The 72089-nt window shown below is 34.7% G+C and overlaps 8 protein-coding genes across 9 annotated transcripts in view; 6 read left to right on the forward strand and 2 right to left on the reverse strand.

Moving 5' to 3' along the window:
• Positions 1-1345: 1345 nt before the first annotated feature.
• Positions 1346-2549, forward strand: LOC133873439 (non-specific lipid-transfer protein Lac s 1-like). The gene is made up of 2 exons (XM_062311141.1): positions 1346-1726; positions 2496-2549. Exons 1-2 carry the CDS (start codon positions 1346-1348, stop codon positions 2547-2549), a joined length of 435 nt encoding a protein of 144 aa, XP_062167125.1.
• A 1150-nt stretch (positions 2550-3699) lies between these two features.
• On the forward strand, positions 3700-4698 carry LOC133873440 (non-specific lipid-transfer protein 3-like). Its single transcript, XM_062311142.1, has 2 exons — positions 3700-4058; positions 4683-4698. Exons 1-2 carry the CDS (start codon positions 3700-3702, stop codon positions 4696-4698), a joined length of 375 nt encoding a protein of 124 aa, XP_062167126.1.
• Positions 4699-17338: 12640 nt separating this feature from the next.
• Positions 17339-17812, forward strand: LOC133873441 (non-specific lipid-transfer protein 3-like). Its single transcript, XM_062311143.1, has 2 exons — positions 17339-17700; positions 17803-17812. The coding sequence occupies exons 1-2, from the start codon at positions 17339-17341 to the stop codon at positions 17810-17812; spliced, it is 372 nt and encodes a 123-aa protein (XP_062167127.1).
• Positions 17813-25413: 7601 nt separating this feature from the next.
• On the reverse strand, positions 25414-47598 carry LOC133872180 (uncharacterized). 2 transcript variants are annotated; one of them, XM_062309619.1, is made up of 5 exons: positions 47367-47598; positions 46984-47253; positions 46526-46595; positions 46326-46413; positions 25414-25737 (listed from the first exon to the last, which is right to left on the reverse strand). In XM_062309619.1, the coding sequence occupies exons 2-4, from the start codon at positions 47164-47166 to the stop codon at positions 46364-46366; spliced, it is 303 nt and encodes a 100-aa protein (XP_062165603.1). In that variant the 5' UTR covers positions 47167-47253; positions 47367-47598; the 3' UTR covers positions 25414-25737; positions 46326-46363. The 2 variants fall into 2 exon arrangements, with proteins under 2 accessions (XP_062165603.1, XP_062165602.1); XM_062309618.1 differs by lacking the exon at positions 25414-25737 and adding an exon at positions 44461-44726 and having other exon boundaries at positions 47367-47596.
• Positions 39164-39639, forward strand: LOC133873443 (non-specific lipid-transfer protein 3-like). Its single transcript, XM_062311144.1, has 2 exons — positions 39164-39525; positions 39630-39639. The coding sequence occupies exons 1-2, from the start codon at positions 39164-39166 to the stop codon at positions 39637-39639; spliced, it is 372 nt and encodes a 123-aa protein (XP_062167128.1).
• LOC133873444 (non-specific lipid-transfer protein 3-like) lies at positions 42531-42903 on the forward strand. Its single transcript, XM_062311145.1, has 2 exons — positions 42531-42632; positions 42685-42903. The coding sequence occupies exons 1-2, from the start codon at positions 42531-42533 to the stop codon at positions 42901-42903; spliced, it is 321 nt and encodes a 106-aa protein (XP_062167129.1).
• Positions 47599-49088: 1490 nt separating the features above from the next.
• LOC133872442 (protein SCAR2) lies at positions 49089-58750 on the reverse strand. The gene is made up of 9 exons (XM_062309947.1): positions 58439-58750; positions 56257-56420; positions 54916-55039; positions 54641-54776; positions 53856-53917; positions 50193-53748; positions 50015-50101; positions 49788-49892; positions 49089-49690 (listed from the first exon to the last, which is right to left on the reverse strand). Exons 1-9 carry the CDS (start codon positions 58591-58593, stop codon positions 49637-49639), a joined length of 4443 nt encoding a protein of 1480 aa, XP_062165931.1. The 5' UTR covers positions 58594-58750; the 3' UTR covers positions 49089-49636.
• Positions 58751-71788: 13038 nt separating this feature from the next.
• LOC133872232 (short-chain dehydrogenase reductase 2a-like) overlaps positions 71789-72089 on the forward strand; it is a 1789-nt gene continuing 1488 nt past the window's right edge. The window contains exon 1 of the mRNA XM_062309683.1: positions 71789-71808. Within this exon, the coding sequence (XP_062165667.1) occupies positions 71789-71808 (20 nt within the window). The remainder of the gene's footprint in view (positions 71809-72089) is intronic.

Below are 72089 nucleotides of genomic sequence, written 5' to 3' on the forward strand. Positions count from 1 at the left end.
TTATGTAGTCTATTCTGATCATGATTTAGTTCCAACCTAGTCTATAAAAACTATTTTATAGCTCAGATTGTGTGTCCTCTCCTAGATCAAGTAGAGACTCATGTTAATGTAGAAACATCTTTTGTTGGCTAGGTTTTTTTGTCGCAACTGTGGTCAGTAATGATCTGAATCTGACTTTGCCTGGGTGGAGAAAACTCTACCACTGTGCCTCTGACTTAATTTATTAGGGAATCTTTGTAATCTTGAACATAGATAGTTTGGTCTTTTTATATGGAAATGGATCTTTGAAATAAATAATTTTAATAAATAAATAAATAATTTTTTTTAAAAAAAATTGACATTATGAATAAGTTATAAACGATCGAGAACAAATAATAGGGGAAAAGTATAAAAGTGTTCGTTAATGTCACATTTGTGATTGATTGAAGGCTAATATCTAAAAGAGAAATGATTTTTGCACATTACTTGTACATCAGTTTTTTAAATCAATCATTGGATTTGTAGGACCCACAAAAATTCACATGTGGATCCTACAGATTCAATGGTTAATTTAAAAAATTAATGTAAAAAAAATGTACAAGTGATATGCATGTAACATGTCTGATGATGGTGTTTTTCTCACTTTGAATAATATTTTTTTTAAAAAAAAAAAAAAAAAAAAAAATCCACCTACGAGGGAGTTTTGCCCATAACTTTTCATACAAAACTAACTGTAACAACTTAGTGCATCAGCAGTGATGAGAAATGGAAGCCATAGACTACAAATATTTAGTTCTCTTGAATACCTGGCATGTTGTGCAATGATATAAATTGACTAGCACTAATTGGTCTAGAAGCTTAGGTTTTTAAATGATGTAGCAAAATCTTGACTTTTCAATTTAAAATGAAAAGTCCAAATTAGAGTTGTTGGCTTGTTGCATCCGATCTCAATTCGTCTTACACGTGAAAATTTTGGTAAGCACCTCACTTGCAAGCGGTAATTTTCAAAGTTTAAATTGGGTTAATTTGACACTATGATTTCATAGACTAAACTGCCATTTTAAATATCAAACTACAATTTTATCAAATACTAAATTACATTTTAAAAAATCATATTTAAATTGCACGTTTTAAAACCACTAACAGAAACCCGAGCAAGTCTGATATACTTTTCCAAACGTTCCGGTTTCCAAAACAACCAAATTTGGCTGTGTCCGTGAAAACACTAACAAAAAAAAACAAAAAAAAATCTTTCGAACTTGCACGACCATGTGCATTATTATAATATAAACACCAAAACCTAGGAGCTAGATCTTAAACTCAACCTTAAAACTCGGAATTGATCAACTGATTTGAGTCTTTCTTCATGGCTAGCTCTGATGTCGACCTTAAGCTGATGATGATCACTTGCTTGGTGCTTGTGTGCATGGTGGCCAGCGCACCCAAGAAGGCCAAAGCTCTAAATTTCTCAGTGTGCAGCGACGTACGGAATGTCCTACGCTCATGCTCAGACTATTTTAACGACGGTGGGTCTGTGCCCGCTCCCTGCTGCACTGCTGTCAAGTGGCTCTACAATCTCCCCACCAATTGGGGCCGCCAGAGCTTTTGCACTTGTATACAGCAATTTACAATCTGGCGGCCAAAAATTGCTAACAATGTTCGTCAGCTTCCTAAAGAATGCGGCCTGATCAACCTTCCTTACGAGTTCACCCCTTCTCTGGACTGCAACAAGTATGAATGCCTCTGTGTCTCTCCGTTTAGATATGTTTTCTTTCTTTTATATATATATATGCATCATGAGGATTATGTATCCAGGGACGAAATTAAGAATTTAACTTTAAAAGTCCGTCCATGCGGGTTCACCTCCGTAATCATGCGATCAACTTTAATCATTTAATTAATATTTTAACACTCTTTCTTACATGTTGGCTCAAATTAACTCATCATTAATATGTGATGTTCAATACGTAAAATATTGATCAGAATGCTTTTAGCATTGCGTTTTTGTAGACAAAAAGTATAATTTTAAACAAAATCCCAAAAAAATGATCATTTGGAATTACATTTAAAAAAAAAATTGTGATTTTAAAACGTATAAAATCTGCTTTTTCAAATCGCAAACAAATGAATGCTTTTTTGAAAACGCACAAATTTTAAAAAAAGGCTATATTGCGATCAATTTTAAAGGGCAAACTACAACTTTGCCAAAGCTTAACTGAGTTTTTAAAAATCACGTTTTCTAATCATAAATTTTAAAATCGTTCTTTTTGAATTTGTAAACATAAACGGACCTTAATTGAAATAGAAGGCTGGTCAATGATGGAAACAAGAGGTTCGAAATCAAGACCTTTAACTCTGATACCATATTAAATAATTACTTATTCTAAAAGTTTGAGTTAGTAAAAATGAATGAATTTGATTATTTAATTTATATTATTATTATTATTATTATTATTATTTTTTAATGTAATGTTTCTAATTCTTTTCTGTTTCTCTTGCTTGTTACTGTGTTGCAGAGTACAGTGAGGTTGATGGAGCAGTGGTTTTCCTCTCAAGCTAGGATCATCTAGAGTATGGTACTGTGAGCCTGCGACTGTGAGAATAAATGGGTGCTTCTATTAATTTGTTGTAAACCATCAAGTTGATGATGGTGGGTATTATCATAATTTATCAATCTTTCTTTTAGCCTACGTACGTACTTTGCCTACGGAGGAGATGATCAAATTGGTGGATGTCAGTTTCACGTACGTACACTACAAATGGAATATTAATTCTATGTCATTTCTTAGTTAAGGATAATCGCAAGAAGAACGGGGTCTTCTAGATCTATATATATACAAATAACAAGACAAAATTTGAAGAAATTAACACTCCCAAATATTATTATTTTAGTTTATTACTCAAAAGGCCCTTAATTAATTACAAACGTTGGTTCTTCCGGTTCTAAATACAAATTCAAAACTTAATTCATAAGAGAGGAGCAAATTTCTAACTCAATTTGGGAACTAATTATGCTTCCTAAACTACTTAAAGAAAGAGCAACTCAACCAAATCGTTAAATTATGTATTATCCCAAACAATTTTCACTTTTACCTATGTTATGATCTTGTATAGCCAAGTGAATGAATCAGGCATGCGAGTGACAATCAATCTATAAACTGGGGAAAAAAAAATTATTATCGGAGGCATTGGCAATGGTTGGTTTTTAAAAAACGCAAAATTTTAAATATTAAACTATAATTATATCAAATATTTAACTGTATTTTAAAATTTATATTTTCAGATTGCACGTTTTAAATTATTATTTTTAAATTACACGTTGTGGAATTACGAATCAAATCAACACGCATACGGTTCTCACCTGCAAAGCAATAAATTTCTAATTTTAGACTCTTACATACTTCTTCTCCGAAGGTTCTAGTTTCCAAAACAACCAAATTTGCTCTGTCCGTGAACACACTCAACAAAAAACAGAACACTAACAAATCTTTCTACTTACATCACCATGTGCATTAGATAAACACCAACCTAGGAATTATTGTTTCCTCAAATCGATCCATTTGTTTAAGGTTTTATTTTATATCTTATGATTTCTTTTCTCAAAACAAAATTATTAAGAAATCTCATCAAAATACTTTTTTAAACGAGAAACAAAAAAATAAAACAGGCTCCAAGCATATATATAAACAAAGAGATCGAGCCCGGCCGGCCGACGTCTTCATGGCTAGCTCTGTTGTCTTTAAGCTGACTTGCTTGGCGCTTGTATGCACGGTGGTAATTGCAGCCAAGGCCCAAAGAGGGGTTCCATGCGACGAGATAGTGGTGAATAGCCTGCGGCCATGCATGATTGATATAGCCTATGGTGATCAGTCTGTGTTCGATACTTGTTGCGGTGGGATATTGTCCCTCCGGCAGCTCGCTAAGACCAAAATGGAAAGCAGGAGCATTTTCACTTTTCTTAAGAAATTTCTTCATGGGTTTCCATACACTGACGACCATGTTCGTCTCGGTGCTTCACTGCCTGAGAAATGTGGGGTCATCCTTCCTTACGTGATCAGTCCCACTATGGACTGCAACATGTATTATTGGCTGTCTCTGCAAATTTTTTTTTTTTTTTTTCTTATGCACAGGATTTTGTGTGCCCAGACCATACTAACATCTGAGTCCAAGATGAATACTTCATATATAGAGCAGATAGATTATAAAGTCATTCATAAGGAATAACTTTTACGTTGATTCTTTACTAAGTAAGATTGAGCGTTATAAGTTATTCTAGGAAGTTATAATTTCAACTTGATCAGTCCTTTTGGAGTGATAACGTAAATGTAACTAATTAATGTTTTCTTTTTTCTTTTTGGGTCGTTATAAATGATATCAAGTAACCTAGCTAGCTAATAACATCATGTGGAATGTGGCCCTACTGAGGACATTAGGAATTTAAACGAGAGATTATAACACCACAGTTTTATATTGGGAAGATGCTTAAATTATAAAGGCACTTATGTATTCGTTATTATGTGAGACTCGATTTTGTAAGCGATTCTAATGATTTCTAATTACAATTTGACTAGTTGTTTTGCAGTGATAATATAAATATGACTAGTACTTTTCTTGAGTTGTTAAAGTCATTGTAGTAAATATAATTTTTTTTATGTAATGTTTCTAACTCTTTTATGTTTCTCTTGCTTGTAACTGTCTTGCAGAATCCTACGAGGGTGATGGACCAGTGGTTTTCCTCTCCACGTACTCTACAAGATCTACAATCTAGTAGCTCGAGATTAAATGGGTGTTTTTGTCCCCCTGCTGCTCCCTTTCAAGATGATAGTCAGTAAGGCTAGTTTGTTAATACTTTTTAGAATATGTTTTTTATTTTTGTAATGTAACATAAAAGTGAAAGTAGTTTTGAGTGTTTTGAATACTGAATTGTTTGTTAATACTTTTGTTTTTTTTTGCTAAAAAGCATTACTCTAAAAAAATTTGTTAAAAATACACAACTTCATGAAGAGTAATATTATAAATCCCATTTTTATCTCACAATACTGACATGGTAGTCCCGACCAACTTCGAATTCCTTCATAAATAAAGGCCAATGCCTCCAAGCCAGAACGTGAACAAAAGACTGTCTTTATAAACAAAACATTGATTTAATATGTTTTGATAACAAAAGTTGAATGGCCAATAAAAAGCTATCAACTAGTGATCAGTAATCGGGTTTCCAGATTGATAATAATAATGATAATGATAATCCGTTCATCTTTTTCTTTACATATAATTCCACCTGAGCGTTAGCTCATCCTATATAACATTGCCGGATCGATGTGCAATGGACAGGCCCTTGTGAAATGGAATCTAGCTTGTTCGGACAACTACTATCACTTGCCCGTTACATGTTGGGCTGGATCCTGATCCGACCTCAAAAGCAGAGTTGAAGATTATAATTAATTAATTAATTAATTAATTAGTGACAAACAAACTTTTAGTCAACGAGGAGGAGGTAGCAACACAAGAGTTGACCTTGCCTCCAATGAAAAAATCACTGAAAATCCTCTTGTGAGTTGTGAATATAAGAGATTTTCACTGATTTTTTCACTTGAGGCAAGCCATATGGCCATGAAACCATAGGAATTTTTGGTTAACAAACTTATGTCAAGCAAATATTGCTAACTTGCTTGAAAGCCTGCAGGTTTTGCATGTATCAACCATATTATGCAAACCATGCAATTTTGATCATTTGCTAATTAAAAATAAAGAAAGAAAAAGGAACCAATACCAACATTCATTTCCTAATTCCAACTTAAAGCCTCAAAAGTATTCTAGCCCATGAATGCGCAATGAACAAAAATTATTCTTTTTCATGATCATAAACAATTGTGCAGTACGATATTAGGAAAGATTCGAAAGAAAGAAACAACTAAACCGGAAAAAAAAAAGGTACAAAATCTGGACAGGCACATTCAAGATGTGCGAAGAATAGCACAACTACGGGCAGGTCCTACAAAACCAGCAAAAGAAGAAAACAAAAACGGATCAAGATTAGTCAAACCAGATATGCTTAACTGAACAGAACAAATTCTGTAAATCATAGACTGCCGTTGCTTTGCTAAATTCTAATGTCAAACTAGGTTAGAGCTATCTAGACTCTCACATGAAAGCATTTGTTTTATAATTCTACCAATCTTTAGCAACTCATCCATCTCACAATTATCGTTCTATATGTGTTCGTTGCAGTGACAGATTACTCATCAATTGCTCAGCATTTTCTACCATAAACAGGGGTTCTCTTAAAGTAAACATCCATTCAATCCCATTTAGAAAATGATAGCTTGAATGGGATCACTACAATATAAACAGAACATTTGACTAAATCAGTGAGTAAAAGGAAACATGGCTCTAAAAATTCTTGTGTATAAGAGCCAACAGAAGTAATTAAGTTTTTAATTTTTTCCTTTCTTGGTGGGAGTTTCCAAAGTTCAAACAGCCCATCCCCAATGAGGGGTCACATTGAGATCTTAAACAACAGATCCAACTCTCTCTGATTTGTGCCACCTAGGAGGCACATTATGTCAACTCATTATAAACAGAGAAGTTCATTGCCAATTTCATTTGTCAAATTTAATCGGCCCTAACTTTTCACAATGCTATTTACCTTCTTGAATTTATTGTAACATTAATGTGTTAAGAGGGAGGCTTAGGGTTAAGATGATAGAGGGGAATTGAAAACAAAGAAAAAAAAATAATGATAATAAGCAAGGGTGGAACTAGAATTTTAGGTTGGCTGGGGGGGGGGGGTGGTTAAAAAATTAATTTTGAAGGGTTTGCATAATAAAAAACATAAAATTTAGGGGCAATTATAAAAATTAATGTTGTTGCCAAATAAGAAAACCAGTGAAACAATCCAAATGCCCTACAAAATGGTCTGCGGTCTGACTGCCTAATCATTTTCAAATTGTACTTTTAAGGAAAATTACTTCTACCTGTGTGTTTATACAAAATCTTCAAACCTAAAAGCAGGAGTAGTTCTATCAAGCTCCACAAACATAAAAGAAGGTGGTTGTCATAACACCAAATCTAGCATCCAGTGCAAGGAAACTTTCTCCATCAGTATCTAAAACCACACATACACTCCCCCACCCCCAAATAAAAAGAACGGAGAGAGAGAGAGAGAGAGAGAGAGAGAGAGAGAGAGAGAGAGAGAGAGAGAGAGAGAGAGAGAGAGAGAGAGAGAGAGAGAGAGAGAGAGAGAGAGAGAGAGAGAGAGAGAGAGAGAGAGAGAGAGAGAGAGAGAGAGGCAAACAAAACTAAAGATTGCATTTTATGGGACAAGTGAGCAATTAGAGAGAGGGAGGAGCTTCAATGTTGACACTACTCAAATGAATTAAACAACAAGAGGTGAAATGTAAGCATGTCAATCTATCAAAAACTAACAAGAGTAAGATCACAAAAAAGGTAAAACAACTTACTAAAATAATGGTGTTAAGCATGGTAATCAAATTCCGAATCTTAACCAAGCCATACTAGTTATTGCCATATGTGAATCCTCAACATTGATTCTCACCAAACTAGAAACAAAATGCATATTAAGTGACAGCTGACGAAACAGAGATAAACCCAGGGTTTATTTTGAAAGGATAAATTATTGCTATACCATTTAAGAACAAGGTAACGAGACCAAATAGACACAACAAGGCTGAAAGCAATAGGGATGCCAACTCACATTTAATTGTTTTGGACATGGAGGCTGATAGGGCTTACTTAAGAATCATCCATTCACCTTTCAATTCATCTGAATCTGAATCGCTCACATTATAACCTATCAAACGCCACCATTCGAACAGATACACTTCCAATTAAAAACAATACCAAATACCCAAAAACAACAACACGGAAAAGAAAGAAGGGAGGGGAAAAGATGGAAGTTCAACTTGGATGCTTATCACTAACTTTCCAAACCGAAGACCGATTTCTGGACGCCCTTGTCATCCAAACTCGTCCCTAAAATCCCAAGATATCAGACCAATTTTGGAAAAAGAAGTTAATATACAAAGGATATGGAGAACAAAGACTACATTAGCAGTAAAGGTACCGACTCAATACAATAGACACAAACTAAAACCCTTATTGGCTGATTAAATCACTTAAAAAAAAAACATAAAATTCGCACTTTTTCACTATCCATATTTTCCCCACTTTCTTCGCAACATAAAAATTCCAATCTTTGAACAAACCCTGCTTTGAAACCAATTTTACTCATTCACCCACAAAATTCAAAAACAAATAAAAAAAAGAAAGAAGAAGTATAATCTAACCCAACAATCCCAACAATTCAGAAAAAAGCTAGACCCACCAAACCCCAAAAACCAAAAGTAAGATTCTTGCGTGTCCCAAGAGTTAAAGTATAACCTTAACAATGTGCATATAAGCTATTGGACACCCTCCCCTTACAAGCCGATTTTCAAATGTAAGTTCTACTCGATCAAGGTTTGTATTATTTGGTATTAGAGTCAAACATTACGTCTCGGGTTCGAGTCATGGAAGGGGACGAGCTATAAAATAGAGTGGCCATGGGCCGCCATGGATGAACGCTACTGTGGTTTGATTTTGCTATAGAGACTCATGAAACTGGAGCTCAATTACTCTCTTCATCAGTTCAAAATGAAAAATCAATGCCTCTCTTTCAATAACTTTTTGGTTGTTGTGTGCAAGTGGGGGATTCCGAAAGAGTTGAAGGGCTTTTCGAGATTTGTGCCCCTTCCCAGAAGGGTTGAGCCTGTTTTGTTTTAGTTACCACTTTCTGCAACCTATTTCTTGGCTTTGTCTAAGATATAGAGGACCGGGCCATTTTTGGCTAATTTCTTATTATTTTGATGTATTTTATGCATTGTATTTTTGGTTTAAGTCTATTGTTGAAAAGCCCACCCTATTTTCATTTTTTTATTCCTTGTACCCTTGTCCATGATTGATTTGAAAAAAAAAAAAAAATTAACATTATGAATAAGTTATAAAACGAGAACAAATATTAGAGGAAAAGTATAAAAGTGTTCATCAATGCCACACTGTGTGATTGATTAAAGGCCAATATATAAAATTATATGTAGACTTTTATATTTGACACCGACCATTAAAGGGTGTGCATTATATCGTTTGAAATTGCATTTTTATAAACACAATTTTTATCAAACGCTAAACTGTATTTTTTAAACTCACACGTTATTTTTAAATTGCAGGTTTTATATATATGTGCTTCCTCTCCAAAGGTTCCCCAGTTTCCAAAACAATGAAATTTGGCTGTGTCCGTGATCAACACGTACTTACACAAACATATTAATCTTTCGAGTTGCACCACCAAGCATGTGCATTATTGTTATATAAACACCGAAACCTAGGAGATAGATCTTAAAGTAGCCAACCTTAAAACTAGGAAAAGGCCGGTCTTGTTTGGCTGTTTGCTTATCAACATGGGAATGGGTAGCTCTGTTGTCGGCCTTAAGCTGATGATCATCACCTGCTTGGTGCTTGTGTGCATGGTGGCCAGTGCACCCAAGGCGGCGGCCAAAGCTTTAGATTTCTCATCATGCGTCAGCATAAAGACTTTCATAGTCCCATGCTTTGACTATTTTATCGAGGGGCTATGTGGACAATCTCTGCTGCACTCAGGCCAAGGAACTCTACAATTGCCCGACCATATATACGTTGCCACCGGGCCGTTCATACTTGTATAGAGGAAATAATTAGCGAGCTTAAATGGTTGCCAAATTATGAAAACCATGTTAGTCAGCTTCCTAAAAAATGCAATATTTAATTGAAATACTGCATCAAAGGTAAATGACAGAGACTAAATTCAAACTCAGGACTTATTGCCTTAGAACCGAAACAAAAAAGATAAAATAATCGGAGTCTCTCACTCACTAATTAATTGGTAAAAGAGTTTCACCATCAAAAGAGAAGATTCGCCTCAAACAAATCAAACATCTATTTTTTTCATAAATCATAATATGTCCACGTAAGAGTACAAAAGATCGATGAGTTAAATAGAATGACAAAACTCTAACCATAATTTGACTTTGGACTAAATCCATTATTAATTAATACAACAAATCTTAAAATCAGACAAAATACATAATCGATCTCCTTCCTAATTTAGAATATAAAAATAACACCAACTCTTAAATTTAAATTAAATACTATTAACCTAATTAACTAATAAGATCAATTTTTTTATTTCTCTTCTGCATCACCTATATAGTTCTAATAGCATGTTAATACATGGATGGATCTGTCAAAATTAGTTTCGCCAATTTAAATCTTTCAAGGGTTGAAAGACCCTTATCGCTCTAGGTCCTCTATTAATCTTCCTGATAATGTTGTGAATTCTGACCATTACTCTGTTGAGGGTGATTCCTCTTTTGATTTTAAAAATTGGAGTATTCCAAGACTCCCTGATAAAGAAGTTTACAAACTTCTTGGTTTAAAAGCTCTTTCAGAGCTGAATATACTATTAAAACTGTTGAACAAACCATTCCTATTTCCAACAGGAATGAAGATTTTGAACTCTTTAATAAGAGATTTGTTAATCAATCTCTTGCTAAAGGCTTCAAGTTTTTGCATATTGGAGCTGTCCAAGTTGCTGTTAAACTATTAACACGAATAATCAAACAACAACCAAAGCAAACATTTTCTTAACATTAAACTTAAACTACTAGTCCACGACACATACCCTGACCCTAGACCTTTTTTCGACTAATCCCTAGACGCCAAACCCAGGCTTTAAACAGGAACCAAGTCTATGCAAAAGAACGGCATGTTCGGGAGGGTGGTTATGATCCCTAATATTAAAGAGAAATGCAAAAGAAGATGCAGACTGAAGTAATTGAAGGATAAAGATAAACAAAATGAAACTGATCTTAACGCTTATGGCTCTGATACCATAAAAACTGTTTGTTCAGACCTTCCCAATGCTTTTTGGCACCAGAAGAAGCATATTGTTGCTTTACCTTATATTAAGGATTTTTCTGAAAAGAAGATTACTACCAAAGCTAGGCCAATTCAAATGAATGCCGAAAACTTTGGAATTTTGTAAAAAAGAAATTGCTAATTTACTTGCAAAAAATATCATTCGCAAAAGCAAGTCTCCTTGGTCTTGTGCTGCTTTTTATGTTATGAAAAATGTTGAACTTGAAAGAGGTTCCCCTAGGTTAGTAATTAATTACAAACCTTTGAATGATGTTCTAGAATGGATTAGGTACCCTATTCCCAATAGAAAAGACCTTGTCAACCGCCTTAGTGAAGCCCTAGTCTTCTCTAAGTTTGATATGAAATCTGGATTTTGGCAAATTCATATTGACGATAGGGATAGGTACAAAACCACCTTCACCACTCCCTTCGGCCATTACGAATGGAATGTTATGCATTTTGGTCTTAAGAATGCCTCTAGTGAGTTCCAAATCATCATGAATGACATTCTTAATCCATTTAGTCATTTTGCCATTGTTTACATTGATGACGTCCTCATCTATTCCAAATCCATTGATGAATACTGGAAACATTTGAATTCGTTTATAGAAATCATTAAAATTAATGGACTTGTTGTTTCTGCAAAGAAAATCAAATTGTTCCAAACACAAGATTCGATTCCTTGGTTTTGATATTTCTGAAGGACAAATTCGTCCTATTGATCGAGCCATTGAATTTGCTAGCAAATTTCCTGATTTTATTACCGATAAAAATCAACTCCAAAGATTACTTGGATCGTTGAATTAAATTGCTAACTTCTACAAAGATTTCAGGAAATATTGCAAACCCCTGTTTGACAGATTACAAGCTAATCCTCCTCCTTGGACAAAAGTCCACACTTCACTTGTTAAAAAGATTAAAACTCACGTTAAATCTCTTCCTTCTTTAGGAATTCCCACTGATACTGCTTTCAAAATTGTTGAAACTGATGCCTCCGACATTGGTTATGGAGGAATTCTAAAACAGATTGTTTCACCAGGATCTCCCGAACAAATTGTTCGATTCCATTCTGGGTCCTGGAATAATGCACAAAAGAACTGTAGTACTATTAAAAAGGAAATTCTTTCTGTTGTTCTTTGCATTTTAAAATTTCAATCTGATTTATTAAATCAAAAATTCTTACTAAGAATTGATTGCAAATCTGCAAAATACGTTTGAAAAAAGATGTTGAAAACATTGCATCAAAACAAATATTTGCTAGATGGAAAGCTATTTTAAGTGCTTTTGATTTTGATATTGAATATATTAAAGGAATTAACAATTCCATCCCTGATTTCCTCACTCGTGAATTTTTGCAGTGCCACCATGGCAAGTAAAAAAGATCGAGGAAAAGGAAAGGTTGTTTCCAACCCACCTGTTAATCAGTCTCTGATCATCAAATCAGAGTCTCAACTTGTTGGCACCCCTGCCGTTTCTCCTATTACCACTTCGTTGGCTCTCACTAATAGGTTCATGACCTTCAATCCTGAACCAAATATTACTTTCAGTAGTGCTCTTGCTACTGAATACAGTCCTTTTCTTGGAACTCCTCATAGGCCAAGAATGCCAATTATTAAAGCTGATAAGCCCTCAACTTATGTTCGTTTACCCTATTTTCAACCTCTCAAAGAACCAAGCCAATTAGCTCTTGCTTATTTTCCTCCCCGTTTTCATTGGGTTCCTGAACACCCCTTAAAAGATATCTCCTATTATACCAACATTTTGGTTGAAACAAAATCGGTCCATTTCAAGCCGATCCCTGACCAAAAAACTGGTAAAACTCTTTACATGAGTGTTTTCTTTGATAAGGTCCTCCTTCTCAAAGATTGGGGTGAACATCCTTCCCAACCCAAAATGCTCTTGAATTCTGAGCTTTCATATTCCTATTATGATTACATGGATGCCTGGTCTAGATTCATGCTTTACCAGAACTCCACCAATAACCATTCTTGGTATATTAACTTTGATAAAAAGTTCACTGGAATTCTCCCTCTTTGGTTCTCAAAATGGTGGGGACAGTTTGGAGCAGTTCCAGAAATTTTCCCTCTGAATCTCGCCAAAGCTTTTGGAACTTTTAGAGATTATTTCAATACTGATGCTTATGGAAAGAAATTCCAAGCCATAATGCATTTTGTTATAAAATTCAAGATTTCTTGAATTTTAAAATGGAATTATGTTAAAGAATGTGATATCATTGATCGTCATTGGTTCGCCAAGTGGTGGGATAAATTCCCACAAACTGATGCTATTATCAAAACTGTTTATAAGGATTTTGCCAGGAAGACTACTCCAGAAAAGATTACTCCTCCAACAATTCCTGCTGCTAAACCTCATGCTAACACCACTGGCCTTGTTACACCATCACAATTTCTTCCCCCTACAGAGAAGAAAGATGATGATGAAAAATCCATTGCTGCTTCCTCTTCCTCCTCAAAGGAAAAGAAGAAGAAAGGTCCTTCCAAGAATGATGTGAGAATGTTTGCACAATTCCTCAAGACATTCAAGGAAGAAAATAATATTGAAGACAGTGCAAAAGAAGATGATTTTGAATCTTTTTCACTCGAGACCATTGGTATTTGCGAATATGATCGCAACCTGTTCGGGCATGACCCGGTCTGTACTTAGGATGCTTTGGATGCAATCCCGGGCATTGAAGACATCCTTGAGCTGAATTATTGACCCTCACAGGTGTCCTCTACTGTTGTTTCACGCTTCAAACAGCATTATTAGCTCCACCAGAGCCCTCTCAAAAGTTTGTTTGTCTTTTGCAGAATTATTGGTTACATTCGCAGCTGGCCGACAACTTTACTAACTGCTACAATCCCGTCGCATGGTGATCTACAGTCTTTTTAATTTACTATTTTACCCCTTGTAATTGGCCTTTATAAGGACCAAAGCCTTCGGGGTAAGGCAGAAGCTTTTATACAGAGAAAATTTCATTCACTGATTTGCTATCTCCTGCTATCCTTATTGTGATCTTTTGATCTCTTCACTTCTATTATCCCCTGTTAATTCTGTAAGTATTTCAATTTTATTTTGAAATAAAATTACAGTTTGATAATTCTGTTAATTTTGATAAAATAATTTTATCATCATTATTTTCATTCCCAATTGGCAGGTTAATACGGCCTATCCCCTCTCTCCCTCATACACACACACACCCCTCTCAGGTCTCTCTTGATCTCTCCCCCTCTCTTTGGTTGTTGTTTGATTAAGATCTTCAAGATGTGGAGGTCTAACTCTTCTGTTAGCTCTAGGTCCTTTATTAATCTTCCTCATAATGTTGTGAATTCGTTTTTTAATGATTGAAAACAAATCACCATAGGTTACGATTTCATAATCAATAGAACCAGTAATAGGATTAACAAGTTCATCTTTTACTTTGTGAGCAAATAATGAAGGTAATCCATCAATGAACTTTTCTTTCTAATAGGGCTAAAAACTATCAATTCTAAGCATAACACGGGAAAGGAAAACATCTTAATACCATCTATAATCAGACATAGAAGGACATCTAAGATTATTCAAATAATTAGAGATACGAGAAGTAATATTGAACAGAGTCCCAACAAAATGTTTGATAACAGTGTATATCAAAGTATTGACACCATCGGGCAATTGCTTGCCATCTTTAAGGACGGGATTCCCGTCGTTATCAATTTTAACAGCAATTTTGATCTGGTCTTTAGACCCTTGTGTAAGATGCTTATCCCACCATACACTAAGAGTACCAGAAAAACCAGTGGTTAATAATTCAACAATATCATAATCAGACAAATCATGGTTAGTCACGTAAGCATTAGCAACCATAGACATGTGATTCATTTTATTAAGAATTTCTTGTTCAGATAATCCATCAATATTCCACTCATATAATTTATCAGCAGAAACAGCAAATTGGTTTTGGAAAACCCTTTATTCAAACTGTAAATCAGGAGGAGTGGGTTTATTATACCAATTTTTGGTAAAGTTAACAGGTTTGGATTTAAAAATTCTTTGGAGTTTTGGGGAAACATTGATTTTTCCAAAATTTTCTTCAAGAATTTTAATATCATCATCGGTGGATGAGTCAGATTCAGAAAAATCAGATTCTTCGTTATTTTCAGACTCACAATCGGAATGTTTAAAAACATTTAAAATTTTTTGCCTTTGTCATGTTCTATGACGCAAGCATTGTTAATATTGGAAGAAATATTTGAACTAGCTTCATGGGTTGTAGGAGTATTTTCTTGTGCAGCCTTGCGAAGACTAATTTCGAGAAGCATTTCTTCAATTTTTTCCAAATTCCTTTGGCTATTAGTTTTTAAACTAATTCCTTTTCTTTCTTATGGTAAAGAAATCAAAGGTTTTTCAATATCTTTTTTAACAGCCAAATGAATAGGTTTTTCAATGGTTTTTGAAAAATCAATCTTTTCTTTAATACGATCAAGTTGTTGACTGATAATATGAAGAGAAAATATATATATATTATGTAATGTTTCTGACTTTTTTATGTTTCCCTTGCTTGTAACTGCATGTGTTGCAGAGTACAGTGAGGACTGTGAGGTTGATGGTCTAGTTCTTTTCCTCTAAAGGGTAGTGTGGGAATACATGGTGTTGTTTTTTTTTTTTTAATTTGTTGTAAATCATCAAGTTGATGATGATGGGTCTTATCGTAATTAATCTGTCTTTCTTGTAAATTCTACGTACGAAGGAGATCGATCAAATGGCATGGGTGGATCGATGTATAATGTCAAAATTGTCCCTAAAAGGTCCTGCATGTACGCTACTTTTTATCCTTACTAGTTGCATATTTGACTTCTCATGCGCTACATATATATATTGTAATATTAATTCTATATATATGTTAATTTCTCAAGAATTAACATTTAATTTCTTGACCAACTCAATATGCATGGTAGGATCCCCAATCCTCCCTTTTGATGTAGCATATAGTGTGCGACGTACTTCTCTTAAGCCGTCAAGTGTTGTTTGGGTTGCTCCACTCGAGCTCCAACTAAAGCATTTGTTAGAGCAGAGGTTGCGGTTGCTCCACTTAATATGCCACCACTCGAATGGTACTCCATGCACGCTTGCACTAAAGGATGGGTCGTCGTCCTATATGGGATGACCCTGATCGAGAAGTGAGAACATATTATAAAATTTGATTTCAGCATTAACCGTAACAAAAACCATATTTAAATTTGATTTGATTTCTCATATCAATCATTTTGTATTATTTCTATCTACTTATAAATATATATGGACTTTGTATTGCAAATTAATCAAGTGAATATTAGAACAAAATGTATTATTTAGGCTTTATTTTGTAAACATATGTCATAGACTAAACTATATATAATCTTTGCATCTCGATCTTTCTTTATTATCTCTTAATTTTTTTTCTTTATATCATCTTTCTTTCAAGAAGGTCTCCATATAGCCGTTGATTCATCCTAATAACATGCATGAACTCCATAAAACTTATTACTTATCAAAAAGAAGAAAATAACAAACTAAGATCAGCTATGAACTCCATTTACTTTCTGATGCTTCTTTTATTTAAGTTACCACTTCCTGCTACCTATTTCTTAGCTTTGTCTAGGATATGGAGGTTCGGGCCTTTTTTTTTTTGTGTGGCTAATTTCTTATTATTTTGATGTATTTTATGCATTGTATTTTTGGTTTAGGTCTGTTGTTGAAGAATTCACCCCGTTTTCTGTTTTTAATTCCTTGTACCCCTTTTCCATGATTGGTTAGAAAGAAAGAAAAAAAAATTGACATTATGTATAAGTTATAAAACGAGAACAAATATTAGAGGAAAAGTATAAAAGTGTTCATTAATGTCACATTTTGTGATTGATTGAAGGCCAATATATAAAATTATATGTTGACTTTTATATTTGACACCGACCATTAGAGGAATCGTGACTGTTCAATTTAAAATGAAAAGTCCAAATTAGAGTTGTTGCACCCGATCTTTATTCGATCGTCTCGCACTTGTAAATTTTGGTAATTTTTTAATTTTAAATTGGGTTAATTTGACGCTGCAATTAATTTTAAATGTCAAACAACAATTTTATCGAATGCTAAACTATATTTTTTAAAATCATACTCTGTATTTAAATTGCACGTTTTAAATTTACAAATAGAAACTGAAAGGCTTCCATACTTCCTCGCCAAAGGTTCCAGTTTCCAAAACAACCATATTTGGCTGTGTCCGTGAAACACTAACAAAAAAACAAAATACACAAAAAAAAATCTCTCGAACTTGCAGGACCATATATATATTCATGTGCATTATTATATAAACACCAAAACCTAGGAGCTAGATCTTAAGCTCAACCTTAAAACTAGGAATTGATCAACTGATTTGAGTCTTAATTTCTTCATGGCTAGCTCTGATGTCGGCCTTAAGCTGATGATGATCACTTGCTTGGTGCTTGTGTGCATGGTGGCCAGTGCACCCAAGACGGCCAAAGCTCAAGATTCCTCAGCGTGCGAATACGTATCGAATGTCCTACACTCATGCTTAGGCTATTTTAACGATGGTGGGCCTGTGTCCGGTCCCTGCTGCAGGGATGTCAATTGGCTCTACAATCTCCCCACCAATTGGGGCCGCCAGAGCTTTTGCACTTGTTGGCAGCAATTTACAATCTGGGAGCCAATAATTGCTGACAATATTCGTCTGCTTCCTAGTGAATGCTACCTCAACCTTCCTTACAAGTTCACCCCTTCTCTGGACTGCAACAAGTATGATTGCCTCTGTGTCACTCTGTTTACATATGTTTTCTTTCTTATATATATAATGTTTCTAATTCTTTTCTGTTTCTCTTGCTTGTGACTGTGTTGCAGAGTACCGTGAGGTTGATGGAGCAGTGGTTTTCCTCTCAAGCGCGCTAGGATCTATAGTATGGTACTGTGAGAATAAATGCGTGCTTCTATTAATTTGTTGTAAATCATCAAGTTGAAGTTGATGATGATGATGATGGGTGTTATCATAATTTACAAATCTTTCTTTCAGCCTACGGAGGAGATGATCAAATTGGTGGATGTCACGTACGTACGCTACAAATTAAATGTAATATTAATTCTTGTTCAAAAAATATGGAATATTAATTCTATGTTATTTCTTAATTAAGGATAATCGCAAGAAGAACGGGGTCTTCTAGATCTATATATATACACAAATAACAAGACAAAATTTGATAGGATAGAAATCGTTTGAGCGTTTAAATTGGAAAGTACGAAACTTATGCTCTGTTTATTTCAACGTAAAATGGTTTTAAGGAAGTCATTTTTTAAGAAAATATTTTTCGCCGAAAATATTTTTCAGTGTTTGGCGCATACGAAAAATCACAAATATTTTTTATATTTTCATTCAATCATATTAACTTATAAAAATCAATTTTTTTTTCACAACATAGAAATATTGATGTAAAATAATATAAAAATCACCGATGATGAGATTCCTTCACTGATCGGCAGGATTCTGGCCACTTTCACCGGATTCCGGTTACTATTGTCGGAATTCAGGATAAATGCCAAAATCCGGCACAGAATGGCCGGATCCTGGCCAGTAGGCCGGAAGCCGACCGTTCTGGAAAGATCTCAGCCAGATGGCCAGAATTCGACCATTCTGGTCGCCGGAATTTGGGTTGACCGGATTCCGGCGAAGGTGGCCGGAATTTGGTGACAGTGACCAGACGTTGTCAGATTTCCACACAGGCCAGATTCCGGTGGTGGTCATCTGCTTGAACGTGAAGGTCGCCTGCGTCGTTTAAAAGAGGATTGAATGTGTCTGCCGTCTAGGGACAATAATTTACGCTTTTAAAAAAGCGTAAATCATTTTCCGAAATTTACCAAGAATTTTTTTTCAAACGGAAATCATTTTCCGGTTGACTATTATTTTCGCCCCTACCAAACAACGGAAAATGCCGAAATCATTTTTTAGAAACTATTTTACGCCGAAACAAATAGGGCATTAATTTAAACAAGGATCAGGATTTTTCTAAAACTATTTAGTATTTTACCATGTAAAATATCTTCAATCTTAACTATTATTTTTAAATTAAACGATCAACATGTATCACTTTAATGGTGTGTGCGTGTGAATAAATAATATCTCTACATTTTACTTGAAATTGAGAGAATTTATTTCAAATTTCTTAAATAGTAAATATTAATTTCATAAGTGCTATGTTTGTAAAAGTGTTGACTAGATAAAATACTAACTACTGAATTAAAAATATTAATTAATATTTAAGAAATTTTATGTGGTATAATACCTTAAAAACTAACAAAAAGTGCTTATTTGGATTGAAATGTCTATTTTCTTCTACAAATGGTGGAATTTGCATCCCCAGTAATTTTATGATCGAATTGTTTGCAATTTGAGCTTACAATTGCGGGAATGGTCTTATGAGGCCTACCTGTCCGGGCATATGGGTGAACAATCGAAGACTTACTTGAGTAGGTAGGCCCATAAGGTTCCCTCATAATTGTTAAAGATATTAATTCCGAATTGTGAATTGAATCAACTAAACTAAAAGCGAACTATCCAAAATTTATTTAGATCGACACCTAAGTTTGTAAAGAAGTTATAGTACAATTAAATTGAGTGCTCATAGAGGTCCTACAACTTTTACTACAGATTCCTTACAAATTGACGTGACAATCTATGTGTCGCTTATTGCATCAGCTATTAAAATGTAGACCGACTTAAGTTTGTGAAGGAGTTGTACGTAGTACAAGTACCACTATCATTTTCCAATTACATGACAAATTTTGTTACTTAATTTTTCACACATGTTGTACCATGTGGCACTCATGTAGACTGACACATAAAATTGTAAAGAAATTATAATAAAATATGTAATATCCCAAAATTTTTGCATTTTTACCTATGATATGATCTTGTATAGCCAAATGCATGAATCAGGCATGCGAGTGACAATCAATCTATAATCTGGGGAAAAAAAAATATTTATTATTGCAGGCATTGGCAATGGTGCGTTTTTATAAAACGTAAGATTTTAAATATTAGATTGTAATTGTATCAAATATTTAATTGTATTTTAAAAATTACATTTTCAGATTACCCGTTTTAAATTGTCATTTTTGAAATTACACATTTTGAAATTACAAATCAAATTCTCACCTGCAAAGCAATAAATTTCTAATTTTAGACTCTTACATACTTCTTTTCCCAAGGTTCCAGTTTCCAAAACAACCAAATTTGCTTTGTCCGTGAACACACTAAACAAAAAACAGAACACTAACAAATCTTTCTACTTGCATCACCATGTGCATTATTAGATAAACACCAACCTAGGAATTATTGTTTCCTCAAATCGATCCATTTGTTTAAGGTTTTATTTTATATCTTTTGATTTCTTTTCTCAAAACAAAAATATTAAGAAATCTCATCAAAAAAATACTTTTTCAAACGAGATACAAAAAAAAACAAGCTCCAAGCATATACATCAACAAAGAGATCGAGCCCGGCCGGCCGGCCGGCATCTTCATGGCTAGCTCTGTTGTCTTTAAGCTGACTTGCTTGGCGCTTGTATGCACGGTGGTAATTGCAGCCAAGGCCCAAAGAGTTGTTCCATGCGACGAGATAGTGGTGAATAGCCTGCGACCATGCGTGATTGATATAGCCTATATATGGTGATTAGTCTGTGTCTGATACCTGTTGCGGTGGGATATTGTCCCTCCGGCAGCTCGCTAAGACCAAAATGGAGAGCAGGAGCATTTGCACTTGTCTAAAGAAATTTCTTCGTGGGTTTCCATACACTGACGACCATGTTCGTCTTGGTGCTGCACTGCCTGAGAAATGTGGGGTCAACCTTCCTTACGTGATCAGTCCCACTATGGACTGCAACATGTATGATCGATTGGCTCTCTGTGCAATTTTTTTTCTTTCTTACGCATAGGATTTTCCGTGCTTGACCAAAGTAACATCTCAGTAGAAGATAAATAGTTCATATAGATCGTAGATAGATTATAAATGCATTCATGAGAAATAACTTTTACATTGATTCCTTACTAAGTGAGACTAAACTTTATAAAGGATTCTAGGAAGCTACAATTTCATCTTGTCTAGTCATTTTAGAGTGATAACGTAGATATAACAAACGTAGATGTAGTTTAAGTTCTTTAATTACTGGCTGGAAAATAAGGATTATATGGCGTGGATCTCTGATTGCTGGAATCAGGATGTCCAAGGTGTTTCTATGTATAAGCTTTGTGTGAAGCTTAAATCCTTAAAGGCAGTGCTTAAAGACAAGAATTCTAGATGTTATGGTGATATCAGAAATAAGGTTCTCCAGGCTCGTGAGTGTCTGGATATGGCTCAGCGTGCTGTACTAATTTCTCATGGCAGTGCTGAATGTTTGCTTAGGGAAAGAGAATGTTTGCATGCTTATATGTCTATCAGTAGGGCTGAGGAAGCTTTTTTTAAGCAAAAGGCCCGCAATCAATGGCTTCAACTGGGGGATCAGAATAATGCATTTTTCCATAGGTTCCTTAAAAGCCGGCATGCTAAAAATACCATTACACATCTTTATGATGAACATGGTAGTAGAGTGGAGGATGTTGCTCAAATAAAAGAAATAGCTGTAGAGTTTTACAAGAAGCTCTTGGGCTCTTCTTCTATGGTTTTTACAGAAGGAAATGTTGCTAGGCTTAAGCAACTAATTTCTCCTATTGTTTCACATGAAAGTGGTGTGATGTTGGCTAAGGATGTTTCGGCTGAGGAAATAAGAAGTACTATTTTCAGTATGAAGTCAAATAAGGCCCCTGGACCTGATGGCTTTACTGTTGAGTTTTTCAAGTCTTCTTGGTTTGTAGTTGGGAATGATGTTGTCACTGCTATTAAGGATTTTTTTAATATTGGTCTGTTGCTCAAGGAGATTAATGCCACCAGTTTATCCTTAGTTCCTAAAAAGCCTAACGCCTCTGTCATGGGGGACTTTAGACCAATTGCTTGTTGCAATGTTATATACAAGTGCATCACCAAAATTCTCTCCAATAGAATGCTTCTGGTTCTTGATTCTCTGATTAGCCGAAATCAGTCAGCCTTTATCCCTGGCCGAAATATTTCAGAGAATGTTCTTTTGGCTCAAGAAATTGTTAGAGACTATCATAAGAAGGGCGGTAAACCTAGATGCACAATGAAAATAGACTTGATGAAAGCCTATGATTCAGTGAATTGGGATTTCATAATCCATTGCCTTGCATGTTTTGGATTTCCAGAGAGATTTATTAACTGGATCAAAGTTTGTATTTCTTCTCCCAGATTTTCAGTTTCTCTTAATGGTTCTCTTACTGGCTATTTTAAGGGTGCTAAAGGTTTGAGACAAGGGGATCCTATTTCCCCTTATTTGTTTGTCATTGCCATGGAGGTGTTTACTAGGATTTTGGGTGAATACACTAAAGAAGGGACTGGGTTTAAGTATCATTTTCGTTGTTCAAAGCTGAAACTTACCCACCTTTGCTTTGCCGATGATCTTCTTATTTTTTCTTATGCAAATTTGCCTTCTATCTCTATCATTCAAGAAGCTCTTGTGGAGTTTGAGAAGTTGTCTGGGCTTAGAGCCAACCCGTCTAAAAGTTCTTTTTTTTGTTCGGGTTTATCCTCTAGAATGAAAATCTCCTTGCTGGACAGATTACAGATGCAAGAAGGGCATTTGCCTGTCAGATATTTAGGGGTCCCTTTGATTTCTACTAAGCTTTCTGCTGCAGATTGTAAGCTGTTGATAGATAAAATTACTAATCGCATAGGTTCTTGGACTTCAAAGAACCTTTCTTTTGCAGGAAGGTTGCAATTGTTATCTTCTATTCTGTACAGTATTCAAGTCTTTTGGACTGGGATTTTCATTCTCCCAAAGCATGTAATCAAGGAAATAAACCAGAAATTTAATAGATTTCTGTGGAATGGAAAGGATAGTACTTCTGCAAAGGCCAAAGTTGCATGGAGTGAGGTTTGTTATCCGAAGAAAGAGGGTGGGTTAGGTCTGAAGAATTTGGAAGTTTGGAACATATCCTCCATGTTGAGACATGTCTAGACGTTATTTGCTTGTGCAGGATCTATTTGGGTTGCTTGGATTCATGCTTATATGCTGAAAGGGAGGAGTTTTTGGAGTGTGAGCATTCCCCAAAGTTGCTCTTGGTGTTGGAGAAAGATTCTTAAACTTAGGGGTATTGCTAAGAATTTTATTAAATTTGAAGTAGGTGATGGAAAGATGATTCATCTTTGGCAGGACAACTGGCATCCTCTTGGAGTGTTGTATGAGAGGTTTGGCTCCCGTGTTATCTATGATGCTCATAGTCGGTTGGATTCTAGACTTGATTCTGTTTTAAGTAATGGCATTTGGTGTTGGAAGCCTGCTCGGTCAGAGGAGCTTGTTGATATACAGAGTCGTCTTCCTGAAGTTCAGCTTGGTTCTGTTGATAAACCGATATGGACGATTGCTTGTAAGGGTTCCTATGTAAGTGCTGACACTTGGGATTTTTTGAGGGATAAGAAATATGAGGTTGATTGGTGGCATGTTGTTTGGTTCCCTTTTGCAATTCCAAAACATGCTTTTATCATGTGGCTGGCTGTACAGAATAGATTAAGTACGGGTGATCGGCTGTTGGCTTGGGGTTTTCAAGGTGATGCACAATGTGTGTTCTGCAGGAATGGTGTTGAGACCCGAGATCATATTTTTTTCATGTGTAGCTTCAGTGCTCGTATATGGAAAAATTGTATGCAAAGGTGTAATGACTTGGCTCCTTCTCTTGATTGGCAGAGGGTGTTGAATGACGGTTGTAGAACTTGGAAGAAGAAGACGATGGCAGGAGTTCTTTGTCGTTTGGTATTGAGCTCTGTTGCCTATAATATCTGGAAAGCCAGGAATGCTATTAAGTATCAAAATGCTCCTAAATTTGAAGAGCAGATACTCAAGCAGATTTTTTGGGAAGTTAGATCAAGAATTTCTGGAAGAGAAAAGTTTAAGAAAAATAGAGAGAATGTTAAATTTTGTCATCTCTGGAATGTAGATGTCTCTAATCTTGTATAATCCTAGTTGTAAGACTTTTTGGTTGTTTTGGTTCTGCAGTAGTTTTCTGTTGTGTTTGTTGTTCTGTTTGTTTCTTGTTGGTTTGTTGTTTGTAACTCTGGTTCTTAGTTGTTAAGAATATTGATTACTTATTCATCAAAAAAAAAAAACTATTATTTTTTTTTTTTTTGGGTCGTTAGAAATGATATTAAGCAATCTCGTTAGCTAGTAACACCATGTGGAATGTGGCCATAATGAGGACATTAGGGATTTAAATGAGAGATTGAAACACCTCAATTTTACGTTGGGAAGATGCTTAGATTATAAAGACACTTATGGGTTCTAACTATGTGAAACTCGACTTTGTAAGCGATTCTAATGATCTTTAATTGTAATTTAACTAGTCTTTTTGCAGTGATAGTATAAATATAACTAGTACTTTTCTTAAATCGTTAAAGTCACTGTAGTAAATATAATTTTTTTATGTAATGTTTCTAACTCTTTTATGTTTCTCTTGCTTGCAACCGTGTTGCAGAATATTACGAGGGTGATGGACCAGTGGTTTTCCTCTCCACGTACTCTACTATCTAGTAGCTTGAGATTAAATGGGTGTTTTTGTCCCCGGCTCCCTGCTGCTCCCTTTCAAGATGATAGTCAGTAGGCTAGTTTGTTAATACTTTATAGAATATGTTTTTTATTTTTGTAATGTAACATAAAAGTGAAAGTAGTTTTGAGAGTTTTGAATATTGAATTGTTTGTTAATACTTTTGTTTTTTTGCTAAAAAGTATTACTCTAAAAAAATTTGTTAAAAATACACAACTTCATGAAGAGTAATATTACAAATCCCATTTTAATCTCACAATACTGACATGGTAGTCCCGACCAACTTCGAATTCCTTCATAAATAAAGGCCAATGCCTCCAAGCCAGAACGTGAACAAAAGACTGTCTTTATAAACAAAACATTGATTTAATATGTTTTGATAACAAAAGTTGAATGGCCTAAAAAAAACTATCAACTAGTGATCAGTAATCGTGTTTCCAGATTGATAATGATAATGATAATCCGTTCATCTTTTTCTTTACATATAATTCCACCTGAGCGTTACACGTTGGGCTGGACCCTGATCCGACCTCAAAAGCAGAGTTGAAGATTATAATTAATTAATTAATTAGTGACAAACAAACTTTTAGTCAACGAGGAGGAGGTACCAAGCTAGCAACAAAAGAGTTGACCTTGCCTCCATTGAAAAAATCACTGGAAATCCTCTTGTGAATATAAGAGATTTTCACTGATTTTTTCACTTGAGGCAAGCCATATGGCCATGAAACCATAGGAAATTTTTGGTTAACAAACTTATGTCAAGCAAATGTTGCTAGCTTGCTTGAAAGCCTGCAGGTTTTGCATGTATCAACCATATTATGCAAACCACGCAATTTTGATCATTTGCTAATTAAAAATAAAGACAGAAAAATTAACCAATTCCAACATTCATTTCCTAATTCCAACTTAAAACCTCAAAAGTATTCTTGCCCATGAATGCACAATGAACAAATTATTCCTTTTGATGATCATAAACAATTGTGCAGTACGATAGTAGGAGAGATTTTTTTTTTTTTTTTTTAATAAGTAACGATAGTAGAAAAGATTCGAAACAAAGAAACAACTAAACTGGAAAAAAAGTACAAAATCTGGACAGGCACATTCAAGATGTGCGAAGAATAGCACAACTACGAGCAGGTCCTACAAAACCAATAAGAGAAGAAAACAAAAACGGATCAAGATTAGTCAAAGCAGATATGCTTAACTGAACAGAGCAAATTCTGTAAATCATAGACTGCCGTTGCTTTGCTAAATTCTAATGTCAAACTAGGTTAGAGCTATCTAGACTCTCACATGAAAGCATTTGTTTTATAATTCTACCAATCTTTAGCAACTCATCCATCTCACAATTATCGTTCTATATGTGTTCGTTGCAGTGACAGATTACTCATCAACTGCTCAGCATTTTCTACCATAAACAGGGGTTCTCTTAAAGTAAACATCCATTCAATCCCATTTAGAAAATGATAGCTTGAATGGGATCACTACAATATAAATAGAACATTTGACTAAATCAGTGAGTAAAACGAAACATGACTCTAAAAATTCTTGTGTATAAGAGCCAACAGAAGTAATTAAGTTTTTAATTTTTTCCTTTCTTGGTGGGAGTTTCCAAAGTTCAAACAGCCCATCCCCAATGAGGGGTCACATTGAGATCTTAAACAACCGATCCAACTCTCTCTGATTTGTGCCGCCTAGGAGGCACATTATGTCAACTCATTATAAACAGAGAAGTTCATTGCCAATTTCATTTGTCAAATTTAATCGGCCCTAACTTTTCACAATGCTATTTACCTTCTTGAATTTATTGTAACATTAATGTGTTAAGAGGGAGGCTTAGGGTTAAGATGATAGAGGGGAATTGAAAACAAAGAAAAAAAAAATAATGATAATAAGCAGGGGTGGAACTAGAATTTTAGGTTGGGTGGGGAGTGGGGGGGGTGGTTAAAAAATTAATTTTGAAGGGTTTGCATAATCAAAAACATAAAATTTAGGGGCAATTATAAAAATTAATGTTGTTGCCAAATAAGAAAACCAGTGAAACAATCCAAATGCCCTACAAAATGGTCTGACTGCCCAATCATTTTCAAATTGTACTTTTAAGGAAAATTACATCTACCCCTGTGTTTATACAAAATCTTCAAACCTAAAAGCAGGAGTAGTTCTATCAAGCTCTACGAACATAAAAGAAGGTGGTTGTCATAACACCAAATCTAGCACCCAGTGCAAGGAAACTTTCTCCATCAGTATCTAAAACCACACATACACTCCCCCACCCCCCAATAAAAAGAACGGAGAGAGAGAGAAAGAGAGGCAAACAAAACTAAAGACTGCATTTTATGGGACAAGTGAACAATTAGAGAGAGGGAGGAGCTTCAATGTTGACACTACTCAGATGAATTAAACAAGAAGAGGTGAAATGTAAGCATGTCAATCTATAAAAAACTAACAAGAGTAAGATCACAAAAAAGGTAAAACAACTTACTAAAATAATGGTGTTATGCATGGTAATCAAATTCCGAATCTTAACCAAGCCTTACTAGTTACTGCCATATGTGAATCCTCAACATTGATTCTCACCAAACTAGAAACAAAATGCATATTAAGTGACAGCTGACGAAACAGAGATAAACCCAGGGTCTATTTTGAAAGGATAAATTATTACTATACCAATTAAGAACAAGGTAATGAGACCAAATAGGCACAACAAGGCTGAAAGCAATAGGGATGCCAACTCACATTTAATTGTTTTGGACATAGAGGTTGATAGGGCTTACTTAAGAATCATCCATTCACCCTTCAATTCATCTGAATCTGAATCGCTCGCATTATAACCTATCAAACGCTACCATTCGAACAAATACACTTCCAATTAAAAACAATACCAAATACCCAAAAACAACAACACGGAAAAGAAAGAGGGGAGGGGAAAAGATGGAAGTTCAACCTGGATGTTTATCACTAACTTTCCAAACCGAAGACCGATTTCTGGACGCCCTTGTCATCCAAACTCGTCCCTAAAATCCCAAGATATCAGACCAATTTTGGAAAAAGAAGTTAATATACAAAGGATATGGAGAACAAAGACTACATTAGCAGTAAAGGTGCCGACTCAATACAATAGACACAAACTAAAACCCTTATTGGCTGATTAAATCACTTAAAAAAAAAAAACATAAAATTCGCACTTTTTCACTATCCATATTTTCCCCACTTTCTTCGCAACATAAAAATTCGAATCTTTGAACAGACCCTGCTCTGAAACCAATTTTACTCATTCACCCACAAAATTCAAAAACAAATAAAAAGAAGAAGAAGAAGTATAATCTAACCCAACAATCCCAACAATTCAGAAAAAAGCTAGACCCACCAAACCCCAAAAACCAAAAGTAAGATTCTTGCGTGTCCCAAGAGTTAAAGTATAACCGTAACAATGTGCATATAAGCTATTGGACACCCTCCCCTTACAAGCCGATTTTCAAATGTAAGTTCTACTCGATCAAGGTTTGTATCATTTGGTATTAGAGTCAAGCATTACGTCTCGGGTTCGAGTCATGGAGGGGGGCGAGCTATAAAATAGAGTGGCCATGGGCCGCCATGGATGCGCGCTACAGTGGCTTGATTTTGCTATAGAGACTCATGAAACTGGAGCTCAATTACTCTCTTCATTAGTTCCTAATGAAAAATCAATGCCTCTCTTTCAACAACTTTTTGGTTGTTGTGTGCAAGTGGGGGATTCCAAAAGGGTTGAAAGGCTTTTCAAGATTTGTGCCCCTTCCCAGAAGAGTTGAGCCTCTTTTGTTTTAGTTACCACTTTCTACAACCTATTTCTTGGCTTTGTCTAAGATATAGAGGACCGGGCCATTTTTGGCTAATTTCTTATTATTTTTATGTATTTTATGCATTGCATTTTTGGTTTAGGTCTGTTGTTGAAAAGCCCACCCTATTTTCAGTTTTTTATTCCTTGTACCCTTGTCCATGATTGATTTGAAAAAAATAAAAATAAAAATAAAAATTAACATTATGAATAAGTTATAAAATGAGAACAAATATTAGAGGAAAAGTATAAAAGTGTTCATCAATGCCACACTTTGTGATTGATTAAAGGCCAATATATAAAATTATATGTTGACTTTTATATTTGACACCGACCATTAGAGGGTTAAATGCTATAAATTAAACTACGAGCTAGGGTGTGCATTATATCGTTTGAAAGTGCATTTTTATAAACACACGATTTTAAGGCCGAACATACTACAATTTTTATCAAACGTTAAACTGTATTTTTTAAACTCGCGTTATTTTTAAATCGCAGGTTTTATATATATATATATATATGCTTCCTCTCCAAAGGTTCCCCAGTTTCCAAAACAATGAAATTTGGCTGTGTCCGTGATCAACACGTACTTACACAAACAAATTAATCTTTCGAGTTGCACCACCATGCATGTGCATTATTGTTATATAAACACCGAAACCTAGGAGATAGATCTTAAAGTAGCCAACCTTAAAACTAGGAAAAGGCCGGTCTTGTTTGGCTATTTGCTGATCAACATGGGAATGGGTAGCTCTGTTGTCGGCCTTAAGCTGATGATCATCACTTGCTTGGTGCTTGTGTGCATGGTGGCCAGTGCACCCAAGGCGGCGGCCAAAGCTCTAGATTTCTAATCATGCGTCAGCATAAAGACTTTCATAGTCCCATGCTTTGACTATTTTATCGAGGGTGGCTCTGTGGACAATCTCTGCTGCACTCAGGCCAAGGAGCTCTACAATTGCCCGTCCATATATACGTTGCCATCGGGCCGTTCATACTTGGATAGAGGAAATAATTAGCGAGCTTAAATGGTTGCCAAATTATGAAAACCATGTTAGTCAGCTTCCTAAAAAATGCAATATTTAATTGAAATACTGCATCAGAGGTAAATGACAGAGACTAAATTCAAACTCAGGACTTATGGCCTTAGAACCGAAACAAAAAAGATAAAATAATCGGAGTCTCTCACTCACTAATTAATTGGTAAAAGAGTTTCACCATCAAAAGAGAAGATTCGCCTCAAACAAATCAAACATCTATTTTTTTTCATAAATCATAATATGTCCACATAAGAGTACAAAAGATCGATGAGTTAAATAGAATGACAAAACTCTAACCCTAATTTGACTTTGGACTAAATCCATTATTAATTAATACGACAAACCTTAAAATCAGACAAAATACATAATCGATCTCCATCCTAATTTAGAATATAAAAATAACACCAACTCTTAAATTTAAATTAAATACTATTAACCTAATTAACTAATAAGATCAATTTATTTATTTCTCTTCTGCATCACCTATATAGTTCTAATAGCATGTTAATACATGGATGGATCTGTCAAAATTAGTTTCGCCAATTTAAATCTTTCAAGGGTTGAAAGACCCTTATCGCTCTAGGTCCTCTATTAATCTTCTTGATAATGTTGTGAATTCTGAACATTTTTCTGTTGAGGGTGATTCCTCTTTTGATTTTAGAAATTGGAGTATTCCAAGACTCCCTGATAAAGAAGTTTACAAAACTTCTTGGTTTAAAAGCTCTTTCAGAGCTGAATATGCTGTTAACACTGTTGAACAAACCATTCCTATTTCCAACAGGAATGAAGATTTTGAACTCTTTAATAAGAGATTTGTTAATCAATTTCTTGCTAAAGGCTTCAAGTTTTTGCATATTGAAGCTGTCCAATTTGCAGTTAAACCATTAACACGAATAATCAAACAACAACCAAAGCAAACATTTTCTTAACATTAAACTTAAACTACTAGTCCACGACACATACCCTGACCCTAGACCTTTTTTTGACTAATCCCTAGACACCAAACCCAGGCTTTAAACGGGAACCAAGTCTATGCAAAAGAGCGGCCTGTTCGGGGGGGTGGTTATGATCCCTAATAGTAAAGAGAAATGCAAAAGAAGATGCAGAATGAAGTAATTGAAGGATAAAGATAAACAAAATGAAACAGATCTTAACGCTTATGGCTCTGATACCATAAAAACTGTTTGTTCAGACCTTCTCAATACTTTTTGACACCGGAAGAAGCATATTGTTGCTTTACCTTATATTAAGGATTTTTCTGAAAAGAAGATTCGTACGAAAGCTAGGCCAATTCAAATGAATGCCGAAACTTTGGAATTTTGCAAAAAAGAAATTGCTGATTTACTTGTAAAAAATATCATTTGCAAAAGCAAGTCTCCTTGGTCTTGTGCTGCTTTTTATGTTATGAAAAATGCTGAACTTGAAAGAGGTTCCCCTAGGTTAGTAATTAATTACAAACCTTTGAATGATGTTCTAGAATGGATTAAGTACCCTATTCCCAATAGAAAAGACCTTGTCAACCACCTTAGTAAAGCCCTAGTCTTCTCTAAGTTTGATATGAAATCTGGATTTTGGCAAATTCAGATTGACGGTAGGGATAGGTACAAAACCGCCTTCACCACTCCCTTCGGCCATTACGAATGGAATGTTATGCATTTTGGTCTTAAGAATGCCCCTAGTGAGTTCCAAAGAATCATGAATGACATTCTTAATCCATTCAGTCATTTTGCCATTGTTTACATTGATGACGCCCTCATCTATTCCAAATCCATTGATGAATACTGGAAACATTTGAATTCGTTTTTAGAAATCATTAAAATTAATGGACATGTTGTTTCTGCAAAGAAAATCAAATTGTTCCAAACCAAGATGGATTCCTTGGTTTTGATATTTCAGAAGGACAAATTCGTCCTATTGATCGAGCCATTGAATTTGCTAGCAAATTCCCTGATGTTATTACTGATAAAAATCAACTCCAAAGATTACTTGGATCGTTGAATTATATTGCTGACTTCTACAAAGAGTTGAGGAAGTGTTGCAAACCCCTGTTTGACAGATTACAAGCTAATCCTCCTCCTTGGACAAAAGTCCACACTTCACTTGTTAAAGAGATTAAAACTCATGTTAGATCTCTTCCTTGTTTAGGAATTCTCACTGATACTGCTTTCAAAATTGTTGAAACTGATGCCTCCGACATTGGTTATGGAGGAATTCTAAAACAGATTGTTTCACCAGGATCTCCCGAACAAATTGTTCGATTCCATTCTGGGTCCTGGAATAATGCACAAAAGAACTATTGTACTATTAAAAAGGAAATTCTTTCTGTTGTTCTTTGCATTTCAAAATTTCAATCTGATTTATTAAATAAAAAATTCTTACTAAGAATTGATTACAAATCTGCAAAATACGTTTTGAAAAAAGATGTTGAAAACATTGCATCAAAACAAATATTTGCTAGATGGCAAGCTATTTTAAGTGCTTTTGATTTTGATATTGAATATATTAAAGGAATTAACAATTCCATCCCTGATTTCCTCACTCATGAATTTTTGCAGTGCCACCATGGCAAGTAAAAAAGATCGAGGAAAAGGAAAGGTTGTTTCCAACCCACCTGTTAATCAGTCTCTGATCATCAAATCAGAGTCTCAACCTGTTGGCAACCCTGTCGTTTCTCCTATTACCACTTCATTGGCTCTCACTAATAGGTTCATGACCTTCAATCCTAAACCAAATATTACTTTCAGTAGTGCTCTTGCTATTGAATACAGCCCTTTTCTTGGAACTCCTCATAGGCCAAGAATGTCATTTATTAAAGCTAATAAGCCCTCAGCTTATGTTCGTTTACCCTATTTTCAACCTCTCAAAGAACCAAGCCAATTAGCTCTTACTTATTTTCCTCCCCGTTTCCATTGGGTTCCTGAACACCCCTTAAAAGATATCTCCTATTATACCAACATTTTGGTTGAAACAAAATCGGTCCATTTCAAGCCGATCCCTGACCAAAAAACTGGTAAAACTCTTTATATGAGTGTTTACTTTGATAAGGTCCTCATTCTCAAAGATTGGGGTGAACATCCTTCCCAGCCCAGAATGCTCTTGAATTCTGAGCTTTCATATTCCTATTATGATTACATGGATGCCTGGTTTAGATTCATGCTTTACCAGAACTCCACCAATAACCATTCTTGGTTTATTAACTTTGATAAAAAGTTCGCTGGAATTCTCCCTCTTTGGTTCTCAAAATGGTGGGGACAGTTTGGAGCAGTTCCAGAAATTTTCCTTCTGAATCTCGCCAAAGCTTTTGGAACTTTCAGAGATTATTTCAACACTGATGCTTATGGAAAGAAATTCCCAGCCATAATGCATTTTGTTATAAAATTCAAGATTTCTTGGATTTTAAAATGGAATTATGTTAAAGAAGGTGATATCATTGATCGTCATTGGTTCGCCAAGTGGTGGGGTAAATTCCCACAAACTGATGCTATTATCAAAACTATTTATAAGGATTTTGCCAGGAAGACTACTCCAGAAAAGGAGACTCCTCCAGCAATTCCTGCTGCTAAACCTCAGGCTATCACCACTGGCCTTGTTACACCATCACAATTTCTTCCCCCTACAGAGAAGAAAGATGATGATGAAAAATCCATTGCTGCTTCCTCTTCCTCCTCAAAGGACAAGAAGAAGAAAGGACCTTCCAAGAATGATATGAGAATGTTTGCACAATTCCTCAAGACATTCAAGGAAGAAAATAATATTGAAGACAGTGAAGACAATGGAAAAGAAGATGATTTTGAATCTTTTTCACTCGAGACCACTGGTATTTGCGAATATGATCGCAACCTGTTCGGGCATGACCCGGTCTGTACTCAGGATGCTTTGGATGCAATCCCGGGCATTGAAGACATCCCAGAGCTGAATTATTGACCCTCACAGGTGTCCTCTACTGTTGTTTCACACTTCAGACAGCATTATTAGCTCCACCAGAGCCCTCTCAAAAGTTTGTTTGTTTTTTGCAGAATTATTGATTGCATTTGCAGCTGGCCGACAACTTTATTGACTGCTACAGTACCGCTACAGTCCCGTCGCATGCTGATCTACAGTCTTTTTGATTTACTATTTTACCCCTTGTAATTGGCCTATATAAAGACCAAAGCCTTCGGGGTAAGGCAGAAGCTTTTAGACAGAGAAAATTCCATTCATTGATCTGTTATCTCCTGCTATCCTTGTTGTGATCTTTTGATCTCTTCACTTATATTATCCCCTGTTAATTCTGTAAGTATTTCAATTTTATTTTGAAATAAAATTACAATTTGATAATTCTGTTAATTTTGATAAAATAATTTTATCATCATTATTTGCATTCCCAATTGGCAGGCTTATACCGCCTATCCCCTCTCTCCCTCATACACACACACACCCCTCTAAGGTCTCTCTTGATCTCTCCCCCTCTCTTTGGTTGTTGTTTGATTAAGATCTTCAAGATGTGGAGGTCTAACTCTTCTGTTAGCTCTAGGTCCTCTATTAATCTTCCTGATAATGTTGTGAATTCGTTTTTTAATGATTGAAAACAAATCACCATAAGTTAAGTTTTCATAATCAATAAAATCAGTAGTAGGATTAACAAGTTCATCTTTTACTTTGTGAGCAAATAATGAAGGTAATCCATCAATGAACTTTTCTTTCCAATAGGGCTTAAAACTATCAATTCTAAGCATAACACGGGAAAGGAAAACATCTTGATACCATCTATAATCAGACATAGAAGGGCATCTAAGATTATTCAAATAATTAGAGATACGAGAAGTAATATTGGATGGAGTCCCAGCAAAATGTTTGATAATGGTGTATATCAAAGTATTGACACCATCAGGCAATTGCTTGCCATCTTTAAGGACGGGACTCCCGTCGTTATCAATTTTAACAGCAATTTTGATCTGTTCTTTAGACCCTTTACGATGCTTATCCCACCATGCACTAAGAGTACCAGAAAAACCAGTGGTTAATAATTCAACAATATCATAATCAGACAAATCATGGTTAGTCACGTAAGCATTAGCAACCATAGACATGTGATTCATTTTATTAAGAATTTCTTGTTCAGATAATCCATCAATATTCCACTCATATAATTTATCAGCAGAAACAGCAAATTGGTTTTGGAAAACCCTTTCTTCAAACTGTAAATCAGGAGGAGTGGGTTTATTATACCAATTTTTGGTAAAGTTAACAGGTTTGGATTTAAAAATTCTTTGGAGTTTTGGGGAAACATTGATTTTTCCAAAATTTTCTTCAAGAATTTTAATATCATCATCGGTGGATGAGTCAGATTCAGAAGAATCAGATTCTTCGTTATTTTCAGACTCACGGTCGGAATGTTTAAAAACATTTAAAAAATTTTACCTTTGTCATGTTCTATGACGCAAGCATTGTTAATATTGGAAGAAATATTTGAACTAGCTTCATGGGTTGTAGGAGTATTTTCTTGTGCAGCCTTGCGAAGACTAATTTCTAAAAGCATTTCTTCAATTTTTTCCAAATTCCTTTGGCTATTAGTTTTTAAACTAATTCCTTTTCTTTCTTATGGTAAAGAAATCAAAGGTTTTTCAATATCTTTTTTAACAGCCAAATGAATAGGTTTTTCAATGGTTTTTGAAAAATCAATCTTTTCTTTAATACGATCAAGTTGTTGACCGATAATATGAAGAGAAAATATATATATATATATATATATATATATATATATATATATATATATATATTATGTAATGTTTCTGACTTTTTTATGTTTCCCTTGCTTGTAACTGCATGTGTTGCAGAGTACAGTGAGGACTGTGAGGTTGATGGTCTAGTTCTTTTCCTCTAAAGGGTAGTGTGGGAATAAATGGTGTTTTTTTTTTTTTTTTTTTTTTAATTTGTTGTAAATCATCAAGTTGATGATGATGGGTCTTATCGTAATTAATCTGTCTTTCTTGTAAATTCTACGTACGAAGGAGATCGATCAAATGGCATGGGTGGATGTATAATGTCAAAATTGTCCCTAAAAAGTCCTGCATGTACGATACTTTTTATCCTTACTAGCTAGTTGCATATTTGACTTCTCATGCGCTACATATATTGTAATATTAATTCTATATATATGTTAATTTCTCAAGAATTAACATTTAATTTCTTGACCAACTCAATATGCATGGTAGGATCCCCAATCCTCCCTTTTGATGTAGCGTATAGTGTGCGACGTACTTCTCTTAAGCCGTCAAGTGTTGTTTGGGTTGCTCCACTCGAGCGCCAACTAAAGCATTTGTTAGAGCAGAGGTTGCGGTTGCTCCACTTAATATGCCACCACTCGAATGGTACTCCATGCACGCTTGCACTAAAGGATGGGTCGTCGTCCTATATGGGATGACCCTGATCGAGAAGTGAGAACATATTATAAAATTTGATTTCAGCATTAACTGTAATAAAATCATATTTAAATTTGATTTGATTTCTCATATCAATCATTTTGTATTATTTCCATCTACTTATAAATATATATGGACTTTGTAATGCAAATTAATCAAGTGAATATAAGAACAAAATGTATTATTAAGGCTTTATTCTGTAAACGTATGTCATAGATCGACTAAACTATATAAAATCTTTTTTTTTTTTTGGATGAATCAAAAACTTTATAAATCCAAACACCAAAGAATCACACCTAAAGGTACAAGTTAATCACAGGGCAAAAGGATCAAACAACCCATAATCCCTACCACAAACTAACAAACTACACAACAGACAAAGAACACGCCCAAAACCATCATGCCTCAAACAAACCACTCAACAAATACATCCTCAAACCTGCAGAAATCAAAAACAAGCAGCTAACTACAAAAAAATGCCATGAAGATTCCACAAATCAGCAAGACGAAGATTCAAAGATGAACGTTTATAAGGACCCTTGGCAATGACACGAACCCGGATCTCCCACTTGATCTTAGTAAAAATTCTCTCTTCAGAGATAAGAGCATTACCATGTAGAATATCATTTCTATGTTTCCACAAATTATATACAGCAGCACCCAGACTTAAAATGCACAATCTACTCCACAAACTATCATTTCTCAGCTCAACTATACACCATTTTTCAATGTCTTCCCAAGATCTTTTTGGCCCAATCACCAAACAAAGAGATAAAAGATTCCTCCAAATACGAAAACTGAAACCACACTCAAAGAATAAGTGCTCTCTAGATTCCAAACAGCCTCGACAAAAAGGGCAAAGACAATCACCCATAAAGCCCCATTTCCACAATTTACTTCTAGTAATCATAAAGCCCCATTTCCACAAACTATATAAAATCTTTGCATCTCTTTCTTTATTATCTCTTAATTTTTTTTTTCTTTATATCATCTTTGTTTCAAGAAGGTCTCCATATAGCTGTTGATTCATCCTAATAACATGCATGAACTCCATAAAACTTATTATTTATCAAAAAGAAGAAAATAAGAAACTAAGATCAGCTCCAAAACAGCATAAACAAGAGGTTTAATAAATTAGATATCTATCAAATTAAGATTGAAGGATGTTATCTTACGCTTGGAAAAGGCCCATATTTTTTATTTTATTTTTTTTGTAGGATCGGGTCAGGCCAACAAATGCAATTGCTCTATGGGAGAGCAGGGAAAGAAAAATAGTATGAGTAATTAAATTTTTACCATTTCAATTTGAATACGCATCTTTAGGTGATCGATCTTGCAAATCATTTAATCAGCAAATTAAAATAGCTTCTCAAAAGGAAAGGGTTGCTTCCGTACAAGGTACAGATAATTAAAGACTATAGAGCAATGCATGCAGCCATGCAATTAATGTCACCGCTAGAAAAAGACATCAAATTCAGCTTCCACAAATCCTGAAAAGTAATGCAATAATACGAATGGCGTTGAGTTAATTCCATGCATCAAAAAGGTTTTCATAGCCATCGTTACACATGCTGCAAAAGTCTAGTGAATACAGTGCACATTCTCACACGTGTTTCTTGAAGAAATAATCATATTTCCACGAGGATTAGAAGTCGGATGAGGATGGCTGATATATGTGGAACAAAGATAAACACAAACTCGATCTTACAAAATTGATGGGTTCGAAACAAGATATTGGTGGAAGCTTGTGTGGTTTTCTTTTGCCATTCTTACAAGCTGCTTTTGTCTTATAGTTGGACTTTAGAGTTGCTTTGTGCGCAGGAAAGATGTCAAAATGGGGATATTAGGGTGATGTTTTATGTTCTTTTTGCAGAAGCTGAATATATATATATAGAAGACAAATCAGCTGACAAACAATTCAATGAAAGCTACTCTCTATCGTCTGAGTTTGAGTGAAGCAGTTTATCATTTGTGGATGGAAATAAATGATATCATGCACAGTATGTTATGATTCTTGCGTGTCACAAGAGTTAGAGTATAACCTACAAAAGTTACCGGGCACCATCTTTTTGGAAGCCGGTTTTCAAAAATAAGTTCTGCTCAAAATTTGTATTATTAAGTATTAGAGTCAAACACTACGTCTTGGGTTCAAGTTATGGAGGGGGCGAGCTATAGAATAGAGTGGGTCGCCATGGATACGCGCTACTGTGGTTTGATTTTGTTGTGGAGACTCATGAAACTAGAGCTCAATTACTCTCTTCATCAATTCCAAATGAAAAATCAATGCCTCTCTTTCAACAGTTTTTTTATTGTTGTGTTCAAGCTAGTGGGGGATTCCGAAAGAGTTGAAGGGATTTTTGAAGTTCATGCCCCTTCCCATAAGGGGTAAGAGACCTTTCGAGATTCATTCACTTTCTGATGCTTCTTTTATTTTAATTACCACTTCCTGCTACCTATTTCTTAGCTTTGTCTAGGATACGGAGGTTCAGGCCTTTTTTTTGTTTTTTTTTTGTGGCTAATTTCTTATTATTTTGATGTATTTTATGCATTGTATTTTTGGTTTAAGTCTGTTGTTGAAAAATTCACCCCATTTTCTGTTTTTTATTCTTGTACCCCTTTTCCATGATTGATTAGAAAGAAAGAAAGAAAAAATTGACATTATGTATAAGTTATAAAACGAGAAAAAATATTAGAGGAAAAGTATAAAAGTGTTCATTAATGTCACATTTTGTGATTGATTGAAGGCCGATATATAAAATTATATGTTGACTTTTATATTTGACACCGACCATTAGAGGAATCGTGACTGTTCAATTTAAAATGAAAAGTCCAAATTAGAGTTGTTGCACCCGATCTTTATTGGATCGTCTCGTGCTTGTAAATTTTGGTAAGCACCTCACCTGCAAGTGGTAATTTTCTAATTTAAATTGGGTTAATTTGACGCTGCGATTTCATAAATTAAACTGTAATTAATTTTAAATGTCAAACAACAATTTTTTAAAATCATACGATCTGTATTTAAATTGCACATTTTAAATTCACAAATAGAAACTGAAAGGCTTACATACTTCCTCGCCAAAGGTTCCAGTTTCCAAAACAACCATATTTGGCTGTGTCCGTGAAACACTAACAAAAAAACGAAATACACAAAAAAATCTCTCGAACTTGCAGGACCATATATATATATATATATATATATATATATATATATTCATGTGCATTATTATATAAACACCAAAACCTAGGAGCTAGATCTTAAGCTCAACCTTAAAACTAGGAATTGATCAACTGATTTGAGTCTTAATTTCTTCATGGCTAGCTCTGATGTCGGCCTTAAGCTGATGATGATCACTTGCTTGGTGCTTGTGTGCATGGTGGCCAGTGCACCCAAGACGGCCAAAGCTCAAGATTCCTCAGCGTGCGAATACGTATCGAATGTCCTACACTCATGCTTAGGCTATTTTAACGATGGTGGGCCTGTGTCCGGTCCCTGCTGCAGGGATGTCAATTGGCTCTACAATCTCCCCACCAATTGGGGCCGCCAGAGCTTTTGCACTTGTTGGCAGCAATTTACAATCTGGGAGCCAATAATTGCTGACAATATTCGTCTGCTTCCTAGTGAATGCTACCTCAACCTTCCTTACAAGTTCACCCCTTCTCTGGACTGCAACAAGTATGATTGCCTCTGTGTCACTCTGTTTACATATGTTTTCTTTCTTATATATATATAATGTTTCTAATTCTTTTCTGTTTCTCTTGCTTGTGACTGTGTTGCAGAGTACCGTGAGGTTGATGGAGCAGTGGTTTTCCTCTCAAGCGCGCTAGGATCTATAGTATGGTACTGTGAGAATAAATGCGTGCTTCTATTAATTTGTTGTAAATCATCAAGTTGAAGTTGATGATGATGATGATGATGATGATGATGGGTGTTATCATAATTTACAAATCTTTCTTTCAGCCTACGGAGGAGATGATCAAATTGGTGGATGTCACGTACGTACGCTACAAATTAAATGTAATATTAATTCTTGTTCAAAAAATATGGAATATTAATTCTATGTTATTTCTTAATTAAGGATAATCGCAAGAAGAACGGGGTCTTCTAGATCTATATATATATATATACACACAAATAACAAGACAAAATTTGAAGAAATTAACACTCCCAAATATTATTATTAGTTTATTACTCAAAAGGCCCTTAATTGATTACAAACTTTGGTTCTTCCGGTTCTTAATACAAATTCAAAACTTCATAAGATAGGGGCAAATTTCTAACTCAATTTGGGAACTAATTATGCTTCCTGAACTACTTAAAGAAAGAGCAACTCAACCAAATCGTTAAATTCTATTCTAATTAATAAGGAAATTCATCAAGCTGGAATTGGAATAAAGATAGGATAGAAATCGTTTGAGCGTTTAAATTGGAAAGTACGAAACTTATGCTCTGTTTATTTCGACGTAAAATGGTTTTAAAGAAGTCATTTTTCAGGAAAACGTTTTTCGCCGAAAATATTTTTAGGTGTTTGGCGCGTACGAAAAATCACAAATATTTTTTATATTTTCATTCAATCATATTAACTTATAAAAATCAAATTTGTTTTCACAACATAGAGATATTTATGTAAAATAATATAAAAATCGCCGATGACGAGATTCCCTCACTGATCGGCAGGATTCTGGCCACTTTCACCAGATTCCGGCTACTATTGTCGGAATTCGGGATAAAGGCCGAAATCCGACACAGAATGGCCGGATCCTGGCCAGTTGGCCGGAAGCCAACCGTTCTGGAAAGATCTCAGCCAGATGGCCGGAATTCGATTATTCTGGTCGCCGGAATTTGGGCTGACCGGATTCCGGCGAAGGTGGCTGGAATTCGGTGACAGTTACCAGACGTTGTCAGATTTCAACACAAGCCAGATTCTAGAGGTGGTCGTCTGCTTGAACGTGAAAGTCGCCTGCGTCGTTTAAAAGAGGGTCGAATGTGTCTGCCGTTTAGGGACAATGATTTACGCTTTTAAAAAGCGTAAATCATTTTCCGAAATTTACTAAACATTTTTTGTCAAACGAAAATTATTTTCCGATTGACTATTATTTTCGCCCCTACCAAACAATGGAAAATGTCAAAATCATTTTTTAGAAACCATTTTACGCCGAAACAAATAGGGCATTAATTTAAACAAGGATCAGGATTTTTCTAGAACTATTTAGTATTTTACCATGTAAAATATCTTCAATCTTAACTATTATTTTTAAATTAAACGATCAACATCTATCACTTTAATGGTGTGTGTGTGTGAATAAATAACATCTCTACATTTTACTTGAAATTAGGAGAATTTATTTCAAATTTCTTAAATAGTAAATATTAATTTCATAAGTGCTATGTTGGTAAAAGTGTTGACTAGATAAAATACTAACTATTGAATTAAAAATATTAATTAATATTTAAGAAATTTTATGTGGTATAATACCTTAAAAATTAACAAAAAGTGCTTATTTGGATTGAAATGTCTATTTTCTTCTACAAATTGTGGAATTCGCATCCCTAGTAATTTTATGTTCGAATTGTTTGCAATTTGAGCTTACAATTGCGGGAATGGTCTTATGAGGCCTACCTGTCCGGGCATATGGGTGAACAATCGAAGACTTACTCGAGTAGGTGGGCCCATAAGGATCCCTCATAATTGTTAAAGATATTAATTCCAATTGTGAATTGAATCAACTAAACTAAAAGCGAACTATCCAAAATTTATTTAGATCGACACCTAAGTTTGTAAAGAAGTTATAGTACAATTAAATTGAGTGCTCATAGAGGTCCTACAACTTTTACTACAGATTCCTTACAAATTGACGTGACAATCTATGTGTCGCTTATTGCATCAGCTATCAAAATGTGGACTGACTTAAGTTTGTGAAGGAGATGTACGTAGTACAAGTACCACTATTATTTTCCAATTACATGACAAATTTTGTTACTTAATTTTTCACATATGTTGTACCATGTGGCATTCATGTAGACTGACACATAAAATTGTAAAGAAATTATAATAAAATATGTAATATCCCAAAATTTTTGCATTTTTACCTATGATATGATCTTGTATAGCCAAATGTATGAATCAGGCATGCGAGTGACAATCAATCTATAATCTAGGGAAAAAAATATTTATTATCGCAGGCATTGGCAATGGTGCGTTTTTATAAAACGTAAGATTTTAAAGATTAGATTGTAATTGTATCGAATATTTAATTGTGTTTTAAAAATTACATTCTCAGATTACACGTTTTAAATTGTCATTTTTGAATTACACATTTTGAAATTACAAATTAAATTCTCACCTGCAAAGCAATAAATTTCTAATTTTAGACTCTTACATACTTCTTTTTTTGTTTAGTGAAAACACTAAACAAAAAACAGAACACTAACAAATCTTTCTACTTGCATCACCATGTGCATTATTAGATAAACACCAACCTAGGATTATTGTTTCCTCAAATCGATCCATTTGTTTAAGGTTTTATTTTATATCTTTTGATTTCTTTTCTCAAAACAAAAATATTAAGAAATCTCATCAAAAAAATACTTTTTCAAACGAGACACCGAAAAAAAACAGGCTCCAAGCATATACATCAACAAAGAGATCGAGCCCGGCCGGCCGGCCGGCCGGCGTCTTCATGGCTAGCTCTGTTGTCTTTAAGTTGACTTGCTTGGCGCTTGTATGCACGGTGGTAATTGCAGCCAAGGCCCAAAGAGTTGTTCCATGCGACGAGATAGTGGTGAATAGCCTGCGACCATGCGTGATTGATATAGCCTATATATGGTGATCAGTCTGTGTCCGATACCTGTTGCGGTGGGATATTGTCCCTCCGGCAGCTCACTAAGACCAAAATGGAGAGCAGGAGCATTTGCACTTGTCTAAAGAAATTTCTTCGTGGGTTTCCATACACTAACGACCATGTTCGTCTTGGTGCTGCACTGCCTGAGAAATGTGGAGTCAACCTTCCTTACGTGATCAGTCCCACTATGGACTGCAACATGTATGATTGATTGGCTCTCTGTGCAATTTTTTTTTTTTTCTTACGCATAGGATTTTGCATGCTTGACCATAGTAGCATCTCAGTAGAAGATAAATAGTTCATATAGATCGTAGACAGATTATAAATGCATTCATGAGAAATAACTTTTACATTGATTCCTTACTAAGTGAGACTGAACTTTATAAATGATTCTAGGAAGCTACAATTTCAATTTGACTAGTCATTTTAGAGTGATAACGTAGATATAACAAACGTAGATGTAACCTTTTTTTTTTTGGGGGGGGCCGTTAGAAATGATATCAAACAATCTAGTTAGCTAGTAACACCATGTGGAATGTGGCCATAATGAGGACATTAGGGATTTAAATGAGAGATTGAAACACCTCAATTTTACATTGGGAAGATGCTTAGATTATAAAGGCACTTATGGGTTCTAACTATGTGAAGCTCGACTTTGTAAACGATTCTAATGATCTTTAATTGTAATTTGACTAGTCTTTTTGCAGTGATAGTATAAATATAACTAGTACTTTTCTTGAATCGTTAAAGTCGCTGTAGTAAATATAATTTTTTTATGTAATGTTTCTAACTCCTTTATGTTTCTCTTGCTTGCAACCGTGTTGCAGAATATTACGAGGGTGATGGACCAGTGGTTTTCCTCTCCACGTACTCTACTATCTAGTAGCTTGAGATTAAATGGGTGTTTTTGTCCCCGGCTCCCTGCTGCTCCCTTTCAAGATGATAGTCAGTAGGCTAGTTTGTTAATACTTTTTAGAATATGTTTTTTATTTTTGTAATGTAACATAAAAGTGAAAGTAGTTTTGAGAGTTTTGAATATTGAATTGTTTGTTAATACTTTTGTTTTTTTGCTAAAAAGCATTACTCTAAAAAAATTTGTTAAAAATACACAACTTCATGAAGAGTAATATTACAAATCCCATTTTAATCTCACAATACTGACATGGTAGTCCCGACCAACTTCGAATTCCTTCATAAATAAAGGCCAATGCCTCCAAGCCAGAACGTGAACAAAAGACTGTCTTTATAAACAAAACATTGATTTAATATGTTTTGATAACAAAAGTTGAATGGCCTAAAAGAACCTATCAACTAGTGATCAGTAATCGTGTTTCCAGATTGATAATGATAATGATAATCCGTTCATCTTTTTCTTAACATATAATTCCACCTGAGCGTTACATGTTGGGCTGGATCCTGATCCGACCTCAAAAGCAGAGTTGAAGATTATAATTAATTAATTAATTAGTGACAAACAAACTTTTAGTCAACGAGGAGGAGGTACCAAGCTAGCAACAAAAGAGTTGACCTTGCCTCCAATGAAAAAATCACTGGAAATCCTCTTGTGAATATAAGAGATTTTCACTGATTTTTTCACTTGAGGCAAGCCATATGGCCATGAAACCATAGGAAATTTTTGGTTAACAAACTTATGTCAAGCAAATGTTGCTAGCTTGCTTGAAAGCCTGCAGGTTTTGCATGTATCAACCATATTATGCAAACCACGCAATTTTGATCATTTGCTAATTAAAAATAAAGAAAGAAAAAGTAACCAATACCAACATTCATTTCCTAATTCCAACTTAAAACCTCAAAAGTATTCTAGCCCATGAATGCACAATGAACAAATTATTCCTTTTGATGATCATAAACAATTGTGCAGTACGATAGTAGGAAAGATTTTTTTTTTTTTTTTAATAAGTAACGATACTTGAAAAGATTCGAAAGAAAGAAACAACTAAACCGGAAAAAAAGTACAAAATCTGGACAGGCACATTCAAGATGTGCGAAGAATAGCACAACTACGAGCAGGTCCTACAAAACCAATAAGAGAAGAAAACAAAAACGGATCAAGATTAGTCAAAGCAGATATGCTTAACTGAACAGAGCAAATTCTGTAAATCATAGACTGCCGTTGCTTTGCTAAATTCTAATGTCAAACTAGGTTAGCGCTATCTAGACTCTCACATGAAAGCATTTGTTTTATAATTCTACCAATCTTTAGCAACTCATCCATCTCACAATTATCGTTCTATATGTGTTCGTTGCAGTGACAGATTACTCATCAACTGCTCAGCATTTTCTACCATAAACAGGGGTTCTCTTAAAGTAAACATCCATTCAATCCCATTTAGAAAATGATAGCTTGAATGGGATCACTACAATATAAATAGAACATTTGACTAAATCAGTGAGTAAAACGAAACATGACTCTAAAAATTCTTGTGTATAAGAGCCAACAGAAGTAATTAAGTTTTTAATTTTTTCCTTTCTTGGTGGGAGTTTCCAAAGTTCAAACAGCCCATCCCCAATGAGGGGTCACATTGAGATCTTAAACAACAGATCCAACTCTCTCTGATTTGTGCCACCTAGGAGGCACATTATGTCAACTCATTATAAACAGAGAAGTTCATTGCCAATTTCATTTGTCAAATTTAATCGGCCCTAACTTTTCACAATGCTATTTACCTTCTTGAATTTATTGTAACATTAATGTGTTAAGAGGGAGGGTTAGGGTTAAGATGATAGAGGGGAATTGAAAACAAAGAAAAAAAAATAATGATAATAAGCAGGGGTGGAACTAGAATTTTAGGTTGGGTGGGGGGTGGGGGGGGGTGGTTAAAAAATTAATTTTGAAGGGTTTGCATAATCAAAAACATAAAATTTAGGGGCAATTATAAAAATTAATGTTGTTGCCAAATAAGAAAACCAGTGAAACAATCCAAATGCCCTACAAAATGGTCTGACTGCCTAATCATTTTCAAATTGTACTTTTAAGGAAAATTACTTCTACCCCTGTGTTTATACAAAATCTTCAAACCTAAAAGCAGGAGTAGTTCTATCAAGCTCCACGAACATAAAAGAAGGTGGTTGTCATAACACCAAATCTAGCATCCAGTGCAAGGAAACTTTCTCCATCAGTATCTAAAACCACACATACACTCCCCTACCCCCCAATAAAAAGAACGGAGAGAGAGAGAAAGAGAGGCAAACAAAACTAAAGACTGCATTTTATGGGACAAGTGAACAATTAGAGAGAGGGAGGAGCTTCAATGTTGACACTACTCAGATGAATTAAACAAGAAGAGGTGAAATGTAAGCATGTCAATCTATAAAAAACTAACAAGAGTAAGATCACAAAAAAGGTAAAACAACTTACTAAAATAATGGTGTTAAGCATGGTAATCAAATTCCGAATCTTAACCAAGCCTTACTAGTTACTGCCATATGTGAATCCTCAACATTGATTCTCACCAAACTAGAAACAAAATGCATATTAAGTGACAGCTGACGAAACAGAGATAAACCCAGGGTCTATTTTGGAAGGATAAATTATTGCTATACCATTTAAGAACAAGGTAATGAGACCAAATAGGCACAACAAGGCTGAAAGCAATAGGGATGCCAACTCACATTTAATTGTTTTGGACATGGAGGCTGATAGGGCTTACTTAAGAATCACCCTTCAATTCATCTGAATCTGAATCGCTCGCATTATAACCTATCAAGCGCCACCATTCCAACAGATACACTTTCAATTAAAAACAATACCAAATACACAAAAACAACAACACGGAAAAGAAAGAGGGGAGGGGGAAAGATGGAAGTTCAACCTGGATGCTTATCACTAACTTTCCAAACCGAAGACCGATTTCTGGACGCCCTTGTCATCCAAACTCGTCCCTAAAATCCCAAGATATCATACCAATTTTGGAAAAAGAAGTCAATACACAAAGGATATGGAGAACAAATACTACATTAGTAGTGAAGGTGCCGACTCAATACAATAGACAAAACTAAAACCCTCATTGGCAGATTGAATCACCAAAAAAAAAAACATAAAATTCGCAACTTTTTGACTATCCTTATTTTCCCCACCTTCTTCACAAAATAAAAATTCCAATCTTTAAACAAATCCTGCTTTGAAACCAATTTTACTCATTCACCCACAAAATTCAAAAACAAATAAAATAAAATAAAAAAATAAAAGTATAATCTAATCCAACAATTCAGAAAAAAACTAGACCCACCAAACCCCAAAACCCCAAAAACCAAAAGAAAGATTATGAACCTTCTGGGCATCTCTGGGAACGCCATAACCGCTGTAATACATCTGACCCACTAAGATCTGCATGTTGATATCACCAGCCTTGGCTTCCTTGAGCGTGTCCTTGAACCACCGCTTCACGCACTCCGACACCACCTCCGACAGCGGCACCCTATTACTGCTACTATCGCTGTTGCTGCTCTCCATGTCCTACTCCTTTACTCCGCAGGTGTCGTTTCAGTGTGCTTCTGGGGTTTAATATGCTGCGAAGCGGCTTTGGTGATCAGATGAAACCTGATCGGAGAAGGAAACGATTTTCCCTTGGAGAAGAGTTATATAAAGCTTGATTTTTTTATTATTATTATTTAATATGCAGAGAGAAAAACTTTCGTTTGTTTATTGCTTACCTTTTGGTAGCACTACGTGGAGGACGTGTTCGGTTACTGGGAAAAAAAAAATTTCTTTGGGTATTTATACGTTCAGGGAAATATGAAAGTGGAAGATTTTGAAGGTTCCAAGGAGGGTTTACGAAGGTAAAGGGAACTTCAAGTTTGCAAAGGGACTTTGAGAAGACGGAGTTGAGTGGGCGTGAGGGGGAAGAAAGGGGACTAACCTTTGACTGACTTGGCAATAGCAATTTCTTAGGTGTCACTGAATTTGAACAACTAAAATACACTTCTAATCGTTGAGTGTCACTTGGCGTGGTATTCACAAACACATTAATCTCAATTAAATTTAATGTAATGACGAGGATGATAAGTGTTAAGTAAACCTACAAATTGATGTGACGGTACATATAGTATTGTCATGTTAACCACGATCAAATTTTATTAGAGTAATGCTACTATTCACACCGACTAATGTAACATATTATAAGTAACTTATCATGTCAACCACTTAAAAAAAAATAAAAGAAAAATCACTTAAAACATGGCATATTAGCTATTGTGAAATAGGTGTGAAGAGTAATTTTTACTAATTTAATTGTGTAATGATTGATATGGTAAATGTCATGTAGACTGTCTTGTGTAGTGGTTGGAGTGATAAGTGATAAGTGTCACGTGCACTCATACTACTAGAATGATGTGGCATTGTCAATAAGCCTTTAGATTTTTTTAATTTTTTAATAAAAGTTAATCTAATAGTTTATGGACATTGCCACATTAACCCAGTTATATTGGAGTGGGACGGTTCGATGGGAGTTCAATATATAGCATTACTCCACACCAATATCCCACTTTTATCTCACTATGTTAACAAGGCAGAATCTAATAGTGATTAGGGTTAAAATCATAACATTACTCTTTGTGAGATATTAGTGTGTTATATATCATTATTCATATATTTAACACTTAATTAAAATCATAGGATGTGCTGTCTTGATCCAGACATTCACTTGGTATTATCCTAATAATCCATTATAAATGGTCAGAAGATGGCTTGTTTAACAGTTTAAGTAGGGGAGGAACCCACTCAAACATATATTATTCTCAAGTTGTTTGAATGGAGTTATCTCTAATGCAGCTATTCCAATAGTCGTTAATGAAACTTTCTGAGCTGATTCTTCGAAAACTACAAGGTGAGAATATTAATTCATTATGCTGTCCAGCAGCTATCAAGGTTTTAAAGCATAGAACTTCAGTGACAATTTTAAAGAATCAAATGAACCTCAGTTGATTCTAATGAATATTCTAATTATTTTTTTAAAAACCTATATAAAAAACCAGCCCATGATGAACTGATTATAATGGCAGGAGGATCGTTGCAAATCGCTGGCCAAATTATAGCATGTTCGACATGTGAATGAGATATTCCTGATGGAACCCACAAACCTAAGCAAATGCTAAAACAACCCAAAATGCAAAGCCCACCTGTACAGGCCAGTAGACCCTATCGGGGCTCTCAACTATCTCTCAATTGGCTGCCCGAATTACAGCCAATTCGGATAGTCAATTGCAGGGAATCCGGATCCCTCCAAGGGATACATAAAAATTAATACCTGCTCCCCCCAGTTTCTTGGTGAAATTTAATGTGCATAAAGAAAGAACCAAGCACTGCCACTCCAAAACTTTGGCTTCAGCTATTCACAAACGAGCATACAGTTAGAAGAAATTGTTTATAGAAGAATCGACATAGTTAATATGTTTCTACTTTTTGATATTTCACACCGTAATTGAGCTGTACTGAACAAAGATGGACATGGATGGCCAATCATACATTGGCCAAATACAAGGAAAAATGGGCGGAAATGTGCCTCAGAAATACACTACATACAAGATTACAAAATTGCATCGGTATAATACAGATTAAAATCATGCCACTCCAACACAATTTACACTTGCCAAGGTTGTAAATAATACTACTTGGAATTTGATTGGAACAGCACTTGCACACTGAACCTCAGCTGTCATTCTGTATAAAACATTTGACTCCAGACTGATTTTCTGAAGGTAGAGCATGGCTACAAGCCAATGGATACATCTTCAATGAGAGAGAGAGAAACAAAGAAGGGGGGAAATGAGGGGAGTATTATACATGAATGTGAAGCAGAAAGAAAGAATAAACCAGATAACAGAAATTTTCTATTAACTATAGCCGAGAGAACAACATCTCCCAAACCATTTCAATGCGATAATCAATGTAGAAAAATGCTGCAGTACCATAGACCTAGTTTTTTTCAAGCATCACTCCAACTATCTGAATCATCTTCTTCATCACTTCCAGCAAACGCCTATTTCAAGAGTAACCATTTTAATATGGTGCACCAACAAACACAAGAAACATACACACCCACAGAGAGAGAGAGAGAGAGAGAGAGAGAGAGAGACCTGGCGAATTGTTTTTGCTTTCTCCAAAATAGCAGCAACCTTCAGGTTGGTATTCGGACCATGAATGCTGGCTCTTGTCACCACTGCAGGCTTCAAGTTGAAGGACTGAGAAAGCAAAAATAATCATTCCTCAGCTCATATAATTGCATTAGGGGGACAATAAAACAAGGAAGAGAGGGAGGGGGATGATGCACAAAATATAAATAAATAAATAGATCAAATCTAACCTTCGTTCGTATCTGTTCTAGTAATGAATCTCTTTCATCTACCTTTGGTCCATTATGAGGCCGAACCCGTTCAGCTACCTTTCTCAACTGAAAAGGTTCAAAATGTCATAACCAAATACTCTCCAAGCAACAAAGGAGAAAATTGTGAAAAGCATGGACACCAGAAAACGATCATTACCCTGCTTTTGTCATGAGCAACAACAGCATCAATGAGAGGATTTCTAGGACGAGGAATCTTCGGTGGATTGCCATTTGGCTTTTCTACTAAGCCTGGTACATGAGGGGTTTCTCCATCTGAAGTCGGTGAAGCATGCTGAGGCTGTTCTGCTTCCATATTTGGAGGTGGCATAGATGTGTCAAAAGGATTTCGCCATTCCCCTTCAGAATAATTTTGCTGAGTGGGTTGAAGTGTTTTATCCTCTGATCTTGTTTCTGGTCCAAATTGATTGAGAGGCTCAATAAATTTCTCTTGTGAAGGTTCAGGATCATGTCTAAGAGCTGTATATTCAATGGTTGGTATTGGTGAAAATGGGATTGAACTAGAGTGAGCCTTTTCTCCCTCTAAAGAAAGGAAACCATATTCAGGTCTATCATCAAGTATTGCTGGGGACGTTAAGAATGGATTCATGCTTTGTGTTCCCTCCAAAGAGAGGCAGTTGTATTGACTATCTTCATCACTAACCATGGTTGGCACTTGCAAAGAGAAAGGAATCGGCTGCACCAAATTACTTGCTAATTGTTCAGAAACTTGCTGGGATTTTTCATCTTCTACGGGCATGATGGGCAAAAGTGGGTTCTGATGCTGCAAAATCTGTGTCTCGATTGTTGGAAAACCAAATTGAGCTTTCTGATCATCGAGTGGCTGCAATGGTGTGAACGCATACTGACTAGCTTCAACCAAATCTCTCTGAGAAGTTAGGAAAGTATTTTGAGCCTTTCCCATCCTCCATTGCATAGGAGGTAGAGGTGGCAATGGTGGCATATCCTCCAGATTAACTTGAGCTGCCTCAGGGGGCAGGCCAAAGCTAGGAAGGGCAGACTCTAATGGATCCATTGCTTGCTTAGAACCATCAAGTTCCAGACCAGCTGACTGTGGTAAGAACTCCAACGCTGAAGGTTGGCATAGAAGGTGTTCTGGATGAAATTCAGGAGCACCAAAGCCTATTTCATGAAAGTGATTTGAAGATTGTATCTGCTCACATCTTTTCTGATCTACGTGATTCAGATATTGTATCTGTTCAGATTGAAGTTTTGGAGAGTTATAAGCTGCTTCATCTTCTTGAAATCTTTCCACATCAGCTTGATCAGCTTCGAATGGTAACGGCTTCTCCGAAGGAGCTTCTGCCTCTGGGAGGTAGCCGGTAGGTGAAGACACCTCATCTTCACTATTCTCAAAAAGATGACTCTGATGGTGCGATTTTGATTCCGGCTGTTGATTGCTTAGTCCTGAATATGTTGGGGATGTTGTGACATCATCGTCAGACAAACTATTTTGTGTTTGTTTGGCCAGAGATGATTCATGATCATTATCAAATGTTTTCAAATTGCAATGGTCAGAAGAGACTGGTTTGCATGGGTTATCTGCAGGAGCAACTTCCAGTTGATTCACTTTTTTGTGTTCCTCAGTTTCTGCAAGACATTCTGGAGAAGTTCCTTCATTAAATTCTTTCCCTTTCTCGTGGGAATCGGCAAATCCAGAATGACACTCTTGCAAATTTGTATGATTCCGTGAAGGAGAGAAAGCTAGATCTGGAGACAGGCAAATAACATCATTGACGTCATTATTTATGCTGGTGACAGAAGCAGCAGACAGAGACTCATCTGCTATAACTGGCTCAGTTACCACAGCATCTAAATTTACATGATCCTCATGGCACGGGTAATTTTGATAATTAGATGGAACTTCAAGAGGAACAGCATCACCTCCTACCACATCCACATTGCAGGTGGACATACCAACTTCCTTACCATCTCCTGCCCTTGGAATGTCATCTACATCTGATTTCTCATCAGAATATGGAACACCCAATTCTGCAGAATCAAGTTCAACTTCTGCAATATTATTGTCTATTAAATCTGAGAGTTGCTGCACCTCTACGTTTTGTGTCTTTTGAGTTTCCCCCATGTGAGTTAAGTCTTCTGAGTTGATTCCATTTTCCATAAGAGAACCACCGGCTTTGGAAACTATGTCATCCTGATCTGCAACATCTAAAGAACAAGTAGTAGGTACCACATCTGAACCCGCTTCTACTTCTGGCAAGACTGAGCGAAGGAGCGGCTTTTCTGTAGGTGTAATACTTAAATGTGGTGAACCAATCCCTCCAACCAAATTTTCAGAATAATCTTCATCTGCAGATTCTGTTTGAAGCACTTTATTAAGAGAATTGTCACTCCTTTTATTTTCAGGAGTCAGCTCTGAAATGTCCGGCAAATGCAGCGAAGCATCGGAAACAACATTTGGATCTTCACCATCCAGATGGCTTTCACCAGAAACTATAAGATGAATATCATTCATAGGTTGGGAGGGAACATCAGAGCCAACAGCTCTAGAATAAGCTAGATTTTCCCCAATTTCATCAGTTTCTGATAACTTCGAACCAAGCTTAATAGAGTCAAACGTCGCTTCCTCTACTTCAGGACCCAGTAATGCATCTATTGACGAGTGTACTCCATGATCCAAAGGTAGCAGCAAAGGTATGGAATCTGTAAGACATGAACTACATGATGCTTCTCCAAGATCAGGGATCTTGTCTGCCTTAATGCATGTACCGTTAGGCACTGCAAGCTCATCAGATTTGATTCCCATAGACTCATCCATCAGCTGACTGGATGGCATATCCACACTCTCAGCTGCACAAGTTTCAGTAGAAGGGAACACTTTAGCTGCTCCATCACCACTAGATGCCGTATTCTCGGCCAAACTGCTTAGTGTATCAGAGTCGGAAAAACTGGATCTGTTATTCTTGAATGAACCATTCCCACAATCTGATGCAGAGGAGTTTCCAAATGATTGAGAATCCGAAGATTGAGCTTGGTACTGCAGATTTTCTTCATTTCCATCAGAATCTCTCCCACGTTTTTTAACAGTCAAGAATCCCCGCTCATTCTTAGATCTATACTCATTTTCTGTTTCCATTTCTGATTCCATGGTGGTAAGTGCATCCATGTAATTGTCTATCTCACTTGTCAAATCATCAGAATGGTACCCATCTACACTGCCTTCTGTTTTGAGTTCACCATCAACTGCTATGTTATGGAGGGCGGAGGAAGAAATATCATCCGTATCAACACCATCAGCTGGTCCAGGCACTTCCACAATTTCACCACCAATGACATCGCCATTAAACTTATCCACGTATGGTTTTGAAACCACTTCCTGTGCATTAAACTTGTCCATGTATGGTATTGAAACTACTTCCTGTGCATTAGGTGAGGAACATGCGCTTTCCTTTCCTTGAGGTGACTTCTTTCCAGGACTCACAGTACTGATTTCAAGTATTTCAAGCCCTGATTCACTAGAATCATCTTTGGTCAATTTCATGGGTGAAGTGACATAAATTTCATGAAGCACCTTCTGCTCTGGAGTAGGAGTCTCCAGGAATTTCTCCATGATACTTTTCCCAGCTTTTGAGTTAAAGGGAGATCCATTCAATTGCCTTCTCTTCAACTTCACAAGACGTGCAGAGTCACTACAACCATTCTCAATACGCTCCTCCAGAAACAACTGATGCAATCTGCACCATCCGAAAGCAATTTAAGTCATCAATCAACGATTAAAAGTATGAGACTTAAACAACTACAAGAAAACTAGAGTGCACCAATATGAGATCAGAGCCCTCACTTGGCATGTGACGGGAGGTGGACATCAGGTGTTTCTCCATTCCTCCAGCGTGATCCTTTTTTCTGCAGAAATATCAGATAATATTACACCTCAAACTTTGTAATGACACAAGCTCATATTGTACAGTGATGGGTCTCCATCAACAGAAGAAGCTAATTTGCTGATCGCAGCACCAAAATGAGAACAACCAGCATTGGCAATGAAAAAGAAGTTTTGTAGCCGTAATGTATTAATTAAGGAGAAATAATCTTAATCATAGTCTTGCACAGCCTCATGAGATTCTCACACTTCAAAAGGGAGAATCTAAAGGTTGAGTCTAAGAGCTCTTTAAGGCCTTATCAAGAGTCCAATAAAAAAAGAAAGCAAATTTCAAAGATGCCTGAAAATCACTAAACAGAAACATAATCAAGGGTCAGGTTGAAACTTTTGATCTCAGAGGAAATGTAAAACATTACATGGGTGGTCATTAATCCTTTCTATGGAAGCAGGGGATTTCATAGGAACTCAGGGCAAGATGGGATAACGGAGTTAAATCTCTTTTTATGCCATACAAAGGCAAATAGCAGAAGATTATATGACGACTTTCTTCCCATAGGACCCAAGTTGGTTCCCCTGGGACAAAGTAAACTCGTATGGAGAGATATGCAGCAAACATGTTGGCCTTTTAGACGTAAAAGCCATGAGTTGGTGGGTAACACATATAAAACAACCCACAAATTTCTATTGTCAGAAGAATTGTCACAAGAGAAGTTTGTAATATGATGATAAACCTTTCATTGTGATACCTTCATTTTGCGGTTTTTCTTTTCCCTCTGAACCTCTGCTGTTGCTGTTGCTGTTGTAGAGGATGCTGCTTCCACTTTGAAGAATGATGGATCAGTATAACGCTTTAGACAAGCCCCAGCCCCCGCAACATCAAACCTGTAAGAAGGCATCTGAACATACTAAAATTCCACATTTAAAAAAACAGACTCTCACAATCACTGAAGCCAATAAACCCGGGAAGAAAAAAAAAAACAAAAAACAAACGAACAAAACAAAATAAAATGGGGAATCATACTTGTCCAGCAGAAATAACCGTGGTGGACCCCGGCATTCTTCATAAGAATCCATAACAAAGCGAGGTAAGTCCCCCTGAGTTACCAGATTCTGTTCCGTACGCAGATTAGGATGCCAATCAACACCTGCAATAGAATATGTATTTATCTTTGTTCATTCATTCTAGTAGCTAATCTTTTAAAACACAAGAATGCTTTAAAGACTCACTCATTACACATTTTTGCAGAAACAAACTAGAGAAAAAGCATGCGATGGAACATACATATAGGTATGGCTGACTTACAACAAAAACACATTTTTGATCTGGTATAGGTCTTACTGTTGCAACAGGATATAAGTCCTTTGGTAGAAATGTAAAATCATAATGCCTATGTATGCGTGCATAAGGATCAGAATAAAATCTATTTGCATCATTACTTGATAGAGTCCATGTCATCACTTAAACTGACAAAGTCCCACTGGAATCATCACATGGACACTCTTCAGTATGCCAACCCCATACCAAACTGTGTTGAACAATTTTACCATAAAGGGGACCACTAAATATAAAAAAAAAAATCTAGTAAAAAGGTAATTAAAAAAATATTTTCTCTTTGCTAAGTGGTGAGGGGATTTCAGGATGAAATTGGCCATACAGACAAGAAGTTGGAGGCAGAACAGATAGAACTCTCCACTCCAGCTACCTCTCTTCTAGAAGCATATACGCTGACCTTCTAGGACCTTTTTTTCTGATAAGTACTGACCTTCTAGGACCTAAGCTTGTCAGTTCAAAATTACTACAGTGCCACTTTTCCACAATCCCCATATAGCTAGAACAGACCAATTTAACTATAGTACACACTATTCAAGAAACAGAGGCAAATATGAAAACATACCTTATTCCTGTAAGAAAAATGTATAAGCATCTTTGCTATGTAGTTAAATGCATATAAACATGAATACACTTTATTCAAGCTTTTGTGTTTGTCGAGAGAGGGGAAGAGGGGGGAAGCTGGAAGATTTTCCCAGGACCTAAGAATTGGTGTCAAAAGAATGATTTCAAAAAGAGGAAAAAAGTGCTTAGCAATTTTTATTTTTTTTTTGAAGTAAATCTAGAAGAAAAAAAAAAGAGAGAGAGAGAGAGGAAGAAGAAGACGAAGAAGAAGAAGAAGAGAGAGGAAAAAAGTGCTTAGCATTTGTTTGTTGCCAGAATAGTAATGGTTTACAACATCACAGTAAGAGCAACAAATAAGACCCACTTACTTGTGATGTACTTACTAACCTTCAAAGTACACATAGATTTCAATACAAGCTTAGTAGGGAAAAATCAAATGGATATAACTATTTGACAAGTAAATCTAACCTGCATTGGAAAATAATAATGAATGACTTGTTTGGGACAGAAATGCCTTCTCAATTGAAGGAACTTCTGCCTCAAGCTGTTGAACGCGAACCATAAGACCATGGCCTCTTGCAGCAGTTGTCATTACTTCTTCATGCAAGTCACGGAATATCTCAGCAGCAAACCTATAAAAACCACAAAAGAATAAACAGTTATAGGTAGATATTATGTTAGAACTTCAAGTTGTAAGGGAAGAGAATCAAAATAAGATCATATTGATATCAAGGTTTGAGCTAATGGAAGAGGCCTTTCTTCACCTTACCAGCATTGATGACATCATACGCTGAACTCAAAGCATATGCATGGCTCTAAATGTCATGCAATATTACAACTTTTTCAAGAACGACTTGATTTATCAATGAACTAGCATACGCAATAATGTTAAAGTTAATAGTGATAAACCTTACCTATTTCATGTTTCATTAGACTTTAACTTGTGTACATATGACATTTTCAAGACATCTTGCAATGTAATAAATATTTCCCACGTACTTCTGACTAAAACGCACCTTTGGCTACAGCTCATTTGAGCTTGTTTGCCAATTAGGCTGCCTACCTCAAGTCCGGTGTTAGAACTTCTTCACTCAACAAGCCAAAGTTGAATTACACAGAGTCAGCTCATGCGTGTGATTGAACCAGCTTAATTGGTTTTGATGTTGCTGATGTTTATCTAATTTTATTAAACAAGGTTATCATGGATACCTTCTACTAGTTGACAGAGTTATTCAATCAACCCAATAATGTAAAAAAAAAAATAGCTGTCAAAACGAATATGACATCAAGAGAGTTTGTAGAAGTTCTTCAAAATGAGATGGCTCAAAGTTCCTCTCATGCTTTCCTCTTGAAAGCAGTAACATCTATTGAAATGTCATACCATCACATAAGAGTCTGAGACTTGTCACAATAGGTTAGGGTTCTTACTAGCAAAAACACAAAAAGGAAACCATGCTAAATGGTTTCATACCTACCCAGTTCAATTTTTTCAACTTTTAACTTAGGAAACCTCATAAAACTGGTTCAGTCTAGACTTAGCAACCATACAGCTAAGTCTCTTGCACCAAAATGAGTTCTTACCATTCCTGTCACCACAAAACTATCCAGTAAATAAGATAAAAAATATATATTGAAAGGAAAAAATATAACAAAAGCAGCTGTAGTTGAGACATATTCACATCAATTAATTAACAATAGATTAGGGTTTTTACTACGAGTTGGTAAATATATCTTAATCTACTCATTAATGTGTAAACGTGTAAACAACCACATCAATACATTTTTCTTTTTTATGCCGAGGAACCCCACCAAGACAGGGCCACTTTGTGTACCCACCTTTATCAGATAAACCTCTGACCCTTGTAAAGCGCCCCTCCACACGGATCGGATAATACTCTAGCTACGCTAGCGGGCTGGCCCAAAAAAATTGTTTGCACCCAAAGGGATTCAAACCTTAGACTTTATGGGACTACCACAAAGACCAAGGCCCTTACCACTTGAGCCAACCCCTTGGGGTTAACCACGTCAATACATGAATGAAACAATACATGCATATAACCTTATGTTGGCAAAGCAGACCAGAGTCTTGACTTCTAGTTACTCTCGAAGTTGATCTGTCCACCAATCTCTCGATTGCAATTAAAATTCCCAATTCAGCATCTAAAAGTAGCCAATCACCAAGTTCCAAATGACTCTTAAGAATCTCAATTCAACCATGATCATTTGCCATTCGAGTCACCGTCACAATTTAGAACTCAGGCCTAATCAATAATTAGAAACTACAAAAACAGATCAAGGAAGTCGCATAGCCATGCCAATTTCAACACAAGATCACAATTCATTGACTCTCAAGAGTCAAATTCCAAACAAACTCCAAATTCAGCACACAAAACAATCGCCACAATCAGAAACTCAACAATCTCTAAAGCTCACTCGGTCAATCCGGTCCCAAACTCGAAACCGAAACCAAGATTCGACACAAAGCCCCCCAATCAGACACGCGCTCAAATCATCTACACAAGAAAAAACCCCAGAAACCCCAAAATCGACGCCCCAACAGCCAGCATTTGGACCGCAATTCACACCCAAACCCAAAGCAAGCTCAAGTAAAGAACAGAAACCAAACTAGACGAAACGAAAAGAAACTCACTCCGCAAGGTCGCCGAGCTGGCGCAAGACTCCAACAAGGCCGGCCATGGCCACGCCTTCCAGGAGAGCCTCCGGATCATCCCTGTCCGCTGCTCTGTACAGCTCCGGATCCGCCAAGCTGTACTCGTTCCGTATCTGGTACCTTGCCAACGGCATTTTTCTTCAAATCCAAAACCCTAATTCTCAGCTATATGCATTTCCACGAAGCTTAGAACGGAGAGATTTCTCTTGGGCCTGGAAAAGTTGAGCACCGAGCGAATGAACGAATGAATATACGGTGGTCAGAGCGTCAGGGACGTGAGGACAGAGAAAGTGTATGTGAGTGAGAGTATTTAAGGAAGTCTGAGATTATTAAACTTTTTTTTTTTTTTATCTTTTAACTCGGAATTTTGGAATGAGAGAAAAAGGTGGGTGTGTATTAATAAAGGGCGTGTTTTTCCTCGGCGCGTATCGTGCCGCTTATGATGCGCTCGTCGTATTGGATCATGTTATCTCTGCTGTATATTTGTTACTTCCTACTGGGATGCAATCGGGTGGTTCCACGACCACAGGGAACCGATAGTCATTCCCAGGTTGCAAATAAGTCAACAGGCTAATTTGTTTCGTTTTGCTTTGTTCTCTTTGCTTGTTAAAAAGGTGGCTCATTTTACCAACAAAAAAAAATGGCTCAAGCATGGACAGAAAAATTAGCCAGTAGTTTAATTTATACAAATTAGTCTAATAAAGTGACAAGTGTCATTTTCTATGTGAGAAGTAAATTTTTTTTTAATAATATGTAATTTTCACATTTTTTTTAATAGCATTAAAAATGCATATCACTTTATTATAATAGTTTGTATAAATCAACTACAAATCAATTTGTGGCTAATTTCTGTTCCTCAAGCTTGGCCTTAAAAGTCGTTTCATAATAGCATTTGCACCCGATTTGCCTAAGGTTATTTTGACTAATCGAGATATAAATTTGGGTAAAAATTATTCAAAAATATCAGATTAATTGGCTACTTTAGCAACCAAATGTTATATATATATATATTATTTCATTCTCTCTCTTCTCAAATTTTTCTTTGGACAAATATGTCTCATATTAACTTTTTTTACATTTATTATCTAAATTATTAATAATCTAAACAGAAAAATTATTCGGATATCTATATAAAACATGGGTATCAACTAGGAGTTAAATAGTTAATTATTTCAATAGTTGAACCGCTTAGAGCATCCCAACAATAATTCTAAAAACGGACTATTATAAGCCATTTTAATGCTCTAGCGAAATCTTAAAAATTGAAAATTTTGCTATAATAAACTTTCAACATATTGAATCTTTTGTTTAATATGTTTTTCTCTCTTCCCATTTTGTTTTAAAAAATTAAAAAATATATATTTAAATAAAATAAAAAGTTTATTACATAATCTGTTGGAGTTTAAATTAACAAATTAATAAATAAAATAAAAATTATATATTTAAAATAACTATTATTACTTGAAAATGGTCTTAGCATGGACCTCTAGAGTCTAAACCACGAGATCATGAGACAAAAGGAGCGGTGATGATAATTTTTGTCACATTGAGTATTGAGACAGAGGAAATTGCTGTGGAGCCCGGTAGCAGCAGAATGTGATCTTGTTTTGGTTTCACTCTGTCATGGCCCCCAGATAGTAGCAATACGTGTCATACTTAGATATAATATTATACTACGATCTTATTTAAAAACTATACATCTGTGATGAAATTGTAAATTGAGCACCTAAGTGGAGCCCACCAATTGTAGTACATGGCTATCACGTACACAATAGAGTGTCCCTATTTTTTTTTTATTTTACAAACTTATTATAAACTTATTGTGTTTTTTTTTTTTTTTTTTTTCTCTTCTTAATCTCTCGAGGTCTCTTGGAAAACCAATCAAGGGCCGAGTTACATTGGGTTCTCTTATTCTGTATAGTTTTATCCATCTTATTAGGCTGTATTTTTTACTGGTTGCATTCTCACTCAATTTTCACCTATTTAATTTTTACTACAATTTTCATTCGAAAGTATAAGGGCCCGGTTATTTTTTTAGTATAGTTACTGTAGTGGGGTACAATACGATAGGTGCCACATGGGGGAATCAAGAGCCAGAATCATCCATCACCGTCTATGATGTTACGCATGATTCTAACGCTTTTTGGATGTACTATTTACCTTGTCACTTTTTTTTCTGTATTTATTATTATTTTTTTTTTATTTTTTTTTTAAGTCACTTTTTTCTTATTTGTTTCCTTCTGTAAACCCTTAAACCAATGGGATTAAGGAAGCTTCACTGGAATTTTTAATTTTTATCCTTAACCGACTCATCGAATCTTCTGAATTCTTTTTGATTTTGATGAGGAAGAAAACAGAGGCGTTTGGTCTGGTAGTTAGTTAAGTGGAAGAGAAGTTGTTCTTTTTAGGTGTTATAGCTTTCTGTTAATGCCTTTTTCTCTTCTCCATGATTTTTCTAATCCTACGCATATATTCTAGTCTGGTGGTTGGCTCACTTTTTTTTTTTTTTTTTTAGGGTTTGATATTTTTCAAACCTTTTGGTCGAATCATGTAGCTCTCATACGTGGATTAACATCTTTTTAAATTATTTGTTTGAATTTGATAAAATTTAGAGAAACTACTTATAGGACTCACGTGACCAAATAAAAATTGGGTTGCCCAACTACTTATCCGGTCAAGTGGGTCTCATAAATTGTCTCTCATAATTACCTGCTTGAATTATCTCAAATTCGAGCAGATAATTTAAGAGGATCATAATATCTCATTTGCATGATAAATGTTTTCAATTTATTAAATTCATATATGTTCTTACATTAACTAATTCTCACGTACATTTTTAATATAACCGACATTTGATTTAGTCTAATGGACTTAGAATTATCCTTAAAACATGTGATTTTTACATATATTTTTAGAAATTTATATGAAAAATTACATACACCAAAGACAAATGTCAATATACTATATTGAGTCCAGTTTGAAGGAAAAGTACTTTGTCCAATCCAAAATACGATTAAAAGTCGCCGTTTTATGGATAATGTGTTTACAAGTGATTAATCCAAAGAAAAATGATACGTGTATTTTCAAGTACTTACTCAATTATGTGACAATGAAAATTATTATTAACGTGAAATTTGGGCAGTTTAATCTTTCTAAAATCCAATAAGCCACGTTGCAAAGTAAACAATTAAAAATAAATATTTGAAAATACATCAAGCATTTCTCGTCATCAAATAAAGAAAAAGAAAAGGAAAATGTGTCAAAGAGCCGTTGATGGAGGATTTAAATCAAAGATTCTATCTATATTGCATCCGTGACATGGGCTGGGCTGCCTAATATTTTGCCTCTATTAAATTGGAGGGATTTATGGTTAGTGACGATCCAGTCAGGCAAGTCACCCGTTGGCACCGTTGCAAGGAAAAAATAATTGAATAATTAAATGTCCAAAATAAATAATGCGACAATAAATTAATTATAAACTTCTAAGTCGGAGACTATTAAAGAATGGACAAAATTCTTCTCTTGGTAAAAATAAAATCTTCCAATTTAATCTATTAATTTGACATTTGTTCTTAAATTATGAATTTCTCACATGTATGATAATATTTAACAATATTAACAAAGCATATTAAAAATGGATACGAAAATCACGTGCTCTAAAGATAAATGTCAATTTAATAAATTGAATTAGAGTCATCATTCCGCTTTGAAAGATGTTACGGTGACAGGTACCTTTATCAATTGGCCGGTCTCGTCTATTTTTTTTTCTTTTTTCTTGACGAGAGGTGTATGTTATGAATAATGTTATATATCACACTTTTGCTCCGTTGTTATTTAATTTTGTTGACACAGTACTGCTAATTAATTGTTGAAATAATTTTTTTTTTAATAAAAACAACAATAAATTGGCAATAGCACGACAACAAAGTTAGATAAAAGTATGGTATATGACATTTATATGACGTTATACACTACTATATACAGATTTAGTCATAAAAAATAAATAATAATGGTGTGGATGACTTGTATAACCATAGGGGTGAATATAATCATGTAATCTTAGCTTTAAAGCTTGGATAGTTGGATTCATTGGTGGGGTGCTTTTTATCAAAGTACTGCAACAGCAATCGAGACCGTTTCCACTTGCCAAGAATATCAAATCCAACAACTCTATGGACAAAATGTTTGTTAATGCAGGAAGTATGATTCTACACAGTGGAATTGAACTATTTAATACTGTGTATTTTCTTACTGCTAAGCAAAGTCAGTCTATTATTTTTCTAAGTATATTCCATTATGATCCATTAGTTGGTGTAGTTATGGAACTTTCTAAGTCTGTTGGTGTCGCTCCGGTCACACCTGGCAAGAATTGGGATCGCTATTATTAGGTTATTTGAATAATATAAAATTCCTACAACTTAAAAGATAAGGTTGCGGCCAGACCTATTTGTCTCGTGAGTTTTATATTTTAAAATGTCAGGGCAAGTAGGCCTCACAATCTCTCATCTTTTAGACTGTTCAAATTTTTTGTGTTATCCATTCAGCCTAATAACTAGGGAATTCTCTTCCGACATGGATACCAACCGCATTGAATGTGATTATACAGTTGGGGGAAACCATTGCGTATTTGGTTTGGAAACTGATTTTTTTTTTTAATTATGTTTATTAAACTAACATATATCTTTAAAACAATTAATTATCACAAAAATGCATACGAAAATTACATATTTTAAAGATAGATATCAATTTAGTAGATTGAGTTAGAAGAATTTTTCGTCAACCCAATTTAAAAGGAAAACTTTTTCATTTGAAAGAAAACTTATGTCCCATGCCTTGATGCTTTCTTATATTAATCAAAGCTTACATACCTATTTATATTTCTTAAACGCTTATAATATTTTTAAAGTGATCCTACGATGATATAATAAGGTCTTAATTATTTTTTCCAAAATGATTATATATTATTATTTGAAGAGTTTTGGGTGGAGCTCATGTGCAATTGCCTATAGTATGCTTGCAACCAAATCAAGAGTATCACATGAATTGGCTTATTGCATTTGGGCACATTTCTATCATGTAATCTTCATTGGAGCCATTTTTGCTTTAGTTGAAGGATATCACCATTGGGTGGATTCAGGTGAATGGAATTTTTTTTATTTTTTTATTTTTTATTTTTTAATTTCCCCTCCTATTTTCTTGGCCACCCATAATTGGGGATTTTGTTAAAAGTGAAGGAATAAGAAAATTTTCAAGAAAAAAAAAATGCTATACCTATTGCCCTTTTTATACGTGTCAACATGTGTTTGGAGGTGTTAAATTTTTTATAATGGCCCTAATCACATGTTGACCACGTATAAAAAAGTTATAAGTATAGCATTAATCTTCTTCAAGAACAATTATTTGTCGGGCTTTGGCCCAACCGCAATAGGTTCTAATCCAGTCCATTTCAGGATCACATTAGCATGACAAAAGAACAGGGCTTGTGGCCCATAGAGTTTAGTGAGTTGGCCTAAATACTGCCCACCATTTCTTGAGCTGGGCTCCATGATTAGCTAGATTTGGTAAACCCGGGATACCATTCTGGCCCAAGTATGAGTTTCAATTGGGTAGGAACTCAATTACGGTCCAACATGAGCCAAGAAATACTATAAGTTATTTAATAAAAAAAGAAAAAAAAAAAAAAAAAAAAAAAAAAAAAAAGGGAAAGCAAAGTATCTAGGTTTTGAGGAAGAAAAATGTTTGGGGTATTACCGGTTTTACTATAATTTCCTTACAAACTAACATGGCAATTCACATGACACTGTCACGTCATTTGCAATCAAATTTAATTATTTAGTGACTAATCTCCAATCTATACGGTACTGCCCTATCAGTCATAATTAAATTTAATTGCACGTGGACTATTACGTTAGCTAATACTCCTAACCGTATTAGGTTTTAAACCAAATCGGGCCCATGCACGAAAACAAACAAAGAAACAAGACTAAGATCTTAGATCTTGCTCCTTATTTTTCCTGGAAATTGAGTCAATTTTTATGAGATTGCATAAAACAATTAACATTTCCACGAAACAACGAGACTCCCAGAGTCCCAAACCTGAGTCTAAGAGTCAAATACTATGTGCTGCAGAATCAGCTCCAAGTGGAAGTGAAGAAGGAAAAAAGTATAGAGAGTCAGCATTGCCCATGTTGAAGAGCAAACGAAGAGGAAATTTACCCATGGTCCACCCAACCGATATATATTTACAAGCGGATAATGCTAGAAATCATATTTTAATTTCATTGTTATTCCACCGTACTAGTGCTGGGAATGAAATAATGATGACATTAAAAAGTGTGGTTTTTAACGTTTTTCATTTACGCGCACATTCCTTCTCTCCAGGTGAATATTCCCCAAATTAGTCACAATATATAAAGAAAACCTAAAGGTAAAGGGATGTTATAATAGTTTCTTTTTATGCACTAAGTTGGAAACCAGTTTTCTTTGTGTATTATGGGAACATAAAGAACATTGATGGGGTCTATGATCGCAATACATAAGCAAATGATTTGGAGCCATTAGTTTTAAATTCCTGCCCACTAAATAAAGTCATTCAAGTTGTTAGTTGCACTAGTTTTAGTAGGCCAACTTCTTATGGTGAGTTTCCTTCTGCTCATTCATCTTTTGATCTCAACGATATATATATATGAATAAGAAAAGGCAATTTGTACTTGGAAATCGGGTTGCCACCAGACAAAATGGTCTAAAGCATCTTATCTTGTCCTATTTACTGCCGACAAAAGTTTTTATGTGCGTTGATAAAGGAAAACTCCTTGCTTATAATTTTCGATCTTTTATTATTTTTTTAAAAAATATGCTTATACTTTTAAACATGTCAATTCAGGATATTTATTTTTTAATTTTTTTCAATTTCAACATTCCGTTAGATTTTTTCCGTTAAATCTTATCAAAATTCTCAATATAACTCTGTATTTATTTTTTTTTAAAAAAAAAAGAAAAAGAAAAAAATTTAAAAATTCAGACATGAGTATTTTTGCAAATTCCGTTAAATTCTGATTAACGCCTAAATACTAGCAACTTTTTTTCTTTTTTTCTTAAAATAAAGGAAGTGCATTTTAGAAATTTTGACAAGATTTAAGGAAAAATTATAACAGAGGGTTGAAATTAAAAAAAATTGAAAGATGGATACCATAAACTAGGGGTGTAATTCTTGACCCGTTATAACTAGCCGGGAAACAGGCTCCGGGCACTAACCGGGTCCGGATAACCAAAAAACCGAGAACTTGTTTAGTACCATGTTATTTATAACTCGGTAACCGGGTACCCGAAGCCAGTTCCGGTTATAGCATTTTCTAAAACCCGGTTATAATCGGGAAATCGGACGCGTGTGTGTGTATATATATATATATATAAAATAAAATTTTAAAAATACATATCAAAATTTTAAAAACAAAAAATTTCCCCACTACCCTTTTTTAAACCAAAAAATAAACTGGGCATTTTTAATATACCCAGTTTTTTTTAAAAAAATGGGTATTATGGTGTGTTTGGTAACAGAATTTTAAAAAATAAAGATGATTATGATTTTGTTTTTTTCAAAAAACAAATAATATTTTATTCAACTTTTTCAAAAGCAAATCATATTTTATTAAACTTTTTAAAAACAAATCATGTTTTATTCAACTTTTTTCTAAACAAATCATATTTTATTCAACTTTTTTTAAAAGTCAAACCTCAAAATTCGTGCACTAAATAAGAATTGAATTCTAATTTTATAAATCCAATACCCAAACACACATTAATATACCCAACTTTCCTTTTTTCCTGATACATAAAATGTTCATACATGCGTGTTGCGTGATACATAAACAGTTTTCCTTCTTTTTTATTTTTAGGGTCGATAAACTACGAAACCATCAAACTACTTGCACAAAAATCAGCCTGTTGCACCACGTGACCCCCCCCGCCGGCGAAAACCATCAAACTACTTGCACAAAAAGCGGCCTGCTGCATCACGTGAACAACCTCCCCCGGTCCCCTCACACACGTTGCTCGGTATGACACCAAGCCCCAAGTCTTAGTCGCTTCCACATTGGGCTCTCTACCTGTCTCAATCTAGGTTTTCTTAAATCTTTTCAAATCCTTGTGTGTGTGTGTGTTTTCTATGTATAGATCCAAAGTATATGTTTGCATATGTTGTTTGATGGGTCTTATAATGCAAATGTTGGTTGAAATTTTCGATCTGATTGTATTTTTTTGTTTTTGGTTTTGTTTGGTTGCTTAGAAAATTATGAGTCGATCTGATTGTTTTTTTTTTTTACTACCTGGTCGGATAACCAGTTTCACCCGGGGTAACCCCCGGTTAACTAGGGTGCTAGTTCTAGAGCCGGTTATTAAATTTCAATAACCGGGGACCCCAGAGCCGATTCCCAGTTATTAGATAATAATCAGGAACCAATTTCGAGTTTACACCCCTACCTTAAATTGACGCTTTTTAAAGTTTAAGTACATTATTTCAAAAGTGATGAAAGATTAAAGGTTATAAGTGAAGTTTTCCCGTGATAAATTATGGTCATAATGTGCTTGAGTTTTCCATATATTTAACGGTACATTTTTTTTTTCCTCCTAATTAAATAGGGAAAAATGTTACAATGAGGGATCTTTCTCACTTTTGACACGGATGGGAGAATGAATGATAGATCCTAAGGAAATGCTTTCAAAAACAAGATTAGAAGCGGTCCATTGAATTAAAGTATGTGCACGAAAGTTGACACATTGAGAAACTTTCAAAGCATTCCAAATTTAAAAAAGAGAGGAGGTCTAAACAAATATCCGAAATACAATGAACAAAAGACCAAGAAAAATCCAAGGAAATCAAGCACCACTAGCAAAGCATCACCCACAAGCTAGGGATTGGAACTTGTATAGTTATATGCTTGTATGCTTTGGTCCTTTGATTTAGCAACATGAACAGTTCCTTCAAAAGTTAATGTCATACACTATTCTTTGCAGATTTTATTTTATTTTTAAATTAATACTGATAATTTTTTACAAGATTCGCAAGCTCGCGTGATACAAATTTTAGCGAGTAAGTTGAAGGGTCTGACTCATTTGATTAAATGGATTGGGTTATGGTTGATCTATATAGTCTTATATGCATGTTTCTATACGACTCGAACTCAACATGTGACATTTAGTGCTAATAATTTTTTTACACGACCCTCGAATTTGACAAGAACCCAACATGAAAGCAGATTAGAGTTGAGGTGTTTGATCCCTTTAATTAAATGGATTTGATTAGGATTTACCTATATAGTCTTATATGACTTGATACAATTCGAACCCAACATGTGAATATGAATTGTCACCCTTACTCTAAACTGCATGGAAGAAATCTTTTTTTAATTTAGTCTGTTAAATTAACATATGTCTAAAATGCATGTAATATTTTAAACAAATATCAGTTTAATAAACCGAAACAAAAGAAATTCCAAATTTGTGGAAAAATTTGTCCAAACACATACCAATACTATTTTCGTAATCCATCATTTACTTTTTTGTAACGTCTCACTAATAGAAACCAGAAAATGCAAGCAGAATTATTGCAGTGATATCTATGACCACATGGCCTTGACTTGTGTTAGACTTTATTATATGCCTTTTTTTAAAAAAAAAAAAAAATGTTTATCCTTTTTGCTTTCTTTTTCAAAACAAAAACATTAATAATCAATTAAAAATACACAATATTCACAATTATTTATCCATGTATATTGCATCAAAATATATATATATATATATATATATATATATATATATATATATATATATATATATATATATTCAAAAAAGTACCCTCTAAAAAACATTAAAAAATGAATCTATTCTTTATAAATTAAAAATGGACAATGAGCTTTATGCAAATAGTATTATTCTTACAAATCAGTCCCTCTCTTACAACGCGGAAGGATGAAAGCATAAAATAATAAAAATATGCAAAATAAATAAAAATATTTGGGCACTACAGTTTTTACTATAATTATTTTAGAAATTGATGTGACATTCCATAATTAATTCTGAAAATAATCAAGAGTATATAGTTAACAAGTCAATTTGTTTGGTTTATAATTCAATAATTATGAACTGTCATGTCTCATGTCAATTTGTAAAATACTTACAGTAAAAATTATAATACTTCAAGTAGCACTCCAAAATAAACACCTTAATTTCATGCCAGCTGGTTAGGCTCATACATGAATAAAATGTTTGTAGGGAATATTTATCTTCCTAATAAACAATGATTATATATATATATGATCGCAAGAAATAAAGCAATAATGCAATTATAAAACCAACAAAAATTAAAAGAAGAGCAAGAATGTATTACTTTCTCTTCTTTTTTTTTTTTCCAATATGACAAGGATGAACTACTTGACAATATTATTGAATTTAAAGACAGAGTAGATAAGGTATCCAAAGGAATTAATAATATAGTAATTGAATTTTCATATATATAATAGCAAATATTATTATCTTTATTCATCCAAAAAAAAATATTATTATCTTTGTCAAAGATCATTGATACTTGAGCCTAGAAACCAGAAAACGCGATGCCTTTTCTTATAACATCTTGACAACCATATATTCAAATCCCTCATGATTCAGTCAAAGGGAAGATAATTCAGATACAGCCTCAATATATATATATATATATATATATATATATATATAAGGTTCTACTTGGTCCATTTGTTTGCTTTATGGCATAGTTTAATACATAATATGATTTTTCTTTTTATTTTTTATTTTTTATATATATATACATAATATGATTTTAATTACGATAGAAATAGCTAGAATTATTATCCTTTTGTTGATGGAATCGTTGGCGGAATGAAGCCTTGAGTTCATGCCACACCTGATATTTTTCTTATTTATTTTTTTTAAAAAATGATCAATTCTCTTAAAATACCGTATTATTAAGTGATTAAATGCATCATCTTTTAAAAATTTAAGCTTTTAGAATAAGTTGTGCTTTATGATCCCTTTGGGTTTTAGCTTTCAAAAAATGCGATTTAAAAATAACGATTTTAAAAATGTGTGATTTGAAAATGTGATTTTTAAAAAATTTAGTTAAGCGTTGGACAAAATAGTAATTTAACATTTAAAATCGCAGTTTCGCTTTTAAAATTGTGCGTTTTCAAAAAAGCACCAAATTGCCTGTAGTTTGGAAAAGCATATTTTTTACGTTTTCAAATCGCAATTTTTTAAAATGCAATTCTAAAAAAATTATTTTTTGTTCTTTGGTTTAAAATTACATTTTTTATCTACGAAATCGCAATAATAAACGCACATTTAATATGATATTAGAACAGTAATCTTTATACATAGTGATTTAAGCTTTTGGATGCAGTCTTTTGGAATATAAATTTACGTTATTTTGTTGCATCGACCTAATTACCGTATATTTGGTTTCATATTATTTAAATAATGTGCAACACATTTATAATGTAAAAATATATATATATATATATATATATAATATAAATTATAAATGAATTATTTCTATTTTACTTGAAATAATCTCATTCCATGCCGTTGTTATTAATTAATTGTCACCCATGATATGACTAAGATTTCAAAGAGGTTTAATTTAATCCCAAAATCATAGGGTGAAGACGTGGCAAAAATCTCTTCATTCGTTTTTTGTAGTCTCTATATATGGATTTCGAATATAATAAATTAATATTTGTAGTCTTCCCCATTCCTGTTTGGAGTATAAAAATAGAAAAAGAAAAGAAATATCAATTTTTAAAATAACTTTTGTTCAATCTTATCCCATAAGAAAAAGAATATGTCAGCACGTGGTTTCCCATGAGGATGTTAATCAATAAAAAGTAAACGGAGTACGTAGTTTCTTTGAAATTAGGTGAAATCTATTGAAATTAAGGCAATATAACAGAAATTGAGGCCCAAGGCTAGAAGTTAAGATGAGGTTTTTTAATTTTTAATTTTTTTTTAATATTAAAATAGTAAAATTTTATATTATATATTTAAAAATTATTCTTCTAGTTTTTTGAGATGCAAAGTTTCTGATCAAATTTTCCATGTTCAAGTTTTGTTAATACATCATTCTCAATAAATAATATGATGACAAATCTATTTGATCTTTTTTGTAAGATAAACTATTGTAAGTAAGATTTAATTAGTTGTATACTAAATCAACTACACGCGATTAGAACATTTAATAACGACCAACTAAAATTAATGATGTTTGATAGTAAAGTATACTATATAAAATATCAAAGAAATAAATAATGACATAACAAATAAGTAAAAGATTAGAAGTGACGAAAAATATATAAAATAAAAGACAAATATTCAAAATAAGAGTAATGCTAGGATGAAAACTTTTGTTTATTTTTTGTTCTTCCAAATATGATATATGTTAGAGAAATTATTATTCCCCAAAGCCCATACAAACCCACGAATGGGCCTATGAGCTCGGTTGGTCCATCAAGCCTAGCAAAGAGTCACATTTCGTCAAAGGCCTATACTATGAAGCTCCGGACAATCATAAATGCCTCAAATAGTGGATGCATCAGATACTTCTTAGAGAATTTTACGAATATTCTCCGGTTGCTAGTTAGAACCGGGAATAAACACAATCGGTGAGTCTGGGGACATCGTTGTCTCGGGAGTACGAGAAGAATCCATACATAATGCACATATCCAAATAGTCCCGAGATCGTATTTCTCGAGACTACCACAAAGTGATTAGGATTGAATATGCTGAAATTTTTATCCCGGAATTATCACAAGGAATTATGGAAAGATCTAATCCATGATCCTAGAGAGGCGTAAAAGGTCTTTATCCTGAATTTTTCGGGATAACCTCTTATCCAACACAATATGGGATAAGAGACTTGTTTGAACTCACTTGAAGATAAGTCCTCCTCGAACAGGACTCCCTAAGGGATAAGATTTAATCCCACAATGTCTTGGATTATAATCCTAATTGAACTCTACTAAGAGCAAACCTATAAATAATGGACAATGTACCAGAATTACATGTCAATAAATAGGCCACTACCTCATGTATCAAAACTTTGATCTCTCTGATAATCGTCATTATAATCGAAAATTGTATCAATTAATACTATAGCTTTTAAAATTTTCATTGAATTTGGAATTGATTAATATTGACTTTCAATCTAATGGTAATTCTAAAAATCATATCACCTTTAAAAGGACAAGAGAAAGATAAAAGTCTTCCTTCCAACGTTGCTCTTAAAAAGATAGTATGTTGATATTTAGTTTGCATCATGTCAAATGGCATCTTCTCTCCTTTCGTACTTTTTTTATATATATAAATTAGGAGTTTTAAACAGTGATATAATTGGACTAACTATAGAGCCGCCCTGGCTATGAGATTGTCTGTCCAATTCCAAAGTAGATGGAGCTCTCTCGACCTAACAATTTAAACTGTAAGATGCAAATAGGGTCCACAACCCATCTTTTGACTTTTGAGTGATTTGAATTTTACAAATTTTAGAATAACCCCATCCTAAATTTTACTAAAAAAAAATAAAAAATAAAAAATCCTAAATTTAGGGACCTTACAAGGAAGGAA

Source organism: Alnus glutinosa, chromosome 7 (genome assembly GCF_958979055.1).
Source record: "Alnus glutinosa chromosome 7, dhAlnGlut1.1, whole genome shotgun sequence".
Lineage (NCBI taxonomy): Eukaryota > Viridiplantae > Streptophyta > Magnoliopsida > Fagales > Betulaceae > Alnus > Alnus glutinosa.

Coding starts and splice junctions, on each gene's coding strand:
- LOC133873439 (XM_062311141.1), top strand. CDS start 1,346: ATGGCTAGCTCTGATGTCGACCTTAAGCTGATGATGATCACTTGCTTG. Junction 1,727..2,495: donor ACAAGTATGAATGCCTCTGT/GTCTCTCCGTTT, acceptor ACTGTGTTGCAG/AGTACAGTGAGGTTGATGGA.
- LOC133873440 (XM_062311142.1), top strand. CDS start 3,700: ATGGCTAGCTCTGTTGTCTTTAAGCTGACTTGCTTGGCGCTTGTATGC.
- LOC133873441 (XM_062311143.1), top strand. CDS start 17,339: ATGGCTAGCTCTGATGTCGGCCTTAAGCTGATGATGATCACTTGCTTG.
- LOC133873443 (XM_062311144.1), top strand. CDS start 39,164: ATGGCTAGCTCTGATGTCGGCCTTAAGCTGATGATGATCACTTGCTTG.
- LOC133873444 (XM_062311145.1), top strand. CDS start 42,531: ATGGCTAGCTCTGTTGTCTTTAAGTTGACTTGCTTGGCGCTTGTATGC. Junction 42,633..42,684: donor TTCCATGCGACGAGATAGTG/GTGAATAGCCTG, acceptor TATGGTGATCAG/TCTGTGTCCGATACCTGTTG.
- LOC133872180 (XM_062309619.1), bottom strand. CDS start 47,166: ATGGAGAGCAGCAACAGCGATAGTAGCAGTAATAGGGTGCCGCTGTCG. Junction 46,596..46,983: donor TTCCCAGAGATGCCCAGAAG/GTTCATAATCTT, acceptor TTGGGATTTTAG/GGACGAGTTTGGATGACAAG. Junction 46,414..46,525: donor AGTTAGTGATAAGCATCCAG/GTTGAACTTCCA, acceptor GGCGCTTGATAG/GTTATAATGCGAGCGATTCA.
- LOC133872442 (XM_062309947.1), bottom strand. CDS start 58,593: ATGCCGTTGGCAAGGTACCAGATACGGAACGAGTACAGCTTGGCGGAT. Junction 53,918..54,640: donor AGAAAAACCGCAAAATGAAG/GTATCACAATGA, acceptor ATATTTCTGCAG/AAAAAAGGATCACGCTGGAG. Junction 49,691..49,787: donor AAGCAAAAACAATTCGCCAG/GTCTCTCTCTCT, acceptor CTCTTGAAATAG/GCGTTTGCTGGAAGTGATGA.